Source organism: Callospermophilus lateralis, chromosome 10, assembly GCF_048772815.1.
Source record: "Callospermophilus lateralis isolate mCalLat2 chromosome 10, mCalLat2.hap1, whole genome shotgun sequence".
NCBI classification, from domain to species: domain Eukaryota; kingdom Metazoa; phylum Chordata; class Mammalia; order Rodentia; family Sciuridae; genus Callospermophilus; species Callospermophilus lateralis.
Window position 1 is genome coordinate 14,840,055 of NC_135314.1, and position 72,089 is coordinate 14,912,143.

Sequence of the window (72,089 nt, forward strand, 5' to 3'; positions counted from 1 at the left end):
TTCTGGTAAAAACATTCAATATAGTTTTCTTTAGATTTTTTTGAAATATACAGTACATTATCTGTAATCATCCTGCTATGCAAAAGAACACTAGAACTTAATGTAACTGTAATTTAGTGTGCTTTGATGAGCCTTTCCACATTGTTCTTTTCCCCTATTTTTTCTAGCCTCAGTAGAATGGTGGAATTTAGTCATCCACCATTCTACTGTCAAATATTTTTCCCCCCAGTACTGGGAAGCTATACCACTGGGCTACATTTTCAGCCCTTTTTATTATTTTTTAATATTTATTTTTTAGTTGTAGTTGGACACAATACCTTTATTTTGTTTATTTATTTTTATATCAAATTTTATGTGGTGCTGAGGATCGAACCCAGGGCCTCTCGACTCTCAAGTGCTAGGCGAGCGCTCTAGCACTGAGCCACAACCCCAGCCCCTAGTTTTTATTTTTGAGACAGGATATTGTTATGTTGCTGACACTGGACTAAACTTGCAATCTCCTACAGATGTGTGCCACCATGTCCAGCTCTACTCTCAGTTTCTATGAGATCAAGTTTATGAGATTCCATATATGAGTGTGATGATCAGGTATTTTTTTCAGCAGCTAGCTTATTTTATTTAACATAATAATCTCTAGTTCCATTTACATTGACAAGATTTAATGACAAGATTTCCTCTTATATGGTTGAAATAGTATTCCACTTTCTTTTTTTTAATTAATTTTTATTGTTGGTTGTTCAAAACATTACATAGTTCTTGATATATCATATTTCACACTTTGATGTATTCCACTTTCTATGCCACATTTTCTTTATTGATCCATCAGTTGGTGGGCATGTGGGTTGATTTGATTTCTTGGCTAGTGACTAATGCTATACTAAACATCTGAATACAGATGTCTCTTCAACCTACTGATTTTAGGGCTGTGGCTGCGGCTCAGTGGTAGAGCGCTTGCCTAGAATGTGTGAGGCACTGGGTTCAAACCTCAGCACCACATAAAATATAAATAAATAGAGTTAAAAATAAATAAACAAAATTTACTGATTTTGTTTTCTTTGAATATATACCCAGTAGTAGGATTGCTGGGGAATATATGGTAGTTCTATTTTTATATTTTTAAGGAAACTCCATACTATTTTCCATAATGGCTATACTAATTCATATTCCAATCAACAGTGTGCAAGGGCTCTTTATTTTTCCACATTCTTGCAGAACTGCTTATTTGTTTTTATTTTTTTATAATACCCATTCTAATTGGAGTGAAGTATCTTATTGTGATTTTGATTTGTAGTTCTCTGATGAGTGATATTTGAGCATTTAAAAAATATACATGTTGGCTATTGTTATGTCTTCTTTTGAAAAATATCAATTTAGGTTTATTGTGTACTTAAGAAAACTCAAAACACAGTAGCTTAAAACAAGAACAAAGAATTATTATTTTTTTATTGGTTGTTCAAAACCTTACAAAGCTCTTGACATATCATATTTCATACATTAGCATACATTAGCTTCAAGTGAGTTATGAACTCCCATTTTTACTCCAGATAGAGAACAAAGAATTATTGCTTAACAGTTTCTATGTATCTGAAATTTAAGTATGGCTTACCTGGGTGGTTCTGTGTCATGCTGTCATGAAATTGTCCATGTCTGTAGTCATTATAGGCTTGATTGCAGTTGGAGGATCAATTCCAAATGGCTCCCTAACATGGCTGTGGATAGGAGACCATGACACCTTACTACATGGATCTCTCCATGGGACTGCTTGAGTGCCTTCCTAAAAAATGGCATCTGTTTTCCCCCAAAATTAGTGATTCTATGGGGGCTTGGGATGTGGCTCAAGCGGTAGCGCGCTCGCCTGGCATGCGTGCGACCTGGGTTCGATCCTCAGCACCACATACAAACAAAGATGTTGTGTCCGCCGAGATCTAAAAAATAAATATTAAAATTCTCTCTCTCTCTCTTTAAAAAAAAAATAAGTGATTCTAGTCAAAAAGATAAAAGCTGTTATGCCTTTTATGATCTGTTCTCAAATCTACCTCATCACCTTGGGATCTCTATTTGTAGCTCTCCTAGTTGTAGTCTGTATAGCCCCACTCTGTATGGGTGCCATGTTACATTTGCCAGTCATTACATCGTAAGCCACCCATTACAGCACACTTCTCTAATGATTATTTGCACTTTAAATAGAATTGGTCCACTAGGTGCTCAAGGATGAATTTTAGTCCATAAAGGTTAAGCCTTCTTCCTGAGAGTAGAAACTGGCACCACCTGTCACTTCTCTTTCTCTGAACCATTGGTTCAGGTACTCTTTTTTTTTTTAAGTCCAATGTTTGTTTACCTGGGGCCAGTTCAGGGCTAGCCCTATACTTCTTAGTGTAAGTCTTTTCCCTTTTCCTCTGAGACGAGGGAGTTATTCGTTTCTGCAGCATCACGGTACCTGTGAAAGGTGTAGGCAACCTTTTCTAATGTATCCATTCTTGTGGTTTTTCACCCTGGCTGAATTTTAGGGTCATAGGGAGTTTTGAAAAGACACCAATTTCCAATATTCATTCCCCCACATTTTGATTCAGTGGTATAAGATACAACTCTTGGCATCAGTATGTTTTGTAATATGTCCAGGGAGATAGAGTGTGCAGCCACAATCAAGAATCATTGCCCTATTTCTGATTAACTAGAACAAGGATTAGCAGCACACTTTTTTGTAAAGGGCTAGATAACTATTTTAGATTTTATGGACAACTACTTCACTCTGCCATTATATCACAAAAGCAAATGAATGAGTGTTACTGTGTTCCAATAATATACTATTTACAAAAACATACTGTGGTTTGTGGGCTATAGTTGGCCAACCCTTGAATTAAACCAACACAACATAAATAATACCTTGAATATCTACAATAGAAGCAGGGTCATGCTTCAGGAGTCTCACTAGTAAGTTCTAAATTCTAACAATGACAAATAGTTTGATTTCTCTGATCTTCAGCATTTGAAACTAGCTAGCTGCTCGGCATAAGCTTAGATATGATATGTAATTTGTCTTCAAGTTACTTGAAGTAACTTGAACTGCACCATTAAGAACTACCTTTCTACCAGAATCCCCACTATTAACTTCATTGTGGCAAGCTCAGGTTGGAGACAGTAACCTCTGAGCCAGAGCCCTTGCCTATGGATTGCCACATGCTACAATATTTAGCCAAAAGCCATGTTCACATGCAATTTTGCTCCCAATCTTTGGTCTCCTTCCCCCATTTGGCAGAAGGTGCATGTTGGAAGACAATTCTCCATGGATTTCCTGGTTCTTGTCTTGCCTGTGAAGCATGAACTGTCTTTTGTTCTGGATTGTATTTTCAAGAATGTTTGCATAGTGAACATCCTTGGGAGATATGGATAGTGTTCCAAAGAAAATAGACGCCTCTGGAGCAAAAAGTCATAATTCTTACTCTTTAGTCTAATAAACGTGCTTAGCAAAAGAAGACATGTTAATGTCCATAATGAAAGATTATTGTTCCCCCAAGTTTCAAGTTGGTCTCCTAGTACAAACCACTGTGTCGTATAGAATCTACCTGGGCCCATCCATGCTGTCCTGGATTTGATTTTTGGTCAAGATAGCTGAGTGAAAACAACTCGGGCTTAGTTTCACCACTGTTCCCACAGATTTTAAATCCCAACCAGATTGACCCAGTTTGTTGACAGGAGCCCAGAATTGGCAGGGAAAAAAACCCCATGATTTCAGGGTTTTAGTGTGGAAGGGGTGATTTATAGACAAGTTCAGGAAAACTTGGCCTAAAGATGAAGAGAATGGTATTACTGTGAAATCCCAGAAAGATCAAAGTTAGTGCCTCAGAGTATTGTTGAGTCAGAAAAAAGAGACATCTGTACTCCAGGTTCTTAAGCAATAGTGCTTCTAGGAAGTTCTTGAGCTCTAAAATAGCAGAAGTGCAAGACAGATAAGGGCTTATCTTGAAAATAAAGCTAATGAAGTTAATCCCAAAAAGATCCGTAGGAGACTTTTAAATTTTTGAAGAGAATTATATCCACAGAAATATAGCATAAACCATATAAAATGAGAAGAGGCATTGGATCTCTCAATTGCAATTAGGAACTAGCCTGAGAAAACTACTCGGATGCAAATACGTGCTACCTTTAATGAAAAAGGAAAAATAAATCAGAGGGCAGAACCAAGAACCACGGAGAGTCATTTCTGGGCAGGAGTAGGACTGAATGCTAATTAATGATATTTCAACATGTACCCAGATGAATTTCAGAACTGCCTGGAACTAAGGACACCCTTGTGCCTGCATTCCTCCTCTTTTGAACAGGGGTTATCTATAGTGGCCATCTGTCTCACCATTTTATGTTGGTTATTAAGGCGAATACCTTGTCTCTACTTTTAAAGTTCTACAAAGGGAGTTGTTATACTTGAGTTGAATTTAAGGAACTATACCTGAGGGATCTTAGCTACACCTACACCTGCTTTTTTAGTCATATTCTGTGCTGCTGTCATGTTGGATGTGCTAGGCACTGCACCTTGGGTCTCCCATTAGAGCACACCTATGATCACTTGCATATCAGCTGCCTGCTGCCTTATAATGGAACAAGCCTATATCTAGGGCTATAGGTTAAAAACAAGATTATCAGATTAAAGACTAAGCTGATGTCATCATAAGACTTTTGGGGTTGGAGGCCTAATTATGGCCAGTAGAATACAAAGAAGTGATGTTACATCACATGTAAGATAAAGTTATAAAAGAATGAGGTGTCCATCTTGGGCTCTCTGTTGCTTAGATCACTTGCTGTGATACAAAACACTGTGAACAGTCGTATGAGGAGGCCCACGTGCCAACAACTATGGGAATGAGCCAGAAAGTGGATCAGTAATCGTCATTTGAGACTTGAGATGATTATGACCTTGGCTGCCACCTTTATTGAAGCCTCAGAAACCTAAACCAGAGCGTCATAACTGTTACCAGATTTCCGACTCTCAGAAGTGTTGAGTTTATGCTGTCAATTTTGAGAGTAACTTGTTATGCAGAAATAGGTTACTAATGAAAACAGACAACAGTGCAATCACCAGTCATGTCAATTTAAAAAAAAAATAATGTTTGAAAATCAGAATCTCAGGTGGTCCCTCTAGTCCAATCTGTAACTCTTGGACTCCAGATGGAAAAGTTTGTTTTTATGAGCTCTGGTGATTAGATTAGATTAGATTAGGTTCACTTTAATCCAGGATAATAATCTTTAAGGTTCATAGTCTTGATTACATCTGTAAAGTCCCCTTTGCCAAATTGTGCAACACACCCACAGGTTCCAGGGATTAGGACATGAACACTTTTCAGGGCACGACATTTTTCATTCTGCCTACCATATGCATGTATGTCTAAAAGATATACTAATTACATTTTATACAACTAAATACCTTTTATGAATGTTCCCACTTGAGTATTCTGTTCAATATCTTTGTGCAATTAATTCATGTTGATGAATAATTCAATTTTCACTGATATATACTCTACTATTTATCTATACATTGGCTGGTGAATTTTAGGTTGTCTCCAGTGCTGCTCATTATAAACAGTGTTGCTATAAACATTTCTGTACACAACTAGTACCAATAGCTATAAGTGGAGCTTCTAGATTATGTAGTATAATTATCTTTCACTTTACTCTTGATAGTGACAAATTGTTTCCCACAAAGACTGTGCTAGTTTATACTCTCACCAGCAGTCCTGTAAGAGTTCCTATTGCTCCACATCTTTACTGATACTTGGGATTAAAAGACTTCTTTGTTTTGCTAGTCTAAAAGGGTCTAAAGTGATATTGCTTTACAATTTCTTTCTTTCTTTTGGTACTGGAGATGTAACTTAGGAGTACTCTACCTCTGAGCTACATCCCCAGCCATTTTTATTTTTTTGAGACAGGTTCTCTCTTGCTAAATTGCAAGGCTGGACTGGAATTTGTGATCCTCCTGAGTTGCTAGATTAGAGGCATCTACCACTGTGCCTGCCTTGACTTGCATTTTCCTAATGAATTATATGGTTGTGATTTTCATATTTTTTTAGCCTTTTATATATTTTTCTCTATTGTCATTTAAGCATTTTTATAATGTATTTCTATTTTTTCATTTGTTGATTTGTAAGAATTCTTTATTATGGCTATTAAAATCTATATATGTGCAAACATCTTTTATGAATTATCTCTACTTTTTTAATGGTGCTTTTTTCTAGTTGATTTTTAAAATTTATTTATTCTAATTTGTTATATATGACAGCAGAATACATTTCAATTCATAGTACACATGTAAAGCACAACTTTTCATTTTTCTGGTTGTACACAAATTGGAGTCACACCATTCTTGTCTTCATACATATACTTAGGGTAATGGAGTCCATCTCATTCCACTGTCTTTCCTCCCTCTACCCGCTCCCATTCCCTCCCTCCCCTTTGCCCTAACTAAAGTTCCTCCATTCCTCCCATGCTCCCCGACATCCCCATTATGGATCAGCATCCTCACATCAGAGAAGACAAAACTGTTTCATTTTAACATAGCTGGATTTATTGATCTTTTCCATTAGGGCCTGTGCTTTTTGTTATTGTTTTATAGAAATACTTTCTTCCGGAGGGCTGGGGTTGTGGTAGAGTTCTTGTCTAGCATGTATGAGGCACTGGGTTTGATTCTGAATACTGCATATAAATAAGCAAATAAAATAAAGGTCAATGAACAACTAATAAAAATATTAAAAATAGAAATACTTTCTTCCATGTAGTCATAAACATTTTCCTATGTTTCTTACAAAACTTAAAATTCAGCCTTTCTTATTTACTCCTTAATCCATTTTAGTAGGCATTTGTATATGAAGTGAGGTAGAAATCCAATTTCATTTTCAATATGTGTATTTTTTTTTAAAGTTGGATCTAGAATGCCCTCAAAGGTTTATGTATTAAAGGCATGGCCCCCTATGCAGCAATGTTCAGAGGTGGGGATGTGGGGGAAGTGATTGGATCATAAGGGCTTTGACCTCATCAGTGGATCAATCCAGTGAGGGATATATAATTTAATGGCATTGAGGGATCATAGAAACTGTAGGAGGTGGGATCTAGTTAGAGGAAGTGGGTCACTGGGGGTGTGCCCTGGAGGGGTATATCTTGTCTGAGTCCCTTTGCTCACATTCTCTCTGTTTCCAGGTTACAATGAGGTATACTAGCAAGATGATCTGCTCCCCATGCTTAGAATGAATGGAGCCAGCCAACCATGGGCTGCAACCTTTGAAACTATGAGCTAAAATAAATCTTTCCTCCTGTAAGATTTTTTTCTTCAGGTATTTTGTCCAGTTATGAAAAAGCTGACTCATTCTCTTTCTCTCACACACTCATATATACATGTGTGTGTGAGAGAGATATATATACACATATGTATCTAAAATTACTTGTATCTGTACTAGTTAGAGAATATTCTATTTGATCTGCTGTCTCAGATGTGTTTCCATATATGTACATATTTATTTATTATTATTATTTTTTTCTCTATCTTTAGGCCAATATAAAACTATCAGTTGCTGTTGTTTAATAATATATATTGGACATTTAACTAGTTCAAGCTCTTTCACTTACTATTTTGGAGTATCTTATATGTTCTTGGCCATTTGTTCTTGTTTCATGAAAAGCCCTTTTGGGATTTAGGCTGGAATTGTACTATATTGGTGTGTTCATGATACTGAGTCTTCCTACTCATTAACATGGAATAAGTCTCTGTCTATTCAGATCTTAAAATACCCTTTAGTCAAATTTTAAATATTTATGCATATTAGTTTTGTTTATGCTAGATTTATTCCACAATGTCTTGTTTGTGCTATTATAAGTGGTATTATTACATACTTTTTTCTTCCATGTTGATGTAATTGTCCTATAATTTTCTTTTGTTACATGATCCTTATCTGGTTTTATTATTAAGGTTATTCTTGCTTGATACAATTATTTTGAGAAAGAATTAACCTTTTCTTGGGTTTACAGTTCAACTATATTGTTGTCATAAAAATACACATGATTTTTGAATATTGTTGTTACAACCACTTTCCTAAACTGTCATTCTTGCTCATATTTTTATCTATGTATTCTTGTAGTTTTCTTGGCAAAACTATCATATTATCTGTTAACATAATATTAACACTGTTGGTATTTGTGCGTGTGCGTGTGTGTGTGTGTGTGTGTGTGTGTTGGTGGTCCTGGAAATAGAACTCATGTATACCAGGGAAGCACTCTACCACTAAGCTGTATCCCCTGACCCAAACTGTCAATTCTGCTCATACTCTCCCTCTCCTTTTTTTCTCTAGGACTTCCTTTAAAAACACTGTACAGTTAATTTTATTTTGTGGTGCTAGGCAAATGCTCTATCACTAAGCCATAGCCCTACTCTATTTTACATTTTGATGCAAGAGGGAATATGAAGAATCACAATATCCTACAATTACAGGATTGTGAGTTTTTGGAAGGGACAAGGACACAATAGCTACACTCACTGTTTCTTATGAGTGTAATCTGTGATGTAGGCACTTGAAAGCAACTATACTTTTCTTAAAATCAACTAGTTCAGAACTTGGACTCTGCTAGGGTGGGTTGATCACTGATTAATATTACAGGCTTTAAATACTGCATGTAATTGTTCACATATAAGGGCCTCTCTACTATTCCAGCTTACCCCTGCCAGGTGAACTTCTGTGCATGAGACTAACAGGCTCAAAATCATGGTCCTATTCAGGCATGTTAAAAAATATTTTTTTTCAGGTGTATTTTAAATAGTAAAACACTGCAGGATCTTCTGCCCAACATGAAAAGTGGAATGTACCAATACCTTTAAGGTCTAAATGGGCATCTTCTTTTCCCCAGCCTCTCTCTCTGCCTCCCTCATCCTACCCTTTTCTGTTTATTATGTTGCCTTTTATTATTATTGCAATTTTTTATCAAATTAACATTTTAAGTTTAGATTTACTGATGAGAATGCATAGTTTTCACAAATCTGGAATACCATGGTGGTACATGAGGCATTTTGTAAGTCCAAGGATGAATAGCATGCAGGGAAGGCAAATCCATATCCAGAGTATCATTTTTTTCCAGTAAAGAAAAAATGCTGTCCTTTTCATGATGGAAGTGAATCAGTGTAATCAATCTACCACCAGAAAGCTATCTGATCACCACAGGGAATGGTGCCTTAAGGAGGCTCAGTGTTGAATTTTTGTTCAGAAGTAGTTTTGGACAGACAGGTCAGCCTTGGTGAATGGAAGTCCATGTTGCTGAACTCATGCTTAACTTCAATCCCTGCATCACAGCCACTTGTTCACGATCACAGCGGGTGAAATCAGGGCCTTGCAAAGAGGACAAAAGCTAGCCACAGAATGGGTATTCTATTCACTTTATCATTAATCTTCCTCTGCTTTTGTGAGCATTTACATGGGACACAAATATTTTCATGTCTTTTGCCTATTAAGAGATGTATTCACATAACTCTTCCCCAGATATCTTTGTCATCAATTTCTAATCATGGCCCTTTCCAATTCTGGACCCTCCAGTCAAACTAAGGGTCACAGCTATGAAATATAATTGTATATGTGGCCATTTCCTCTTCCAATCAAAGCCAACAGCCCAGTGCATTATTCCAAGCTTCAATGGAATGGTAGCCCTTCACCAGATGTTTTTCAGGGATGTTGTGGAGAGAGGTTATAGTTCTCCAGCTGACCAATTTGGGGTAGTGCCTGCAGAACCATCTGTAAGCCAGGCCCTAGTAGTTTCCTCTGTCAGCAGATCACAGGGAGTTGCCCATAGGAGCAGGTAGGGAGAGAGAAGGCAGGAGTGAGGAAAATGGGCCATTTGAATACATCTTCATGTAACTTTCTTCAACTTTCAGGATCTACTCAGTCTAATCATGGGTATGTCACTTCCATTTGATGATGGAGTGTTGCTGTACATGCCACGGTTTGGTGGGCAGCTCAGTTCCCAGTAGCAGGCCAAGAGCTCTCTCTTAAAACAAGTTATTTATGGCATGACCAGTCTTGTTACAAAATTACCGGTTTCAGTCTTACAGGCCTGAAACTGGAACTCACCTGTAGGGGCCTGCCAAAGGCTTTGTACAGCATTCCTATCTGACAATAACACTCCACCACTAGATCTGCTAGATCACAAGGCCTAATTGGCAGAGCAGCTTGTATGCAGCCTGAACAAGTTATAAAGCCTTTTCTTATTCTGGTCCCAACTCAAAACTGATAACTTTTTGGTCACTTGGTAAATGAGCTGGAGTAACACACCCAAATAAGCATTTGTTGCCTCCAAATAACAATAAGATCCACTAAATGTTATATCTCTTTATTGGTTGTAGGCACATTGAATGCAACAATTTATCCCTCACATTAAAAGGGATGTTTTAAAATGCCCCAAACCACTGGATCCTATTAAATGAGGTGGAAGGTCCCTGAAGTGTATTTAGATTTCCTACCTTATTTTACTAGTAAGTCTATTGCATTTACTATTTCTTGATCACTTGGTTCAGTCAGTATCATGTCATCAATGCAATGATTAGTATAGTATCTTGTGGATAGGGAAGGTGATCGATATCCCTGAAAACTAAATTATGACATAAGGCTGGAGAGTAGATAATACCCAAGGTAGGACAGTGAAGGTGTATAGCTGGCCCTGTTGGCTGAAAGCAAACTACCTCTGGTGGGCTTTTATGGATAGGTATGGTGAATAAGGCATTTTCCAGATCAATATTATGTGATGTAATGTGTTAATTTGCTCCAGCAATAAAACCACATCTGCTACACCAGCTGCAACCCTTTGGGAAACGGCTATGGTTTATCATAATTTTAACCAACATTATTATTGTGAAAATGCAAAACCAACCCAAAATAGAAGTCGTTTCTTCATATACAGGTAGGATAAAGCTGTTCTACGGCTTGCTCTTCTCATTCTAATAGGACAGCATGGACATCTTTTGTTTAGTATATACAGACATGAGTCATGTTACATGGTTGCATGTTCAGTGAAATAGATATACTGTAATTTATTTTAACCAATCACCTTCCTGATGGACATTTAGGTTGATTCCAATGTTTTGCTAGTAGAACCAATGCTGAAATGAATATACATTCACATGTAATTAAATATAACCTTTACATATAAAATACAAATTACAAATACACATACTTAAATGCACATGTATAAGTACTTCTGTAAAGTTGATTCCCTGGTAAAAGAGAATGCTCTATCTTTCCACCTCTTTTTTTTTTTTTTTTTTTAATGACAAAATTCTGATAAGATTTCTTAACCAAGGAATGACTTCAGTTTCAAAATACATTCAGTTCACAGTATCTCTCAGCATACTTCTGGTAGCTCTTGATATATCAGGACTTGGTGAACTTGAGGATGGAAAGGTTTTCTTGGCCTGCCTGTCTGGTAAGTACAGTGGTCCCTTGTAGGCCTTTTGTCTTCAATGTTTTCAAAATGTCTTCTAAAATGGTTTAAAAAAAAAGGTAAACTCCAATTAAATAATTTGGTGATGTATATGGTCACTAAACAGTTTAATAATATAAATACAGAATATTTACAAATTATATTCATCTGACAAAACATATATTCCAAATAAATGTCTATTAAAGTGAACTTGGGACTTCAGATCACTTGGGTACTTTTTAATCAGATTGAACAGCTTGATAGCAGTAGTAGTCTACTTTGGAAACATTAATTAACCACATTAATTAATAAACCAAACATTAACTAGTTACTATAGCAAACAACCAATTTTTCAGTTGTGTGGCTGCAATCTGCCATATATCCTTCCCTTTGGATGAAAATGGTCAGCAAATGTATGGGCAAATTGAATAGTGATATTGGCTAGTATGAATAAAAGTAACTTATTTCTTTAAATGTATTAAAAAAAGGGAAGCCTTCCTTTTATAAATAAATAAGACTGAAAAAAGTAAACTAAGAAAATGGAAACACACAAAAACTAAATAAAGCTAGTAATCTTAATGTGATTTGAGGGGCTAAGGATATAAGACATAAGATTAAAATCAAACTGGGATATTCAGAAAAAGAGAAAATAGATGAAGCAATTTAGTTATAATCTGAAAACCAAGCTATAAACATCCATATAGTAAAACAACTTTGAGTATAAAATTTCAGATGAACTGAAGAGAATATGGGCTGGGGGTGTGGTACATGCCTATAATCCCACCAGCTCAGGAGGCTGAGACAGGAGGATCATGAGTTCAAAGCCAGCCTCAGCAATGGTGAGGTGCTAAGCAACTCAGTGAGACCCTGTCTCTACATAAAATACAAAATAGGGCTGGGGATGTGGCTCAGTGGTTGGGTGTCTCTGAGTTCAAGCCCCGGAACCAAAAAAAAAAAAAAAAGGAAAAAAGAGTATATGGCAGAACTGTCAATGACTTGAAGACTAAAGGGTAGAGAAAGAAAAAATTCACAATGTTGAGGGTAAAAAGGAAAAATCAGAGGTTTTTGTATTCAAATATTAGCTAATGAATAGAAGAATTTAACTCTCCCAAATAAAATTATACTTTTTTAAAACTTGAAAAGTTTACTTCTTAAAAATCTCTCCTCTTTCAACATTAATTTGTTATTAATTAATGATTAAATTCATTAATATCCTATGTTACTTTATAAATTACAGTCTTCTATGTTATAAATTTTTGTTTCCAGCAAAGCAAATAGTTAGTAAGCTGGTATGTATTACCTGGATTGTTTTCTTTTATGGTAACTAAATAGAATAATCCTCTTGGGGAAAGGAGGTCTGATGCTAATGGAAAGAATCTGTCCATAACTTCTCGGCCATTTCTGCCACCAGCCCAAGCTGCTGCTATTCCGTGACTTCCCACCTGTGGCAAAGTAGAATTTTTTTTATCGACTCAAGACTTTAATTACATAACAAAGTGAATCTGTTTGACAGGTAACATCACCAAACAAGTCTATATTTTATATTTTACTGCTGGCAAACAGGAAGTGAAGTTGAATCTAGATTTCACAGTTTCCTATTTTGTGTGAAGTTAGGCAAGGTGGTAATTTTCTTTGTGAATTACTTTCTTCCCCATCTGTAAAATTAGAAAAATACTAGTTTCATCAGTACAAATAGAAGAAATGATTAAAATATTTTTAAGGCTGGGGATGTAGTTCAGTGGTACAATGCTTGCCTATCATGCACAAGCCCCTGGTTTCAATTCCTAGCACCAAAAAAATACTTTTATCCACTATAAGAATAAATAATTTCGAGAGACTGCTTTGCACATACTAAGTACTTAGTAATAATATGATATAATGAGAGAAATGGTAATTCTTATACTTAACATAGAAGAATTCTTAGAAACCTGAAGGGAGAGCTTGTATTTTAAGAGAAACCTGAAGGGAGAGCTTGCATTTTAAGAGAGATACTGTGTACAGACACAATTTCAAAATGTCCCAATGCATATGGATCTTTCCTATGCTACTAATGTATGAAATGTACAAACCTTTTTAGGAACCCATTTATTTTATAAAGGCACACTTAAGTATTTTTTCCTCTAAAAATCTAATGATATTCTAGAAAGAAACTCTGTGTTAATCATTTTTTTGTTGCTGTGACAAATACCTGAGAAAAACAAAATAGGAAAAATTTATTTTGGCTTATAGTTTTAAAGGATTCAGTCCATGGTCAGCTGGCTCCCTGGCTCTGGGTCTGAGGTGAGGCAGAATATGGCAAAGGATGTGGTAGATAAAAGCTGCTCAGTGCCTAGCTGCCAGGAAGCAGAGAGAGAGACAGAAAGGAAAGGTCTAGGCACAAGAAATACCCTTCCAGGGAACGTCCCACTCCCCAAACTTCTTCCTCTCACTTCTTGCAGATTCCATCACTTCCAATAGCCTATTCATATTTTAATCTATAAAATGGATTAATTCACTCAGAAGGTTAGACTTCGTGATCCAATCATCTTCCAAAAGCCCCATCTCTGAACACTGCTATACTGGGAACCAAGCCTTCAACACAAATGATTGGAGGGCACTTCTTTATCCAAACTATAACAAACTCCATGAAAGTTTTAGTATTAGAAATCTTTAGATCCTTACCACTGTATATTGTTTTCAAAATCAAAGAATATTTTTAAAAGTTAGTCAAAAATTACTTCAACCTTGACACAACTGTTTTCTATTTCCTTCTATAGCCTTTGTCCATATTTTAATTTAAAATATTTACATATAGTCATACTTCTGTTTATATTCATTTAATATGGCACATACTACTCCTTTAAAAATAATTATTTTATATCTATAACCAAATGCATATATAATTTTACAAAGAAGAAAAATGTGTTCATATACCTCCTTTTAAAATAGCTGTACTTTCCCTTGCTGCTTTGCTTGTCTTTTCCTCCCTTATCTTTTATGTGTAACAGGGATTTTTTAAAATTATATTTTACAAAAAAAGAATCATATTCTATATCCTCACCTGTATCTTGCTTTTCTTACTCAATAATATCTTATGGAAACCTCCTCTTTTCATCTGGTGTAGTTCTAATTTACTATTTTAATGGCTGTGTAATATGTTATTTAGTTTTTTTGTAATTATTCACTGTGTCTATTTGCATAATTTTCTTTGAATCTAAATCTGACTCTTTTCATGTGACCTATGACACATTCCTTTCACTATAATTTTCCACAAAGCTTATCATTTTAGGAAATTTACCAGTTCCTCTGTTTTCTGTCAACTCTTTCCTCTTGGGGACTTCTCTGTGCTGGTATTCCTTTGATTTCTCCTGGGCTCAACTACCTCCTCTTCTGGGACCCATGTCTTTCTCTTCCTCTATTTATTCCCTTATTTTGGAGGAATATAGCCTCTTGATGTTTCAAGAGGTAAGATGGTCTGTGGCTAACCCCTGCAGGGCCAATCTCTTTGTCACTGTGTCACAATATGGGTTAGGATTATTAGAGTTTGGATATGAAGTGTTCTCTAATGGCTCATGAGTTGAAGGTGTGATCTTCAATTCAACAATGTTCAGAGGTGGGGCTTTTGGGAAGTGATTGGATCATGAGGGTTCAGACCCCATCAATGGATTGACCCATTGACAGATTAATAATTTGATGGCATTATTTGGACATGGTAGAAACTACAGGAAGAGGACCTAGTTGAAGGGAGTGGATTCTTGGGGGCATGTCCTTAGTACTATGTTCTGTCCCTAGACCTCTCCCACCTTTTATTTATCTTTCTCTCTGCTTCCCAGCGGTCATGTGAGCAGCTCTTGCTACACCTGGACTGCCATGTTCTGCTTCACCATAGGCTCACAAGCAACAGAGCTAAGTGACCATGGACTGAAACCTCTGATACTAAGAAAATCCTTCTTTAAGTTGATTTTCTCAGGCATTTGATCACAGGAAGAAAAAGCTGACTCACCTTGGTTTATCAGCTTTGCCGGGGGGGGGGGGAAATAGGTAAAATAAAGAAAAACTAGTCTTAGTCTATTATAAAACTGTCTGCCTTGAACTTCCTGGAAAAAGGGTAATATGGTTTACCTCTTCATTATTGAGGTATTAAAAATCATATATTTCAATTCTTTTCCCTACTAAAAATGAGAATTTGCTCCACACTTCTGCTTTTTGGTAATACCTATAAAAGGAGGAAGGCAAAGACTTTCAGAAGGAATTCCTATGTGAATTTATTATTCATTAAAAATAATAAAAATTATTTTATTTCATAAGCTTGTTATTCATGATAAAGGATAGACAGATACAGACATGAAAATATAAACTTAAGTACTGGGCTGGGGATATAGGTCAGTTGGCAGAGTGCTTGCCTTGCATACACAAGGCCCTGGGTTTAATCCCCAGCACCACAAAAAAAAAAAAAAAAAAAAAAAAAAAGAAGTTTAGTATCTATTTAAAAATATGATTTAGGGGAGAATTTAAGGATATACATTATAATGTGTATTTTCATTAGTTTTCACTCCTTTACTATTTAATAACAGTATCCAATTACTGACAATTAGGATAAAATCAAAGCATTGTATTATAGCAGCTGACCGATGTCAGATGATGTTCATTTTACTTTGGAAACAGAATAGCCAAAAATATTCATAACTAAATTTTGCTGCACGTCTTACCTCTTCAGGTGGAGTCACAACGTAGGGGGGATTGAACACCAGAAGATCAACTTTTTCCTTCAGTCTTGGTAATAAGCCTTTAACCTAAATATATTCAACAACAGAGTTTTAATTAAGCTGAATTCTGATTTAAATAATTAGAAAAATGCTACTCTCCCAGGTTTGTGGAAAAAAGCAATGTTAGAAGGCTTTACTTTTAGATAGAAACAAATATTTTTACATTTTCAGATGAAGATTATATACACTTAACTAAAACCAATGATCAGAATGAAGAAATGTTTAGTAAAGCCTCTGTTATTCAACAGCACATGTTTATACTCTGGATTCCTTTTGAGAAAATGAAATAAGAAGAAGGCAAGCTCTAATTCTGTAGCAGATATTCTGCATAGATTTGGACAAGAGTTTACAATATGTCCACTGACTTAAACCTGTATTTCCTATAACCAAGAGAAATATTTGATGGAATGACAGAAAACACGTCTGAGGTTCAGAAATGTAAGAAGATGAACTTTTGGTGTTTTGAAAATCCTTATAGTGGATATAATTTTCCATGGACCAAGAAAAAAGTGTCTTTTTTATAGAAAGTATGTTTAGTACTTTCTTTAAAATTTTCTTTTTTTCTGAAATAGCCAAGTGCCACTTAGAGTATTCCTCTATTCAATTAAACAACTAAATACTTAAAAATCATAACTGATTATGTCATCTTGTGCCTTCATACACATAGTAGAGTAAAAACCCTATATATGGAAGAGCTCTTTACTCATTGATTCTGAGGCTATTTCTTCACAATATGCAAAACTTTATTTATTAACTTCTCATAATTGTCCCCATATCTGCATAAATATCTACTATATTTGTTGAATACCATTCTTTAAATAAATACCATTTTGTTCAATAAATTAAATATAAAAGGAGACTTAACCATTTACTATTATAAATGGATAATCAATATGACTCTTTGGAAATAGAAATGTCTCAAGAATAAATGCAATACAAACAAAATGTTATTATAGTTACTGTTGCCAGTTTCAGAGTAACCCAGGCTTGTTCTTTTCCTTAAAAGGCATTTGTCAGTGCTAAATACGTGTTAAAGAAAAACACTAAACTGAGATCTTCTCCTTAATGTGATCAGAATGATTGAAAGAGAATTAAAGAAACCTTGTAATTCAAAGTCACTTAATGCCCAAGCTTATCACCTAAATACTGGGTATATTGCTGGGCTACTTACATATATTACTATGAAACAGTATCTTTGAATTTTCATTTTATCCAGGTTTATGCAGGCAATCCTATTTTATTTATCAGATTAAGTCTGTTAACTATGCTGTTCAATGAGAATATTAAGTTGTACTTTTGAAGAAATGTTTACAGAGGTAAATTTTCTTTCTCTACTTATTTAAAAAGAGAAAAGATAACCAGTTTTTGGATGTAATTCGGATGTAGTCTTATCTTCAGTCAAAAGATGAGCAATCTGTTGTCTTCCCCAGTAATAGCACTGGTGTGAGGAAATACATTTAAATAACCAAAAGCTTTTCTGAGTCCCATAAAAAATTAAGTTTCTCATAATATAAAGAACTCCACAATACAATTTTCCACAAATGCTGGGTAATGAAACTAGAAAAGTATGTGCTTTGCAACTGTGTATGACGGCCCCTGCGGTACTGCCGTTATAATCACTGCAATAACTGAATTTTAAATAAAGAGAAAAATTGATATTAAAAATAGGAAATCTTATAGTTAAAATGAATTTAAATAAGTCATTATAGACTTGATAAAAAGTCTAAACTGTAGTTATCTCTTACCCATTCATATTCAGTTTTTTAATTTGCTAAATAACACAGCCCGGAAATGTCTCTGAGAATTGGGAAATAAGCAAAATAGGCCTCCTAGCAAAACTCATAGAATTTATTCATATGAGAGGCACTCATTCAGAATTCCTTAACTCAACTTAATTCAACTAAATTGGTTGTTTGATTTTCTAGCATAAAACACATTAAAATGGAGAAACAAAAGTTTTGTCAATAAGTAGCAATGAAATATGACAAAATAAAGCAACTAATATGGCAAACTATAGCTATTTAGTGTAAAGGTGGATATACCCGAATAGACCTTAATCATCACCATACATAGCACAGACAATATTAATGAGTCAAAGGTGAAATATGTTTGGTATGTTTTAAGCACATAAAGAAAAGTGTAATACACACTTTTAAAGACTTTTATAAAACTAAAAATGAAATATAGTGAAAGTGGTACTTTTTAAACAGGTAAATCAGCAATCCAAAACCATGAGTTTACCTGGCAATCTATGCCCCATGTTCTGAAAAACGCTTTATAAATTCTATAAAGGGTTTATAAATTGATTACAACATCTATCAGGCCAGTCTCTTGTTTATTGCTTTGTATAGAGTGAATATTCATTATCATGACTGGTCAACAAATACATGAAAAAATGTTCAACATCTCTAACAATTAGAGAAATACAAATTAAAACTACACTGAGATTTCATTCTAGTCAAAATGGCAATTATCAAGTATACAAGTAACAATAAATGTTGGTGAGGATGTGGGGAAAAAGTACACTCATACATTGCTGGTGGGACTACAAATTGGTGCAACCACTATGGAAAGCAGAATGGAGATTCCTTAGAAAACCTGGAATGGAACCACCATTTGACTCAGTTATCCTACTCCTTGGCATATAACCAAAGGACTTAAGATCAGCATACTATAGTGATGTGGACACATCTATGCTTATAGCAGCTCAATTCACAATAGCTAAGCTATGGAACCATCCTAGGTGCCATAAAGCCATAAAGAATGAAATTCTTTTTATCAAGTCCATAATGACTTATTTAAATTCATTTTAACATGGAACTGGTACTATCATGTTAAGTGAAATAAGCCAGTCCCCCAAAAAGCCAAAGGTCAAATGTTCTGATATACAGATGAAGACTCATAACAGGCAGGGGGAGGAAGGAGTTGAGGTTCACCGGATTGAAGGGGGTGGGTAGGGTAGAAAGTTGGGGGACAGGAACAGGGATGGGAATGGGAAAGACAGTAGAATGAATCTGACATAACTTTTCTATGTTCATATATGAATACATGACCAGTGTAACTCCACATCATATTCAGCCACAAAAATGGGATGTTACATTCTACGTATGTATGATATGTTAAAATGCTCTGTACTAATAAAATAAAAATATTTTCAAATTGAAAAAAAACTTTGTACTGTCATGTATAACTAAAAAGAACAAATAAAAAAATTTAGTATTAGAGTCAATGTTACTGGAGAACTGATTCTGGCATGGACACCCAGTAAGTTTAAGTCTTAAAAGAGCTAAGGGACTTCTAGATTTGGATAATCTGGATTATCCAAATAATTTAATTTTGAATTTATGGTTAATACCATGTAGCTTCCAAAAATATAACCTGTTTAAAATATTCCCATGTCTATTTAAAAATATAGATATTCTGAATTTCTTCTGTCTCTGAAGTTTCACTGATCTTTCAAAAGCATATATAAGCTAGGTATGGTATTATACCCCAGCTACTGAGGAGGCTAAGGCAGGAGGATAACAAGTTCTAGGCCAAAGACAACTTAGTAAAATTCTGACTCAAAAAATTAAAAGAACAAAAAGAGCTAGGAACATCACTCAGTGGTAGAGTGGCTTTGGGTTCAAACCCTGTACCACAAACAAAAAACACCAACAAAAAACCCCATCAAAACATATATTGTATCAATTATGGATACACTAAGGAAACATTTAAAAAAAATTAAATCATCACATTGATCTAATGTAAATCACCTAATATACCTTTCCTGATACTGTAGTTTTTATTAGCAATAATATCACTAGCAATCTGAAAAAAAAATTGTGTCTTTGGTTTAATTCCTTCTGGACTGCAAAACCAAATTGTAAATCTGAAGAACAAGAAAGCTACCTATTATCATTAGTGTAAGACTAATAACACAGGTCAAGAAGCACAGAAAGCATTTTGCATTTTTTATGTCTAGCTGGGATATGCTATTGATTTTGCTGATTAAAAGGCATCTCATGTCTATAACTAAAAAAACTTATGAATTAAAATTTATCCAAGTTTTAATATCAACTTAAGAGTGCATGATGTTAACATCTTCTTTTTTGGACATAATATCTTCATTTATTCATTTTTATGTGGTGCTAAGGATCAAACACAGTGCCTCACACCTGCAAGCCAAGCGTTCTACCACTGGGCTAAGCTCCAGCCCCTGATGTTAACTTCTTAAAAGAAAACAATGGTTCTATAGCTGTCATTTGTTGCTTTTGCCTGCCTAGGACCCATTCTACCTTTTTTTTTAATTACATCTCCTTGGCTGTTGTTGGAGAAACTCTACCTTCTAATCTCTGTCATTTTAAATCCAAGTGGCTCAGGTAGGGTCTAATCCAAGCCAGTTCTTGAAGTGGGACTATGACCCAGGTCTAAACCATTAGTCTACTATTCCAATTCCCCTGGGATACAGAGAAAGATAGATAAGCACATAACCCAACACTCATTCTGGGTCTTTTGTTAAAACAACAGAGTATAAAGGATTTCTCTAGTTGGGGAGTTGCTGAGAAATATAATGCAGACATACAAATGTCTTATTACTATGAAGGGAAAAACTACCTCAGAGCCACCAGAGAAAAGTTCAGAGCCAGGAAAAATATGCGTGTAACATCATTTGAGTTCCTGAAGTCAAGTGTGCATGATGCTATCCACTTTTAAAATTCAAACTAATGTGAATTTAGTTCACTGATACAGATGATGCCTGACTTATGCAAGCCAATATCAATTTCTTTTGAAATATGGAGAAGATGGATTCTATCAGTCAAGAATTTATATAAATTATACTGCTTAGTGTTAGTGGGTCATGAGTTAATTCATTACTAAAGTTTCTTTGACATAAAACATTGTGACTTTAATTTATTTGATTTTTTAAATTTTTATTTTTTGGTACTGGGTGGTGGTGGAGGGATTGAACTCAGAGATACTTTACCCAGAATTATACCCCTAGCCCTTTTTATTTTTAATTTTGAGGTAGGGTCTCACTAAGATGCTTAGGCCTTGCTAAATTGCTGAGGCTGGCTTTGAACTGGGACAGATGATGCCTGACTTATGCAAGCCAATATCAATTTCTTTTGAAATATGGAAAAGATGGATTCTATCAGCCAAGAATTTATATAAATTATACTGCTTAGTGTTAGTGGGTCATGAGTTAATTCACTACTAAAGTTTCTTTGACGTAAAACATTGTGACTTTATTTGATTTTTAAAATTTTTATGTTTTGGTACTAGGTGGTGGGTGGGGGGGATTGAACTCAGAGATACTTTACCCAGAATTATACCCCTAGCCCTTTTTATTTTTAATTTTGAGGTAGGGTCTCACTAAGATGCTTAGGCCTTGCTAAATTACTGAGGCTGGCTTTGAACTGGGATTACAATTGTGTACCACCACACTTAGCTTGACTTCAATTCATTTGAAAAGGAAATTGATATTGAACAAGGATTAACAGCTTACCAAATCTGTAATTACTGGTTGAATGTGGACATTATTACGGCGTCCTGTTTCCAGGGTGCAAACTGCTGCATCAGGGTTGATATCAGTGCACCTAATAATAATAATAATAAAAGAATACTATTTCCTATGTCCATGAGGCAAATCTGATACTGAATAATTCAAGGAATGAATTCTACATACAGCAGGTGTAGAAAAAAATTAGAATATTTTAATAATGGCAAAGAAGAACAAACATTGGTTAGATTGATGAAACTTATTTAACTATAATACTATGCAGCCACCAAAAGTATGATTTAAGAAAATTCTGATACAGAAGTGCTCACGATACAATATTAAGTAAAAAAATGAAGGAACACACTTGGATGATATGGGGTAAAAATTTTCTATGAAAAACATTTAAGTCTAATCTCAGCAACTTGCGGGGTGGAGGCAGAAGGATCATAAGTTTGAGGTCAGAAGCAGCAAATTAGCAAGACCCTGTCTCAAAATAAAAAATAAAAAGGACTGGGGATGTAAGGAACTGTTTGAATATAAAGTTGGAATTCCTAGGGAAACATAATTTGCAATCTTTGTCCTTATTATTCTTAAACACAATCAGATACAGACATAAAAGTTTTTCATTCAAGCAGTCACACTCAGTGAATCTCACTGCAAGATCTGGGTGAACATTATTATATACGTACATGTACAAAGCCTGAGGTCCTATCATAGAGGCTAGAAATGCAGATACCACACCAGACCCTGACCCAACTTCAAGGCAAATTTCCACTCTAAAAAATATACAACAAAGTAAATATTAGTACAGTAGTATTAAAATACACTTCACAGAAAATAATCCTCATTCTAGTTATATTTCTCCAACATCATTGCTCCCCTGCAAATATATGGAAATATAAATTATAATTTCTTTTTTTTTTAATACTTATTTATTTTTTTTTAGTTTTTGGAGGACACAACATCTTTGTTTGTATGTGGTGCTGAGGATCGAACCCAGGCCGCACGCATGCCAGGCAAGCGCGCTACCGCTTGAGCCACATCCCCAGCCCATAAATTATAATTTCTGACAATCACTTTGTGCTTTGACAATGTGCAACTCAAAACTGCTAATGTTTTGCGGGTGTAACATATGGTAAATTCATAAAAGATACATATTACAAAATATGGCTCTTAATTTCAACAAAGCATTACAAAAATTCATGGAATATTAACTTAGGGTTGGAAATACTAATATGAAAGATGCCATCCCTTTCTGGGATAGTATTTCCTGGGTTAGTATTTCCTAAAGTAATAGTGTTGGTATTACTACAAACTTTATTCATGAAAGAAGTTACTCTATAATTTTTAAGTACTTAACCTTCATAAATTCAACAGCACATCCTAGGGGAAAAAAGGTCCTCCATTCTACTTGTAGAGACGTAGAGCAGCAAAGGAATTCTGCATTTGTATAGTTAAATGCTCAAATGGTAATATATCTGAATATTTGGTCTTAGAACATTGCTAAATATAATAACATCTTCATGTTATTGCATTTCCTCTTTAAACTTATTTCCTTGTTCACAATATTATACATGCATCCAAAGCACCAATTATTCCCAGTTACAAAGGTTGGCTTGATAGCATTTAAGGGAATTTCTAGCACTTAACTCCCCAAACAACTATCCAACAAGAAAGTATGATTCTCTGACTTTGGAACCAGTCCACACATGCCTTTAATGGGCTAGTATAATGGGCTATACTAAGGTCTGTGAATCTTTTCAGGCTTTTCTTTGAAAACAACTATCATGGTCTCATAATTAGAATTCCAAGAGTAGAAATATCCAAGATTATAATAAAATCAGATCCTTTTATAGTAGATTTTGCAATGCAATTTGTGCTTGTAAACTTTCTGAGATATTGAGAATAAAAAGACAAGCTATAAAACAGTACTGTACCACTCTATAGTCCAGTAGATCCAAAAGTTTCACCTATGATGAAAAATCAGTTTTAAGAGTTGGCACATTCTAAATGTGCAAAAAATATGACCCTGTTTAAGAGGGATAAACACGATATAAGACTTTGAAGCCTGACAGCTGTTTGTTTCATCCTGAGGAAAACCACTTCAAGTCTTGATCATTAAATAAATCTAATGACCCCAAATCCTTTCATTGAAAAATTACAGGTATTAGTTCTTTTTCTTATTAATTTAAAATTGATGGCAAACACTTGAACAAATCAAGAGTAGATTCTGTAGACTGTTAAATCCATGTAACAACTTTCTACAATGAAACGAGAAATTCAGTGTGTCATTTGCATCAGTCACATTTCCAGTGTTCAACAATCACATGTGGCTAACAGCTGTCATTACAGAATATGTAGAGTGGGTTTACAAATTCCTTCGTACTCCAGTATTTCACCACCTTTCTTCCTTTTGGGGCCCTTCTGTTGCACCAAAACTGTCTTTTATGAGCTAAGTAACTCCCGCACCCTCCCCCCCCCCCCCCCCCCCCCGCCAACAAACATCAACATCAGCGTTTCAGGAATATTTTGTTGTTTCTGAGTGTGCTATCTATCGAACCTCTTAGATTAACAGATTAACAGCTGGAAGGAATAATTAAATCACAACAAGGAGCTCAGGAGCCAAGATCAATACCTGACTTAGAGATAAATTGCTTGCACATTAGCTGCGCGCATCTACAGGAAAACCCTCAGATAAGGCACTCGCTCTGCTGTCAATCATCCACAGAAGGGCGGGCTAAGTTGAGGCCGGCGACAGTCCTTTCGCTGGCCGCTGCGGCCCCTCCGGGACACCCAAGCCCTCTCCCGCTAGGGCCCTCTCCCTCCTCGCACCCAGCCAAATCGGCTGCTGCCGCCTGGAGCACGTCCAGCAGCAGGAACGTGTCTTCCGCGGGCTCGTACACGTCGCCGAAAGCGCCCCGACCCGCGTGCCCGTACAGCGGCGTGGGGAATTCCTGCGCCGCCATCTTTCACTCCTTCGTCCTCTGCGCATGCGTCAGGATCGCGCACGCGCACGCGCCTGCGCCTGGGCGCTGGCCCAGAGTGGGACTGAGGATCAGGCGCCGGATTGTCTCTTTGTGTTTTGATTAGTTGTAGCGGTCTGTGAGGATGCTGTTAGAATTTCTCAGTAGACAGTTACTTAATCTCTAGCTATTGCTATTTGCTTTTGCTTTTGAACATTTATTTCATTTTATGGACTTACCTGATACTGGGCATCCTCAGTCGTTTTTGACTAAGGTGAATGTTATATTCCTATGACATTTGGAGAATTTCTTCTATTTTTAGTTTGCAAGTATTTGCGAAAATAATGATAACTAAGTTTTATTATTGTCTCTTTTTCTTTACACAGTTGAACTTTAAAGTTTGAGCTTTACGATTAAGTTTTTTTTTTTTTTGTCATTTTGATTTTTTTAAGTCAAATTAAACCATTGTGTATAAATGCCACATTTTTAAAAAAATCCATTCATCCATTGAAGGGCATCTAGGTTGGCTCCACAGTCTAGCTATTGTGAATTATGCTTCTATAAACATTGATGAGGTTGTGTCCCTGTAGTATGCTGTTTTTAGGTCCTTTGGGTATTACAGAAATTGCTTTTATGATGTTGAATCGTATGTGCACTCTTTTTATAAATCTTAAGATGATGCTGTTTTCTTTTAATACATTGCTGTATCTGGAATGATAATATATTTCAGGATTATATTGTATTTCAGGATTACATTGTGCTCCTAGAAGGAGGTAGGACTCTGTTTCTGGAACATTTGGTAGAACTCACCCATAAATTTACTTTGGTTTGGTGCCTTTTTCACTGGATGGTGAAGGGTTATGGAAAATAATTTTCCTACAAAATAGCCCCCAAGGAAAAGTGGAGAGACTGTGCAGCTCCAGAGGAGGGAGGGAAAACTAGGCAAGCATTAGCTTTCCAGTAAGTAAATCCTTTCCAGATTACAATGGTTCCTGAAGGCAGGAGGCAATACTAAATGTTAGGCTCTGGATTTTGACCTTCCTGCCATTGCAAATTAGCCCTAAAAGTACACACTGTAAGTACTAAACAGTGGGCCTTGGAGGAAGGAGGCTATATTAAAACTCTAGGAGACAATAAATTCCAGAAAAAGAAATACTTATCCCTCACAATCTGGACTCCTAATGAAGCTAGAATTAGACAGGCAGTCATATTGATAGGCAAATCAAATCAGGTGGATCAAGGAGGCCAATTTGAGTGAGTCCAGGAAGTTGAAAACTGCTACCTGAGGGATTGAAATGCCTTCAGAGCCTTTTCTCCAACCTATCAAGGTAACCTGCTAAGGTAACCTGTCCTTGGAATTGCCCCTCCTTACAGGGAGTTGTAAAAGTTGTTAATTAATGTGTTTTGGTTCCTTTTGGCTGTCCCACCATCCCACAGCAGAAAGAGAGATAAGGGGAAGGGAGCAGGAGGACAAAGGAAGCTTAAGACCTATAAAAAAGGCAGAACACCTTCGCTTCTTGGGATACCAGGGTGTCGCGATGGGCAAAAGTGCAACATTTGCAGTTGAGGAGAGAAACAAAAAATGTCCATGAGCTAATGCCCTTTTCAAGTCTTTATTCACTCGAAATCACTCAATACAATTTTACTCTATAGGTTCTTAAGAAATGACAGTCCTTAACGCTGGGCACTACAAACAATAATTCAGACTGATAAAAGCAATAAACACAACTAATTCAAAACCAACAAATTCTAAGTTAACTCTAAGAACTGTGAACACACTTAATCATGACAGACCTATGACAGACATTCTCTCTGCATGCTAAGCTCAAGTGCCAGATTTAAAGTGTTAGGCCTTAAGTCCAGCAGATGCACCCTCACTCAGACTGCAGCAATCAGGTCAGGAACCCATCGAGAATTCTCCTCTTGTGGAGTTGAGGACTGGCTGAGGAGGCAGTCATAAAGAGAAGTTGCCTTTCTCACCAGGGTCAAGAGGTTGCTGTAGAGTTTGAGAGCAGTGAGGATGATGCAGAGGATCAGGCAGATGATGAGAAGAATTGGGATGTTAGTCCAGGTCCTCATCAGGCTCTCTGGCATGTGGGCATCAGTGTTGGCTGGCTTGAATGTATGTTCATGTGTTCCATTATTTATACTAAATTTTGGGGCTTCTGCGTACCCTTTTGGTCCCTATCATCTGTTACCAGGTTTCTTAGTGACAGTTTACATCTTGGAGAAGACACTTGGTCTGGTGGTTTCCACCCTGATATTACCCTTCTGGCTCTTATCAGGGTTAAGGCAAATGACATGTTTATATCAAGTGATTTCACTCTGACTCAATATGCCTGATGACATATTGGAGTGCTCTGTGGGCTTACCTGGTGAGACTGAAGTTTTATTTTTAAATGGAGTTTTAAAATGGAGTTGCTTAGGCTAAGGCCATCCTTACACAGGGTACCAGCTATGGCCCCCTGATCCCTCTCTCTATGGTACCCCTTTTTAAATAAACCGTGCTTTGTATGCTCGCCTTGGTGTACTTCTCTAGTGTTATACTTCAACATATGAGGGAGCAGAACTGCCACTATCCCTCCAAGTAACAATGAGTCTCAGTCTTTTTATAGCTGCCTTTTTTATAGGTGTTGGTTAATTGTACATATCAACTTGACTGGATCACATCATCCAGCATTATGATCAAATGTTATTTCTGTAAGGGGGTTAATTTGGAGGAGATTGACATTTAAGTTAATGGGCTTTCAAAGAACTAAAGGCCAAATGTTTTCTATGATATCTGGTTGTTAATTCACAATAAGGGGTGGGGGAGAATAGAAGTACTTTGGATTAGACAAAGGGGAGTGAAGAGAGAGGAGGGGGAATGGGGGTAGGAATGGTAGTAGAATGAATTGGACATTATTACCCTGTGTGCATATGTGATTACCTAACCTGTATAACTCTATATCATGTACAACCAGAAGAGTAAGAAGTTATACTCCATTTATGTATAATGTGTCAAAATGCATTCTACTGTCATATATAACTAATTAGAACAAATAAAAAAGAGAGATCTAAAGAAATATCAACCAAAAAATTATTAATGGGCTTTAAAGCAGATTGCTCTTTATAATGTGGGTGGGCTTCATCCAATTAGGTGAAAGTTGAATACAAGAAAAAAAGGGAAAAGTAATTCTGTGGCTGTTGGCTTTTGACCTTGAACTACAATACTGGCTCTCCTGTATCTCCAGCCTTCCTTGTCCCACCCTGAAGCTCTTAGAACTTGTCAGATTTTATAGGTAAGTTTAGTAATTCCTAAAAATAAATGTTTCTCTGTATATACACACGCTATTGGTCCTCTTTTGCTGGAAAACCCTGAATAATACAATATCTATATTGTAGATATTTTTCTTTTCATCTTGTTTGATACTTGGAGGTCTAGTTGAATTCAATCATTCTCTTTTTGGGAAAACTGTTTTATTTTTCCTTCCATTTTCTGTTCTTGTCTCCTGGAAATTCAATCAAATGGATGGAGAAAATTCTAGATGTCTTTAGGTCTATTGGTTTTCTTCTAGTTGTCTTAAGTTGAGATATTGGGAAACTGACTTGGAGAGGGAGAACTGCGTACAGGGATCTAGAGGGAAGCAGGGAAGGGAGAGGGAGTTGAATTGGGATGTGGTTGCATTGAAGGTTTCAGCTGACACTTTAGGGAACTCTAAGTTGGGGTTGTCTTTCATATTGACCTGAATCCAAGCCCAGGTCTGGTGTAGCTTTGGGAAGGGATATTAGCAAGAGCAAAGTACCTCTCTTTCCTGGGGGCAATTCTTGAGAAGGTCTTTATCAGCTGACATGTGAAAGAGTGTGTCCCTTGTTTCCTAAAGGAATCGTGGTGGTACACCACAGTACTCACTATACCCATTCTGTCATTTTGAGGAAAATTTAGGTTTCCAGCTATTATGTTCTCTCTTTAGCATAATATATGCTACTTTCTGGTTTACTTATTTGGATTTTTATTTGATAAGCACTTTTTCCCCTATTTTTTTCAGAAAAAAAATAACCATCAAAGATCCATTTGTTCACTGTATGAATTCTAATTTATTAAGTGAAGTTTCCTTTATTAAGTTGTATGTCTCACTTTCATGATTTTATTTTCTTCTGATGTTCACTTCCTGGCTGCATGTTCATCTTTGTAGTTGAATTCTATCGATCCATATAGGGAGGCAGTAATTATACCACAAGCAGCTCCACTGATTTTATTTATAATTATTGGTTTTTGTGATGCTGGGAACTGAACCCAGAGCCTTGCACATGCTAAGCTAGCCCTCTACCACTGAACTGCCTCCCAGCCCAACCTCTAGTGATTTTAGAAGAGGAAGTATTGTGCTTCCTTGCAGGAATACTAGTAGCTTCTCAGAGAACTGTAATTTCCTATTCCTATTGAGTCTGGCCTCTGACTCAGCTCTCTCACACCCAGTGTTCAGGTATCTCTGTTCTCTGGGATGGAGTTTGGAGCAGGACTCCTACTGCTCTGATGTTGAAGGAATTGGTCATTCTCATGGTTGCTCCAGACTCCCTCCAACTCCTCAGACCAGAATATCTTTACTTGGAGTTCTCCTGGAATCATGTCCTATGTTCCTTGGACAGTCATATCCTTTCTCTTTTCTTTTCATGGTGGCCACCCACTCAGTGTCTAGTATGGCTTCTTGTATCAATGAGGCTGGAGCCCTTGAAACTACACTCTTTAAATTTACTTGTATCTCTGGTTTTAGATGTGATTTAGGTCCCATCAATCTTTTACAACCACACAAGTTTTGGAAGGTGGAAGTGCTGTTTCTGTTGTCAAGTATGATTGGTGTTCTGGCAAGGGCTGTGTTGGGATCATCAGTGTTAGGTCTCTTGCTTCGTGGGTGTTAAAAGACACCTAGGTAGATGGTGGCATAGGTACTCTAGATTTGGAGCCAGCAACTGTAGCATGAACTTTGTTTCCGGATCCAGAAGCTTAGTTCTGCAATATGGCTTTAAGACGTGCTTTTGGAAACTCAGCTCAAAGATGATCTTCAGACCTCCCAATGATTATGACACTCTTTGGAGATCTTGTAATAAATTATTTTTAGCTTAAACTAATTTAGTTTGTGTGCAGTAGATCCCTCACTGGGATATATATGTTGGTTTCCTTCATTTTCTGGCACGTTGCAGTCTTGCCTTTTTATTTCAGGGAAGTTTTAAATTGATTATTGTAAGGGTATTTGATTCCTCATTGCTAATGATTTTTGGTGGGATTGTGGTAAGTGCTCAGTTAGCCACTTTTATTTCATCTTCCTTGTGAGAATTTCTCAGAGGCAACAGAGTCTAGTAATATACTGTAATAAAGTTTATTTATAATCTTAAGAAGGCTTTGTTCCAAGCCTATTTCAGCATGGGATAATACCCCTCCCCTTTTCTGGTAAGAAACATTTAGTGGATTCTTGTCCTACCTAAGCCTGGCTTGCATTTTAATCGAAACCACAAGTTGTAACTGATTCTCTGAATGATATCTTGGAGCAGCATCAACCTTAACAAAATTTCACCTCCTCTTTATATAAAGAGATTCTGTAGGGATTCCACTTAATTCTACTATACTTCGGCTAGTGAAATAGTGCTTGAATAAAAATTAGAGCATTTATAATGCATCTTCAAGAATGGTTCTAAACATTTATAATTGTAGAATTCTTTAAAAATAATTTTTATTTCAATAAAAGCTTACTTTCTCAAGGTTGATCATTGCACTTAAAACATGATACAGTCTAGGGCTGGGGATATATCAGTTGGTAGAGTGCTTGCCTCACATGCACAAGGACTGAGGTTTAATCCCCAGCACCAAAAAACAAAACAAAACAAAACAAAAAACATGATCAGACTGGAAGAAAAGATTTTCAATTGACATATCTGATTAAAAAAATAACTACTAGTCAGCTGCTGGCCAAAATATGAGAAGAACTCTTAAAACTCAACAAGAAAAGGAACTACCTGATTAAAAAATATGCAAAAGACCTGAAGGTATATCTTGTCAAAGAAGATATACAAATGATTAGTAAGCATATAAAAGGTGTTCAAATTGATATGTCATTAAAAATTATAAATCATAACAACAATCAGAAACTATTACTTTCTTACTATAATAATCAATGTCCAAAACACTGACAACAGAAAATGCTGGTGAAGATGTGGAGCAATGGGAATTCTCATTCATTGCTGATAGCAGTGAAGAATGACACAGCTATTTTGAAGACAGTTTAGCAGATTCTTACAAAATTAAACAGTTTTACCATGGAATCCAGTAATAACACAAATGAGTTGAAAACTTAGTTCATGCTAAAACCTGCACCATATGATTATGGCATTTTATTCATACTTACCAAAACATGGAAGCAACCTAGATGAATGAATATAAGGACAATGGAGTGTTATTCAGCACTAAAAAAAGTTGGACTATGAAGCCATGAAAAGATATGGAGGAAATACATATTACTAAATGCATATTATGAAGTGAAAGAAGCTCATCTGAAAAGGCTACAAATGGTATAATTCCAATATATGCCAGAAAAACAACAGGGGCAGTAAAGAGCCACAGTTGACAGGGGTTAAGGAGGAGGAGATATGAATAGGTACTGCATGGGGATTCTTAAGGAAGCAGAACTATTTTTTTTATGATACTATAATAGTGGATACATGTCATTATCATTTGTTCAAACCCATAGAATGTCTAACACTGAGTGAACAGTAAAGTAAACTATGGAATTGGGGTGATGTGGCAATGTAGTTTTATTAATTTTAATAAAGCATTTTGGTGTTTGTGTGGGGCAGGTTATATATAGGAATTGTCTTGTACTTTCACTCAGTTTTGCTGTGAATCTAAAACTGCTCTAAAATATTTCTTAAAAACTATCATATACTAAAATGTTTTGATAGTAGTTGGTCATACAAATATGGACTAAAATATTTTATTAAATCTAAAAGTAGAGTCAGAAGATAAGTATACCTTAGTTAAAATATCTTCTATTATTAAAATAGTTATTGAATTAAGATGATCAGTAGACCTTATGAATTCAGAGGTAGATAATGTTTATATTGAATAATACATTTTATACACACACACACACACACACACACACACACACATATATATATACTTGAAAAATTGTTTCTTGTTCTTCTAATATGACTGTAGTTAATATTCTCATGCTATATTGATCTCAGGCGAAAATAGTGAAAACAATTTCTAGCTAATGCAGCAAGAAATGTGGTTGGGTACCTGCCATATATCTTTGCTTGTATCAGCCAGTTGAATTGTTAAGATGGTTCCTCATCTAATAATTGTACAACTGCCTCTTAAATTTGGTGGCTTTGGACACATTCTGTCTATAAAGTCTGAGCTCCGTAACACCTTCATAAATAGCCAATCCATGTCCTTTTTTCCAGCTGGTACTGGTAGTTACAAATCTGCTGCTGCACTGTAAGTATAGCTGCTTAAAAAGCTGAAGTGTGCATTTGATTCCATTACCTTGGCACAATAGAGAGTCATAAAAAGGGAGACTCTCTCAGCCTGTCCATATTGGGAAAATTAATTCTTTAAAGTGCTTTTAAAAAATCTCTACAGGTGGTCAGATCTTGTGAACTTAGGACCAGAAATTACATCATTACCTTCATCTGGTCTGAGAAGTTAGCTTTGGCTGCTGTACACTTCATGAAGTCTTGTTAATTGTGAATGTTTTTCCTAGTTATAAGTCCTTCTGGATCAATTTTTTATAAAACATTTATTTTTATCACTTATATAACTACATAAAATATTTTCATTGGTGTCAAAGTGGTGTGTCATTGCCAAACAGATTCCATTTCAATTTCTAGAAATTATTGGAAAGTTAATACAATTTAATGGCACCCTTGCTATAATATTAAATCATGCGTTACTGAAATTCACGAGTCATAATTACATTACATTGATCCAGAATGAAGCACTAGAATAGTTACTTTGGACAAACTTTCTTGTTGATCAATATGGTAATGATTGCATTTTTCTTTAGACAAATGATAAATGAAATTGAGTGTCTTTCTGAAATTAAGTTTTCATGAACATGCTTATCATGGGTACTCATAATCCATTTCTCTTTTCACCACAGTGACTTTTTAGTTCAAGAATCATTAAGTTTATCTTTCTCCTGGCTTATAAAACTTTACCCTACCTCTATTTCAAGAAAACTAAAAATATTTTTATATGATTTTTTCACATTTTTTATTGGTGCATTATAGTTGTACATAATGATGAGATTATTGTTACATATTCATGCATGCACTAAAAAATACTTTTAAAGTTTGATTAGGCATGAGTCAACTTCCAAGAGTTATCTTCCTGACATCATTAGAGAAATGTAATCTAAAATCATTTTAACAATGTAATTATTTAGCTGTTAAGCTTCAGTTTTGAGTAGAAAATGCCCTTTGGGGGTTGCTCATTGAAGACACATTTAGAGAACCTTAGAGATGAGCTTTCTGGTTATCACATTTACTATTTTTTCCCCGTCTAGGGGGTATCTGGAAGAAGCCATCAGGAAGGGTAGAGAATGACTAAAGAGCTGACTTTGATCTAGTCTTCCAGAGAATATATATCACACTGCGGCTGTTTGTCCAGATCCTGCATATCCCTTACTATAGACTAAATTGTATCTTTGCAAAATTCATATCTTGAAGCCTTAACTATCACTATCATGATATTTGGGGATGAGGCTTTGGGGAGATAATTAAGTTTAGATGAGATCTTTGAAGATATAGCTCTTATGATAGGATTAGTACTCTTGTAAGAAGATACTCTGGAGATCTTGATGTCTCTATGTCTCTGCCATATGAGGGCACAGTGAGAAAGCAGCCATGTGCAAGCCATGAAGAGGCTTTTGCTAGAACCTGACCATTTTTTCAACCTGTCCAGCTTCTGGTACCTTGAGAAATAAAAGTCTGTTGTTTTAGCCACCCAGTCTATGATATTTTGTTATGGCAGCATGAACTGACTAATATATCAATCGAGGACAAGGGACTGGGATCCTGAGCACACATGAAAGATTCAGCAGGGAATTCAGATATGGACCCTTGCAGTTCAGGAATACATGTTTTAAAAATAAAATTATTGCTTTAATAATCTCTTTTAATATAACTAGAATCTTAGCATGTGGTTAAACTGAAGAGATAGCCTTAAAAGAGCATTAGTCCAGTGGAATCAATAACTTATAAGCCAAATTACCAGTTTGCCTGTAATAATTTGCTAAGGAAGGCAAATTTTAAAAGTAGTTACTGATTTAGTATAAAGATTCTGCAATAAAAAAAGATTCTGCAATAAAACAAAACAAACAACAAAAATAGAGCTATTGTATGACTCAGCAGTTCCACTACTGGACGTATATCCAAAAGAGAAGAAATCATCATCTAAAAAGTTACTTGTTCTCTCTTATTGCAGCACTGTTCACAATGTGAACTTAGGACCAGAAATTACAATATGCAATCAATCCAGAGCCATTCAATGACGAACGAATCAAGAAAATGTGGAATATTTATACAATGAAGTAAATTATTCAGCCATAAAAAGAACAAAATCTAGTCATTTGCAGCAACATGGATGGAACTAGAGGTCATTATGTTAAGGGAAATAAGTCAGAAACAGACAAATATCACATGCTTTCACTAATAAGTTGGTATAACTAATAAGTTGGTCTTGTAGGAGGATGAAATGGACTGGGCAGGTAGGAAGGAGAACAGGAAGGAGTTCAATACGGGGCATCCCAACTCAGAGGGGTTATTCTTTAGCACCGTAGCGTAACTTGGTTAAAATAATTAATGATATATTTCAAAATGACTAGAAAAGAAGTGTCTAAAATTCCCAGCACATGAAAATGATTAATGTTGAAGAGATGGAAATGCTTATTACTTTGAATTGATTATTATTTTTAAATATATATATATATATATATTTAATTGTAGTTGAACACACAGTATCTTTATTTTTTTTCATTCAAAATATTTATTAATTCCTAGTTTTGATCATTGTATTATGGCGATATAAAATATAAACATTAGGGAAAATTAAGTGAAGGGAATGAAAACCTTAAGAGAAAAGCATTTATTAAGCTACTAGTGTCTGCCAGGAACTGTTTGAGGCACTGGCAAACAGTAGTGATTAAGCAGAATTTCTTCCTCTCTTCACTTAGTTATAAAGTGATCATCCAAACAGACCCAAATCTCTTAAACTGCCATTGAAGCCTATTTGTGTCATATCTCTTTTAGAAGACCTTAATTTTATTTATTTATTTGTTTTTTTATTTCTTACTAGTGCAATGCATTACAATCATAAGTATCCATTCACAACACCATTTTTTGTAACTCTGTATATAAAGTATGTTCACGCTGAATTATGCCATTATTCATGAGCTATTATTATTATTATTATTATTATTATTTTGCATTATAATTCTTAATACACCTTATACCACAATTTATCATATCTGATTGTATATAAGGTATGTTGACAGCAAATTCACATCTTCATACATGTATTTTGTATAATGACGAGGGTCTCCTTCCACATCCATGCTATTCCCCTTCTCTCTCCTTTTCCCTCCCACTCCTATTCCCTATATAGAGGTAATCTTCCTCCCTTTCTCTCCCTCCCAACCCCATTTTGAGTCACCCCCCTTATATCAGAGAAGACATTAGGCATTTATTTTTTGGGGATTGGCTTACTTCACTTAGCATTATCTTCTCTAACGCCATCCATTTACCTGCAAATGCCATGATTTTGTTCTTTTTAAATGCTGAGTAATATTCCATTGTGTCTAAATGCCACATTTTTAAAATACATTCATCCACTGAAGGACATCTAGGTTGGCTCCACAGTTTAGCTATTGTAAATTGTGTTGCTATAAACATTGATGTGGCTGTGTCACTGTAGTGTGCTGTTTTTAAGTCCTTTAGGTATAGTCCGAGAAGAGGAATAGCTGGGTCAAATGGTGGTTCCATTCTCAGATTTCCAGGGTATCTCCATACTGCTTTCCAAATTGGCTGCACCAATTTGCAGTCCCACCAGCAATGTATGAGTGTACCTTTCCCCCCACATCCTCGCCAACACTTGTTGTTGTTTGTCTTCATAATAGCTGCCATTCTGACTGGAGTGAGATGATATCTTAGAGTGGTTTTGATTTGCATTTCTCTGATTGCTAGAGATGAGGAGCATTTTTTCATATATTTGTTGATTGATTTTATATCCTCTTCTGAGAAGTGTCTGTTCAGGTCCTTGGCCCATTTATTGATTGGGTTATTTGTTTTTTTGGTGCTTAGCTTCTTGAGTTCTTTATATACACTAGAGATTAGTGCTCTATCTGATGTGTGAGGAGTCAGTATCTTTATTTTTAATGTGGTGCTGAGTATCGAACCCAGTGCCTCACGCATGTGAGGCAAGCAATTTACCCCTGAGCTACAGCCCCAGCCCCAGCCCCTTGATTTGATTATTATACATCAAATTTATATGTGTACAGAATTATCATAGTGTACTTTATAAATGTACAAATATTATACCTCAATAAAAAAGAGAACAAAAGTGGTTATTATTTTTTTAAAAATTCGGACTTCTAGTTTAAGTTATGGAATATTTTGATGGGGTACTGTGCCTCACTAAATATTAGTTGATTTGATTGGAAGTATTTTCTACTTCATGACAAATATTTAGGAAAGAGTAGGATTCTTAGCAAATATTTTATTTCCTGCTGTGAGAACATGTACTCCATGCTAGATATGGCACTAGTTACTTGGGAGAAAGGGTGAAGATTTTCCATGGAACATTTGGAAAAGAGCTTAAATATAGGTAATAGATACCTGATGAATTTTATCTCTAGCCTCAATGCATGTACCTATTATATGTTGACTAAATAACCAGAATACACATTTGAATTACTTCTAGAAATTTCCAAATCCTACTTAGTAAAAGCAAATATCACTCATGTGTCTAATGTTTATTGTTACTTTTTAAAAAAATTTGAAATGGGGTCTCTTAAATTGCCCAGGCTGGCCTCAAGCTCCTGGGCTGAATCAGCCTTTCTGTCTTCAGCCTCCCATGTAGCTGGGACTATAGATACATACCATCAGCCTGGCTTACATTTTTATTTTTGGCACCAGGGATTGAATCCAGGAGCACATATCCACTGAGTCACATCCCTAGCCCTTTTTTATTTTTTATTTTGAGACAGGGTTTCACTAAGTTGCTTAGGATCTTGCTTAGTTGCCGAGGATGCCTTTGGACTTGTGATCCTCCCGCCTCAGCCTCCCGAGTCGCTGGGATTACGGGATTGTACCACCACACCCAGCTGCATTCCAATTTTTATAAAATATTGCTTGAAACAAGTAAAGATTCATCTAGGATGTCATTAATTTTTGACACATGTAGATCTATGTCATTGCTAGAGGTGTTGGGACAGAATTTCACCTCCAAATCTGAGTGGGGCATATTTTATTATGGTAGACAGAATAATGGTCCTCCAAAGAGTTCTGCATCCACATTTCCTGAACCCGTGAATATGTTGCTACCATAGAAAAAGGGACTTTGCCTACATGATTAAATTAATAAGGCGTTGCTATGGGGAGGGTTTCCAGGTGCATTCAAAGCAATCACATGGCTTCTAAGACTGAGGCAGAAGGGTCAGAATACCAGTAGGAGATGTAATGACAGAAGGAGAGGGGTTGGGGGAAAGGAAGAGAGAGAGGGAGAGAGATGGATTTAGTTAGTTTTCAAGATGGTATGTTGTGGGCTTTGTTTTGAATGTGAAGGAAGGAGCTATGAGCCAAGGAAAGCAGGCCACATCTAAAAGCTACAAAAGGCAAGGAAATAGATTCTCCCCTAGAGCCTTTGGAAGGAATGTAGTCCTGTCAACCCACTTTAGACTTTTGATCTGAAGTAACTGTAGAAATAATAAATTTGTGCTGTGTTAAGCCATTATGTTTGTGGTAATTTGTTATAGTAGCACTAGGAAAAAATATCTATATTAACATGGATTTTATTTTCTTGATGTGGTTCAGATAATACCACCTTAAAAACAGTGTAAACCTTAGACATTTGTTTTTAAATCTCTAAGGGAACAAGGATGGTAGGTTTTAGAGATTGTCTAATTTAAAGTTCTAATGTGTTTTGACACATCAAAAGCTGGGAGAACTGGTAGGAATCATAGGGTGCTTGTGTAGTACTTGGATAGCTGGCACTCTCCAGATCCACACTGTCCTCCCACCTGCCCTATTGAGCACTGAAAGTGCTTCTAGAATGTAATGAGATGTGCCTCAAGGGTAAGATACACCATGGATTTTGTAAATAATGCAAAATATCTCATTGATGATTTAAAAATATTGATCACATGTTAATGCTGGATATATTGGTTAAATAAAATATATTAAATTTCAATTTCTTTTTGCTTTTTGTATGTAGTTATGAGGAAAAGCAAGTGACACAGGTGGTTCTTGTTATATTTCTATTGGACAATGCTGCTGTAATTGACGGATTCTATGTATGATGTAATGAATTAATATAGATGAATTGTTATGTTAATTAATATACTATTGACTGATGATTAGATAAGTGAAGTGGAGAGGCAATGCATTTATTTTCACAAACATTTAATGCATTTTAAAGCTAATGTCTCCAGTTCTTGTAGTCATATCCTTTTAGAGTCTGATCATAAATCTCAAGTTAAATTGTCAGGAATTAAGTCAGACTTTGAAAAAAGATCTGGAGGGAAATCCTAAGGGATTGTGAAAAAAAAATTGGCAGCTGAGAGGTGGCATTTTTGGAAGGGGTAAGATAGGGTTTTCTGTGGTGGATGAAAGCAATCTTTGCACATGTTTTTTTGCTTTTTTTCCTCCAAGGAAGGAAGGTGGTCTATAACTATGAAGACATTATTATTATGAAAACATTAATTTAGGTAATGTTTCTTTGTAAAATCAAAAACATGTTTCCTGCTGGCATACAAATACTCACAGGGAAGGTGTAGAATTAAAAAAAGAGGGGAAGCTTGCCTGGATAAAATCATTCAAATCGAAGCCATTAGGAAAAGCCTAAGATTTCTGGATTCATTACCACAGATGTGTCTGGTTGGGAGCAGAACACATATGCTATCAAACAAGTGATTAGGTTGCAGCAGCCTGGACCACTGCTGGATTTCTATATGGGTTAGGAATGTGAATAGAATGAGTATGACTTCGGCATTTGGAATACATATGCCTTTGAACTTGCAGGCCGTAAAGGTAGTTCTGAATCATTTAAGTTTTTGGTCTTTTCATAAAGGTTGCATGGACCTTATATCTTTCCTTTCTTCCTGAAGGCTTCATGGCTACCACATCATTCCATTCTGAAGAAAAATAGTTTTTGAAATCCATTGAGTGTGTCATGAAGGCATCCAGCCAGTGTAATTCTTGGCCCAGATTAATGTTTATCTGATCGAGAAATCCTAGGAAACTAAAGAGGACGTGAAGGCAATTATATTTTTGCTGGGATTATATTTTTTTCTGGTTCAGTGTGGAAAAAGTATAGATGTATGTATTAGGTGTGTGTGTGTGTGTGTGTGTGTGTGTGTGTTTGTGTGTGTGTGTGTGTGATGAATGTTTAGTAAAAAACAAAAAAATATTGCCTTCTGAGCTTTCCATGAATGCCAGATATCACCCAGGACAGAGCCTCAAGGTTTGACACCCAGCATGAACAAATCTATATGTTAAGAAAATTTATACAATCTCAAAAACTGAGTAAATGTAATAAATGATTCTTAGGGGAAGATGTCTCCTTAACTTACTTGGATCATCGTCTTCTACCCCCAGTTCTTTATTTTTTAGGGCTGTCATGCTTAGCATCTCCTAATTGGTGTAAGTATTGACCAACGAGGATGTTCAGCAAGAAATGGTAACCCCTAAAGAGGTTGGTTCTTCACTTCCTGACAGTATCCCTGTGTGCATTTAGTATAGTGGTTTGTTTATGTATAGGGAAATTATCAGGAAATAGAGAAACCTTTTCTAAGAACAATTGCATTGGATGGAATTCAGCTATCAGAGTTCAGTATCCTAACTGGACTTGCATCTTCAAATGTCTCTTTCCCATCGGGCAGTGGAGTATGTATTTCTTGTCTGTTGGAGGGTATAACAACATTCAATCCTTTACCCTAACTTAGCTTCCATGCTTTAAATATACAATTCCCCTGATTTTTTGGATAAGATAAAGTTAGATACAAGTGCACACAGGCAGACCCTGCCTGTCCTAAATGCAGGCCTGGTTTTGTGTTTGCAGGCCAGGCACTTCATGTCGAAGGGCTCTTGGTTAAAGTTGTCAAGGCCTGAGGCTGAGTGAGGACACTCCAGCTTTACCTGCCTTGGGGCACTTCTGGGACTTGTTGGCTCCCTCAGAGCCATAAAACTTTTTATTATTCTTCTGCATATATCATGCCATGGAACCATGTGGCCTTCTGGGACTTGAGTTGCTTGTAAAATGGCACAACATTTTTGTTGGCTGAAGTGCAGGGTGAGAATTGCTCATCACCCTTGCAGAGCAACCGGAGTCCCTTTTCGGGGTCATTGGTTAACTTGCACCAGAGCAAGTTAATGAGCCAATGAAGGAAATGCTAACATCAGCTTCAAATATGTGGAGAAGGATTTCTGAAAGCCTCAGATGAGCTATACAGGGTAGGAGCACTGAGAGAATCAGGGAAAGAACCAAGTGCTTTGTTCTTTTCTAAGGCATGTGGAACCCATTACTGTTGATAAAAACAAAATCCCAACAAGACTGAGTGCCTTGAAACCTCTGCCTCAACTTCGCCGGCCAATCTTCATTAGGTGAGCAAAGGAGTCCCTCATGTGTGGTGGAACATTCATCGTTTTCATAAATAATCAGTACCATGTATTTCTACACATAATTTCATCACCTTAAAAAAAACCCCAACTTCTTGGTGGTGTAGAAGTTATGGATGAATTAAAACTAAATACTTAAAAATTCACCACCAGAGAATATGGAATTGGTCTTAGAAGAGCATACTCTTTGGGCTGAGAGTTGAGTTATGGTCTAGATGTCTTCTTAGTAAGTCCTTCTGAGTCCTCGTGATTCTAAGTGATTATACTTGAACCACTGCATGTGGCTGAAAGAATGACTGGCTGTGTTATGTAGTAATATAATTCCAATCAGGCCTTGGAATCAACAGATCAGGTACCAAATCCCTGTTAATTTCAACATTATTTGATAGAGGAGAATTATAGTATGTAGTATAACAAAATAGTTTTTTGTTTGTGTTTTTGAGTACCGGGGATTAAGTTCAAGGGCCCTCAACCACTCAGCCATATCCCCAGCCCTATGTTGTATTTTATTTAGAGACAGGTCTCACTGAATTGCTTAGTGCCTTGCCATTGCTGAGGCTGGCGTTGAACCCAGGATCCTTCTGTCTCAGCTTCCCAAGCCACTGAGCCCAGCTAACAAAATAGTTTAGCGAAGTTTTATTCAACTCTTTTGGTTGTAAAGAATACTCATCTATTCCAGTAATATCTCCGTATATAATTTAAAAACTCATGTGTCAGAAACCCAGGGGCAGGATTCATAGTAGAAGAATCCCAGTGGAAAATGGGATGGAAAGTAGGAAATGATTTAAAATCCAAGTCTGGGATGCTCAAAAGTAGGAGTCTGTTATTTTCACTCTTGGTGATCAACTTTAATTTAAAAACACTATGTACCTGATATCTTTCACATACTTCCCTAGCAACCACATGGCTGACTTTTTCTATATTCTACAATAATTCAGATTTCTACTGTAGGCATCCTGGATTGTTTGGTAAGCATTTATTTGCTAGACCACATCTTTTTTTAATATATATTTACTTTTTAGGTGTAGATGGACACAATACAATGCCTTTATTTTTATGTGATGCTGAGGATCGAACCCGGGTCCCGCTCGTGCTAGGTGAGCGCTCTAAGGCTGAGCCATAATCCGAGCCCTAGACCACATCTTAGTACAATAACCAGTCTGTGGTTTGTCTGGCTAGGGGCCAGGTCTTCATCTCTAACCTAATCAAGACTTGTCATTAAGAGGACTACTCTTAAACAAGGAAGATTGGTGGGCAGCTTTCTTTTTCTGTAGTTATGGGTGTACCTGGCACAGTGTCTGATTTGTCCAAGAGTACTTCAGAATTTGTTATGGTAAGGTTAGATCCTCATGCCATCCTATTTTCTGATTACATTGCTCTACGATCATTGGGACACAAGTGAAAGAAGACAGAGTCCTTCAGTATTGGAGAACAAGTCTTGTTAATGTCCTTTGAATGAAACTCAGATTCCTCCTCTAGATACGACTCAACTTTTTAACTTCGCATCAGGAATGTAAAACATAGGATTTACTCTATAGGTAAGTGAATTGCAGAGCCATTCTTTGACAAAAGGATCATGCATGCAATGATTTTATTGTCAGGGTCATTGTGTTTTCTCAAATCAAGAGCCATTTAATATTCTAGTAAATTAAACGTAGTTGAAGTTTGGTGAGAAGAGGATGTGAGGAATCAAGGAGATACCCTTAAAACACACATTTGCCCAGTATTCTAGGGCTTTGGGTGATAAATACATGATGTCCTCTGAGCCTTAATTTCCTCATTGTCAAATACCACTGTAGGCGAAGGTCTGAATATGTGCCCTCAAAATCATGTGTTGGAAAGTTGATCATGAAGGATCTGCCTTCATGAGTGGATTAATGCTATCATGTAAGGGCTCAAAGGAAAGGACTCATCCCTCTTGACCTTCTAACTTCTGACATGTGAGGGCACAGGGGTCTGCTCTCAGGAAGATAGGTTCTTACCTTCCATAAAAAGGTCCTCACCAGAAACCAAATGTAGGTCCCTTGACCTTGAACTTCTCAGCTTGTAGCACCATGGGAAAATAAATTTGTTTGTTATAAATTACCCAGTTCCAAGCATTTTGTTTTAGTTGTACCAAACAGATTGAGACACTAAATACTGTATGAAGGCAATGAGCATATGGTGGATGATTATTGAATAAATCCTTTAAAAAAAACAGACAAAAGGAGCATCTAAGCACACTCAATTTACAGATGTATAAACTGGGCCCAGAGGAGTTACTTCCCTTGTTTAAGTTCAACCAGCTGCTTAACTGAAGTCAAAACTAGAACTTAAGTTTCCTGAGCTTTCTGGCCAATGCTTTTGCAAGCTCTCTCTAAATTTCTCCATAATTCTCCAGACTTGCTGACGAGGAATGTATATGTGGAACGTTACAGTTTCCAGCTGCTTATAATGAACAAAACACATTTTATAATCAGACTGAAAACTACAGATTGTTTTATATAAAAAAGAAAATATCCTTATTTACTGTGAAAAGTAAATCAATGTTAATAGCCTAAATTAGTGACTGACATATATTCTGTTGGTAATATCTTCTGCTAGTAACCTAAGTCTTCAAGGAGTGAAACTCTTAGCGAGGCGTCCTGGGCCTCCTTGGCCTCCTGCAATCGCTCTGGACACATGGTTTCCTCCTGTGGCTCTAAGGCCAAGGAGCAAATCCAATGCTTCCAACTGGCATTCAGATGTCCAAGACTAAATGGCCACAAAACAAGGTGATCTGGGCTCACCTGGCTGAACATCACAATCCAGAAATGTGCTCCATGCCTCGCATTCCTCTGCCACGTGAGCAAAATATGGCATGGTATGGTGGAAACTTTGTGTAATCCATTTTATTTTAAATTACTTAGGAGTTGACTTTTAAGAAATGTTAAATGACTAGATTCCAGAAGACTTTAGCAGAATACTATGTGTTGATTCACACAATTGTTATTTTCTTTGTCCAGGAGGTCATATTTTTCTTCTTCCATCTATTATAATTCCTCCATGAATACCTATTACCTATTTTATGTAGAGAACCAAGGAAGGTACAAAATAATATTTGATGCTTTTTCTTCTAGTGAGGCTTATTTTTCTGGTTGAGATGAGAATGGAGGTTCCGTGAAGTCTGGAACTTTTTTAAATTTTTAAAGTAAAAAATTATTTAAAAAATGCACGTATTGATGGGTGGTGTTTTGCCTACATTATTCACAGCTGGGGTCCAGTGCCCAGAATAGTATCTGGCCCAGAATAGGCATTAAGGAAATGACTGTGAAATGCCTAAATGGTTATATTCATATCAAACATTAGTCATATCAACATGTATGCAGCTAGTGTTTATGCCCCTAGCATCCTAAGTACAGTCGTGATCTCAAAACTCTGTGAGATAGGAACTACTAATATTTCAATTTTGAGGATAGGGAAACAGGTTTAGAGAGCTCAAATAACTTTCTCAAAGTTGCCCAGTGGATCTGTGGATTTATACTAAAGTCACTTGACTTTGAAATATGTTCTCTTGGTCACTATGTTCTCTCACCTCTGTGTGCTACTCTGTTTTCCTCTTCAATGCATGTTCTTAGAAAAAAAAGCAAGAGGTGATTATACAAGTATCACATTTGTGATCTAAACAACAGGCTGAGAAGTTCTATAGATTCTGAACCAGATGTGTTACTAAGGCTACTCTTGAGGCAAAGGAAAGAATGAACAGGTAAGAAGTGGAGATCACCTTACTCTGATTTCTTTGATTTGAAAATCCTCTCTATAATATTACCATGTTATTCTTATAAAATATTATAGTATTATGTTTTATTTTTCATGCAAGTCTCATCATCTTTAATAGTTCATGTGGGTAAAAATCCAGTTTGTTCATATTTCTTTTTACCTAAGTACCTAGCACAGCCTCCGTCTCTTCATTTGGTGTGTAATTAAATTATTATATGGCAAACATGTCAGGTTGGAGAAGGCTAATTGCACTGAAGGATCACTGCTGAAATTTAAATTCTGATGTTTTCCTTTTCCATGATTTTCCCCCAACTCCTCGCCACTGGGAGAAGTCCTAAGAACATGTGGGCTGGTGCACTGCTCCCCTCCTGCAAACTGTTCATGTAAAATCATTTTTGACATCTGCAGAGATTTCTCTAAGTTCTTGCCCAAGGCTGACTGTTGTTCTAGTCCACCTACATTCTTCCTATACTTCAGGGATTTAAAAAAATGTACTTAATGATATGAACTTGTTTTAATTTTCTCTAACTTATTTATTTTTCTCTGAGGTTAAGAACATTTTATAAATTCACAAATACCCAAAGTATTTTGCACACATTGAAATAGCTTTTAAAAAAATCAGATCTGATTCAGATAATATCCCCAAGGAAAGGAAGTACACAAAATAGTCAAATGATTAACTGAGAAAATAAAACAAGAGAACTAAAATATCTCCCTGAACGAGTTCCTAAATTATGCTCTTTTCCATTATGAAACATTGACTAATCTACACTGTTTGTTTTTGAAGTGAAACTTTTTGATAGGAAAATGTATAACTGAATCTTCTGTGTGCTTCACACTGACATTTTTTTCTTGCCAGCGTTTTGCTATGAGCTCAGGCATTCATCCTTGATATGTTTTCCAGTCTATTCAGATGCTGGTCTCTCGTTTCTGATACTACTATATTTTCAAGTCAAGTTATTTGAAAGGTAGGACAGTACACCGTATCTTTACAAAAAATGATTATAAAGCATATTTTCTGTTATTCTTCCATAACAAGAAATAAACTCCTGGTTTGAATTTTGCTCCATTACATAGTATCTTCATAGTCTGAGGATCTGATAGGCGTGTTTTGGACATGTTTAGTCCCTGAAGAAGAGTGATAGACCATGAAAGACCTAACTGATGTCAGTAACATGATTGAAATTACTAAACTGAGAAAATGACCAAAATTGACATATTGGTAAATAAATATTTCTTGAGCACTGACCATATGCAAAAACAAACTTCCAATTGATAATTGTTATCTATTAAATATTGGAAGAGATGTAGCATCTTGGAGTAGGCAGCTGGCTAGTGACACTCAGTAAATCACAGATGAGAATGATCCCTCCCCAGCTTGTTTCCTCTTTCTAATTTACTCTAACTGGGCAAGAATTTGGCTCTCACACTCAAATCTGTTTTTGTGACCAAGATTCTCCAATTCATTTTGTTCCATGTACTATTTTTTCTGGTTTACTTTGGGATTAAATTAGAATTCTTTTGATGGATTTCATCTTGCTAAGAAAAAAATCTCTATGCCTGTAAGACTTAATTGTATCTTTTTGCATAAATCAAATTTAAAATGTTGATAGTTGATAGACTTAGTTTTGCCCCCATGTCATCAGGTGCAAGGGATTTAGGAGACCATAAAGATACATGAATAATAATGTAGAAGTAGCAATAACAATAGTAGTGAAAGTAGTAAGAGTGGTGAAAGTAGCAGATAATGTTTACTAAGTGTTGTCTACACAGGCATTGTTAAGTATTTTGTTATTTTAACAGTTTCACTTTACAGAAGAAACTAAGGTTCAGAATGATGAAATAACCGGTCCAAACCAGTGATAGAGCTGGGAAGTTCATTGTTTCCTAAAAGTTTAGCAGAACTCACTAGTGAGCCATCTGGGTCTTATTTTGTTTTGCTTTCAAAAGGGGAAGTTTTTGACTATCATTGCAGTTTTCCCATCTTATTTGGGTAAATTGAATTGTCTTTGGCTTTTAGAGCCATACATTTGCTATAAGTTAGATCTCGAATGTCTTCGAAATGCCCACGTGTTGGAGAGTCTTGTTCCCTGGGAGGCACTGTTGAGAGGTATGAAACCTTTAAGAAATGGAGCCTGGGGAGATGCCTTTAAGCCATTGGGGGCACATATTTGAAGGAGATTGTGGGACTTCTACTCCCTTCTCATTCTCTTTTGCTCCCTAATCATGAGGTAATCACTTTTGCCCTGCAAAACACTTCTGCCCTGATGTGTTGCCTTCTCACTGGCCCCAAAGCAACAGGGTCAAACTGATCATGAACTGAAACTTCCAGAACTGTGAGTCAAAATAAACTTTTTCTCTTTATAAGTTGATTTTCTCAGGTATTCATTAGAGTCACTGAAAACTGACTAACATAATATTTTATTTTTATTCTTATAATGGTCGCTATTTGTTTAAGCTCATTGTCATAGTTGTTTTCTTCTACTGAGTTCTTATACTTTTCAATGTCTATATTTCTTCTGAACCAGCATGCCTCATGTCACCTAATTCTCTTCCCCAACACTAGCCTACATCTTATGGTGATATTTTTCTGAAATAATTATGTATCATTAGGGGCAAATATTATCTTTTCTTTTGCTTTTGTCCTACCCTTTTCAAAACTCCTCTAATGATTTTTAAATCTTCTATGTCCTTATTGATTTGTTTTTGAGTGTTTGTTCTATCAGTTACAGAAAAATATGTTTTAAAGTTCTCCCAATATGATTAGGGATTACCTCTATCTCTTGATTTTTCTCTCTTTGCATTATAGACTTGAACCTATGACAGTAGATGATCAAATTTAATATAATTTTGTTTTTGTGGCAAATTGAATCTTTATCATTGTGAAATGTTGCTTTCAATTTTTAATAAAGCTTCTCATCTGAAAGTCCATTCTATGTGATATACTATAGCTACACTAAGGTGTCTTTGTCAGTTAAGGTTGTTATTACAATCTATCATAGATTTGGTAGTGTATAAATGTCAGAAATTTAGTTCTCACTGTCTTGGTGTTGGAGTACCAGCACCGTTGGGTTCTGGAGAGAGCCTTTTTATGGGTTGCATCTTCTCATTCTGTCCCCTCCAAAGAAAGAAGGCAAAAAGCTCTAGGAGGTCTCTTTTATAAGGGCACTAATCCTGTTCTTAAGTGCCCCATCCTCAGGACCTAAATCACTTCCCAAAGCCCCATCTCCCAAACCATCACACTGTATGTGAAATTTTTAGCATGAATTGGAGAGAGGGCATAAAAATTGAGTCTATCACACTAGGTTTTATTTAATTGGTGCTGACCATGTTTTAGCTTTTTTCACCATTTTTACTTTCAATACTTCTGTAGTTTTTTAGTTATGATGCATGTTATGGTCTGAACGTTTGGTTCCTCTCAAAATTCAAATGGTGAAACCCTAAATTCCAGTATTTGGAGATAGGTCCTTGAGGAAGTACTTAAGGTTAAATGAGGTCACAAGGTCCCTGATCTGATAATTGTCTTATAAGAAGAGAGATCAGAGTGTTCTCTCTTCTCACATGCATACAGTGGGAAAAGGCCATATGAGGACATTGCTGTTTTAAATCTGAAATATCCACCAAAGGCTCATGTATTGCAGGATTGTTCCTCAATGCAGCCATGTTCAGAGATGGGGCTCTTGGGAAGTGCTTGTGTCTTGAAGGGCTTATCCTTATAAGTGAACTAGTTCACTGATGGAGTTATAGCTTGAATGGACTATTGGGAAGTACTGGAAACTAGAGGAGGTAGGATCTAGTTGAAGGGAGTGAGTCCTTGGGAGTGTGACTTTTACCACTATATTTTGTTCCTGGCCCATTCCTCTTTTTTAGCTTCCCAGCCACCATGAGTTGAGTAGCTTTATTCCCCACACCTTCCCTGCCATGATGTTCTACCTCACCACAGGCCTAGAATCAAAGGAGCCAGCCAATCATGAACTGAAATCTCAGAAACCATGAGCCAAAAATAAATCTTTCTTTAAGTTGTTTTTTTTTTCAAGGTATTTTGCAATAGTAATGAAATGCTGACTAATAAGCATAGAGAGAAGGGAGGGCATCTAGAAGCCAGGAAGAGGACCCTCATCAGACATGTAATTGATCAGAACCTTGATCTTGGACTTCTAGGCTCCAGAATTGTGAGAAGATAAAATTTTGTTGTTTAAGCCACCCAGTAAATGATGTTTTGTTATGGCAATGTGATAGAGTATATTTCTCATAGTCAACTTACAAAATTGTTTAATTTTAATATAACTTGTTGAGATCCAACATGGCGGCGGGCGCGGAGAGATGAAGTCTCTGACCTCTTCAGCTGCGTGGGCATAGGGAGTCATAAACTGTCTAAATGCTGTTAGCTCAGGATCACTAGGCAATGCTGAGCTGACGTGGATCTGGGGCGAACAGTCTGGGCCTCTCAGAACACACACCAAGCCCGGATCGGCTGAATTCAAGCGCCCGTTCGCCTGCTTCTCGCAGACAAACTGCTGTGACTCAGCACTAAATGATCCCGGTGAAACAACTGGTTGGCCCTTCTGAACCTGCGGAGGTTAATGCCAACCGAGCCTTCATAGGCAGTGGCCACAGGATTGAGACGGGGGGCTTGGGAAAGCCAGTCAGGACCCACCCGTTGCATTGTTCAGTCGGCAAAGGGAACGAACTGTCGCCATTTGCATGGGATACCACCATGGCAGAGAACTGACGTCACCAGAATGCGGCGGAGGAGATAACTTCATTGAAACCAGCGGCGACAGGTGTGTAACCCCCTAGCCCTCCCTCTCCACACAGCGGGGAAACCTTAAGGGCCCCTCCCAGCTCCCCCATAAGGGCCCCTCCCAGCTCTCCCTTGAGCACGATAGCCAGACCAAGGGAATCAGGAGTGGCGCGGGACCCGCGGAGCGGAACTCCTGGCTACCGCTCCCACCAGTGCTGACAACTGAGGTCTCTTGCACCAGCTACCCGGGGCGTGGCTACCGGAGGGCAAGCAAAATTTGCTGAGGGTTCTCAGCCCCAAGCTCCACTAACTTAGGGTCTGAGGGAATGGCAAACAGGGAGAGTGTGCCCAGTCATTCATGAAAATAAGGCTCCCGGGAACAGCAGACCTGGCGTGTAGTCAGTATTGTGGTGAGCGTCACCGGTGAGTGGGGCCTGGCTTGAGGAAAAGTGGGGAAGTGACTAGACACAAGAGAAGGCCCTAGGCACTCAGGATTGGAGACCCGCCCAGTCTGGGAGGAGGAGCTGCTGCACAGTAATTGGTTCCCACGTATTGAGAGGAGAAGCTTGGCCCGGTGGGCACAGCTCCACCTACTGGAAGAGAAGTTAATCAAACTCTAAGACTGCATTTATTAATTTTTTTATTTGTTTTTTTTCATTTTCATTTTTTTGTTGTTTTTTAATTTTTTTAACATTTTTTATTATTATTTTTTAATTTTAATTTTTAAAAATTTTTAATTATTTTTTAAAAATTTTTTTTCTTTTTTTCTTTTCTATTTTTTTTCTTTTGTCTTTTCATTTCTTTTCAATTTCCTTATTCCCCCTTCCTTGAATTCTACCTGCTTACTCTCATTCTCTTTAGTGACTTCTTCCCTTCCCTTCTAATACCTTTCCTCCCAAGCATCAAATAAATTTTTAGGAGTAAACAGTAACTCAGCAGTCAAACAGAACAAGAAGTAACATGAGCAGCATGAAAAAGCAAGGAAGAAAAGGAGTACAAACAATGCAGGACAGCCTAAATATTCAGGAGGACCTAGAGGCCACAGAAAAATGGTCAAATAAAGAACTCAAGGAATACCTTAGACAGATGGAATGGAACCTTAAAGAGGATATGAGACAGCAAATTCAAACAGTGAAAGAACACATTAGAAATGAATTACATAAACAGATAAAAGAAGAAATTAAGCATCTTTATCAGGAAATAGAGATTATAAAAAAATCAAACAATAATTCTAGAAATGTAGGAAACTATAAACCAAATTAAAAACTCAAATGAGAGTATCACTAACAGAGTGGAGCAAGTAGAAGCCAGAATGTCAGATAATGAAGACAAAATATATCATCTTGAAAAGAGTCTAACCAACTCAGGAAGGCTGGTAAAAAATCACGAGAAAAACATCCAAGAGATAAGGGATAACATAAAAAAACCAAACTTAAGAATCATCGGGATAGAGGAAGGTACAGAGGTTCAATCCAAGGGAATGAGCAACCTGCTGGATGAAATAATTATAGAAAACTTTCCAGAAATAAAAAAGGAAACGGATATAAAAATTGTAGATGCTTACAGGACACTGATCATACAAAATTACAGTAGACCAACGCCAAGACACATTGTTATGAAGATATCCAATATACAGAACAAAGAGAAAATATTAAAAGCTATAAGAGAAAGGAGGCAGATTACATTCAAGGGTAAACCACTAAAGTTAACAACGGATTTTTCATCACAGACGCTGAAAGCGAGAAGATCCTGGAACAATGTATTTCAAACACTGAAAGACAACGCATGCCAACCAAGAATTTTGTATCCAGCAAAATTAAGCTTCAGGTATGACAACGAAATAAAAATCTTTCATGATAAACAAAAGTTAAAAGAATTTGCAGCCAGAAAACCAGCATTGCAAAGCATCTTGAGCAAAACACTACATGAGGAAGAAATGAAAAACAATAACCAAAACCAACAGTGGGAAGTGCCTCAGTAAAGACAGAGGGCGGGGGGAAAGCTTATCATGGAGAAACAAACAAAATTTTAAAAAAAAGATAATCAAACATGGCTGGAAGTACAATCCATATATCAATAGTAACTCTAAACGTTAATGGTTTAAACTCTCCAATAAAGCGACATAGGCTGGTAACATGGATTAAAAAAACAAATCCAACAATATGCTGCCTCCAGGAGACACATCTGATTGGAAAAGACATACACAGGCTGAAGGTGAAAGGTTGGGAAAAAATATACCATGCACATGGTCCTCGTAAGCAAGCAGGGGTGGCCATCCTCATATCGAATAAAATAGACTTCAAGACTAAGTTAATCAAAAGGGATAAGGAAGGACATTATATACTGTTAAAAGGAACCATTCACCAACAAGACATAACAATTATCAATATTTATGCACCAAATAATGGTGCTGTGACGTTCATAAAACAAATTCTCCTCAAGTTCAAGAATCAAATAGACCACAACACAATAATTATGGGTGACTTCAACACACCGCTCTCACCATTGGACAGATCCTCCAAACAAAAGTTGAATAAACAAACTATAGAACTCAATATCACAATCAATAACCTAAACTTAACTGACATATATAGAATATATCAACCATCATCAAGTGGATATACTTTTTTCTCAGCAGCACATGGATCCTTCTCAAAAATAGACCATATATTATGCCATAGGGCAACCCTCAGTAAATATAAAGGGGTGGAGATAATACCATGCATTTTATCTGATCATAATGGAATGAAACTGGAAATCAATGATAAAAGAAGGAAGGAAAAATCCTACATCACATGGAAAATGAACAATATGTTACTGAATGATCAATGGGTTACAGAAGACATAAAGGAGGAAATTAAAAAATTCTTAGAGATAAATGAAAATACAGACACAACATATCAGAATCTATGGGACACAATGAAAGCAGTTCTAAGAGGGAAATTCATCGCCTGGAGGTCATTCCTCAAAAAAAAAGAAAAAACCCAACAAATAAATGAGCTCATACTTCATTTCAAAGCCCTAGAAAAGGAAGAGTGAAACAACAGCAAATATAGCAGAAGGCAAGAAATAATTAAAATCAGAGCGGAAATCAACGAAATGGAAACAAAAGAAACTATTGAAAAAATTGACAAAACTAAAAGTTGGTTCTTCGAAAAAATAAATAAGTTTGACAGACCCTTAGCCATGCTAACGAAGAGAAGAAGAGAGAGAACTCAAATTATTAACATACGGGATGAAAAAGGCAACATCACAACAGATAGTACAGAAATACAGAAGATAATTAGGAATTATTTTGAAAACCTATATTCCAATAAAATAGAAGATAGTGAAGACATCGATAAATTTCTTAAGTCATATGATTTGCCCAGACTGAGTCAGGAGGATACACACAATTTGAACAGACCAATATCAATGGTTGAAATAGAAGAAGCAATCAAAAGACTACCAACCAAGAAAAGCCCAGGACCGGATGGGTATACAGCGGAGTTTTACAAAACCTTTAAAGAAGAATTAATACCAATACTTTTCAAGTTATTTCAGGAAATAGAAAAAGAGGGAGCTCTTCCAAATTCATTCTATGAGGCCAACATCACCCTGATTCCTAAACCAGACAAAGACAATTCAAAGAAAGAACACTACAGACCAATATCTCTAATGAACCTAGATGCAAAAATCCTCAATAAAATTCTGGCGAATCGGATACAAAAACACCAAAAAAATTGTACACCATGATCAAGTAGGATTCATCCCTGGGATGCAAGGCTGGTTCAATATATGGAAATCAATAAATGTTATTCACCACATCAATAGACTTAAAGATAAGAACAATATGATCATCTTGATAGATGCAGAAAAAGCATTCGACAAAGTACAGCATCCCTTTATGTTCAAAACACTAGAAAAACTAGGCATAACAGGAACTTACCTCAACATTGTAAAAGCTATCTATGCTAAGCCTCAAGCTAGCATCATTCTGAATGGAGAAAAATTGAAGGCATTCCCTGTAAAATCTGGAACAAGACAGGGATGCCCTCTCTCACCACTTCTGTTCAATATAGTTCTCGAAACACTGGCCAGAGCAATTAGACAGACGAAAGAAATTAAAAGCATAAAAATAGGAAAAGAAGAACTTAAATTATCGCTATTTGCGGACGACATGATTCTATACCTAGAAGACCCAAAAGGGTCTACAAAGAAACTATTAGAGCTAATAAATGAATTCAGCAAAGTGGCAGGATATAAAATCAACATGCATAAATCAAAGGCATTTTTGTATATCAGTGACAAAACTTCTGAAACAGAAATGAGGGAAAACACCCCATTCACAATATCCTCAAAAAAAATAAAATACTTGGGAATCAACCTAACAAAAGTGGTGAAAGATTTATACAATGAAAACTACAGAACCCTAAAGAGAGAAATAGAAGAAGATCTTAGAAGATGGAAAAATATACCCTGTTCATGGATAGGCATAACTAACATCATCAAAATGGCGATATTACCAAAAATTCTCTGTAGGTTTAATGCGATGCCAATCAAAATCCCAATGGCATTTCTTGTAGAAATAGATAAAGCAATCATGAAATTCATATGGAAAAATAAAAGACCCAGAATAGCAAAAGCAACTCTAAGCAGGAAGTGTGAATCAGGTGGTATAGCGATTCCAGATTTCAAATTATATTACAGAGCAATAGTAACAAAAACAGCATGGTACTGGTACCAAACCAGGCGGGTGGACCAATGGTACAGAATAGAGGACACAGAGACTAATTCACAAAGTTACAACTATCTTATATTTGATAAAGGGGCTAAAAGCATGCAATGGAGGAAGGATAGCATCTTCAACAAATGGTGCTGGGAAAACTGGAAATCCATATGCAACAAAATGAAACTGAATCCCCTCCTCTCGCCATGCACAAAAGTTAACTCAAAATGAATCAAGGAGCTTGATATCAAATCAGAGACTCTGCGTCTGATAGAAGAAAAAGTTGGCTCCGATCTACATATTGTGGGGTCGGGCTCCAAATTCCTTAATAGGACACCCATAGCACAAGAGTTAATAACAAGAATCAACAAATGGGACTTACTTAAACTAAAAAGTTTTTTCTCAGCAAGAGAAACAATAAGAGAGGTAAATAGGGAGCCTACATCATGGGAACAAATTTTTACTCCTCACACTTCATATAGAGCCCTAATATCCAGAGCATACAAAGAACTCAAAAAATTAGACAATAATATAACAAATAACCCAATCAACAAATGGGCCAAGGACCTGAACCGACACTTCTCAGAGGAGGACATACAATCAATCAACAAGTACATGAAAAAATGCTCACCATCTCTAGTAGTCAGAGAAATGCAAATCAAAACCACCCTAAGATACCATCTCACTCCAGTAAGATTGGCAGCCGTTATGAAGTCAAACAACAACAAGTGCTGGCGTGGATGTGGGGAAAAGGGTACTCTTGTACATTGCTGGTGGGACTGCAAATTGGTGCGGCCAATTTGGAAAGCCATATGGAGATTCCTGGGAAAGCTGGGAATGGAACCACCATTTGACCCAGCTATTGCCCTTCTCGGACTATTCCCTGAAGACCTTAAAAGAGCGTACTACAGGGATACTGCCACATCGATGTTCATAGCAGCAAAATTCATAATAGCTAGACTGTGGAACCAACCCAGATGCCCTTCAATAGATGAATGGATAAAAAAATGTGGCATTTATACACAATGGAGTACTACACAGCACTAAAAAATGACAAAATTATGGAATTTGCAGGGAAATGGATGGCATTAGGCCAGATTATGCTAAGTGAAGCTAGCCAATCCCTAAAAAACAAATGCCAAATGTCTTCTTTGATATAATGAGAGCAACTAAGAACAGAGCAGGGAGGAAGAGCAGGAGGAAAAGATTAACATTAAACAGAGACACGAGGTGGGAGGGAAAGGGAGAGAAAAGGGAAATTGCATGGAAATGGAAGGAGACCCTCATTGTTATACAAAATTACATATAAGAGGTTGTGAGGGGAATGGAAAAAAATAAGGAGAAAAATGAATTACAGTAGATGGGGTAGAGAGAGAAGATGGGAGGGAAGGGGAGGGGGGATAGTAGAGGATAGAAAAGGTAGCAGAATACAACAGTTACTAATATGGCATTATGTAAAAATGTGGATGTGTAACCGATGTGATTCTGCAATCTGTATTTGGGGTAAAAAATGGGAGTTCATAACCCACTTGAATCTAATGTATGAAATATGATATGTCAAGAGCTTTGTAATGTTTTGAACAACCAATAAAAAAAAATATAACTTGTTTTGGTTATCCATTGCTGTATAACATACTGTCCTAAAACGTGGTGGTTTAAAACAATTACAACTATTTTGTTCATGTCTCCGAGGGTGAGTGATGTCTGTTCCACTTGGCATCAGCTGGGGAAGCTTGAAGACTGGTGTTTGGAACCGTCCAGGAGGTCATTTACTCACATGTCCAGCCGTGGATGGTGGTTGTCAGCTGGGATCTCTGCTGGGGCTATGGCTGGAAAATCATTCGTGACTTTCCAAATGGTTGTTGGCTGCTTCTCAGTATGGGGGCTGGGTTCCAAGGGAGAGTGTCTCAAGAGGGTGGGAGGAAGCTCTGTTGCTTTTTATGATGTGGCCTCAGAGGTCACATGAGATCGCTCCCCACCATAGCCACACACACATCTGGGTTTAAGGAGAGAAAACAAAGCCACCTCTTAATGGAGGCATATTAATCTCCAGAACTTATTCATATTATCTAACGGAAACTTTGTACCCTTTGACCTGGTTTCATTTTTAAGAACATGAGTTGGATCAGAATTTATCTCTTTCTAGCTCTGTGAACTTAATTTCTTTTAACTATCATTTTCTCATTGGTAAAATGAATTTTACAATAGCAGCCATCTCAGAGTAGTTCTAGGGATTAAATAAAATATTCATAGTTAAAATTTTGGCACATAGTAAGCACTCAGTGAATGTTACCCACTTTTGGTGTTATTATTGTTTTAATTATTATTATTGGCATACTAGGTTGATAACAGAAAACTATATACCTTATAATCAGTCCTAACTAGACATTATCATTGACTCTAGTAGCTGTGTCAGCAATTTAATGAAGAACCAATTGTCATGAACCTTAAATTATTCACATCTGGATCTAGTTTCTTTTTATAACAAAATTGAGGTTTTTTTCCAAGTCTGTTTGCTATAATCACAAGATTTGATTTAAGAGTTATAAGGGCCATTGACTCTGACTATGATCAAATAATGTATCCTATGTACCTGCCACTGTTTGTTGGTTCAAGAAAATTATATTTATTAGAATATGTATGTTGATGGAATTAAACTTCCCATCAAGCCTTGTGATGTAATCCTTTGCTCTAATTCTGACTTGAACTTGTGACTTCACTAAAATATCAGTGGGCTTTGTCTCCCCTGGTATTTTGTAACTAGCTTAACTATTCTCAGTGATTTAATTGACAAATATAAATGCAAGACTTTTCCATCACTAGAAATGTACCTTTTAGTATACTCATACATTGCTGGTGGGACTGCAAATTGGTGCAACCACTATGGATGGAAAGCAGTATTGAGATTCTTCAGAAAACTTGGAATGGAACCTCCATTTGACTCAGTTATCCCACTCCTCTGCATATACTGAAAGGACTTAAAAATCAGCATACTATATTGATGTAGCCACATCAATGTTTTTAGCAGCTCAATTGCTCTTAGCTGAGCTATGGAACCAACCTAGATGCCCTTCAACAGATGAAAGGATAAAGAAAATGTGTTATGTTGGGAGTCGCCTGGCTCCAAAGACTAACTTCCCCATCCCGGAGATGAGCCGTCCAATGTTGAGCCCTGCTGGATCATATGATCCTTATCCACCAATCAGACTAGCCCTGCTGGCTCACATGATCCTTACCCACCAATTAGGCTAGCCCTGCTGGCTCATATGATCCTTACCCACCAATCAGACTAGCCCTGCTGACTCACTTGATCCTTAACCACCAATCAGAAAGCATCCCATGCCAACTGATAAACTGTTCAACCATTAAACTGTCATAACTGTCAAACCACCCCCGGTGTGGGAGGCCCATTGCCGGGTTTCTGTTCTCGCGACTAAAAGGCTCAGGGATCACTCTAGTTGGACTGGGATAACTGGGCTGCACGAAATAACCACACAAGAGACACAAATACCTTTTTCTTTGGGGTCGCTGTGACGGCTTCTCTGACCTTAAGGGTCGAGAGAGAGAGAGAGAGAGAGAGAGAGAGTACACACACGCTGACCCCTTTTATTGAGGAGAAGCTATTCAAATGAGGCAAGGAGTCAGGTTTCAGGGGGCTGAGTCTATCTTCATGATGTCCACTGTCAGCAGGTTGACTGACACCTGGGTAGGCCACACCCAAGGGCACAGTAAGAGGAGGGGACACACACAAGGCACTTCCATGGAAGATTCTATCCTAAACAGGGCAAGGGGTTATATTACAAAGGAACAGGTGAGCACAGCTTCACCCATGGGGCTGTAGCAAAACACATCCATTTCTGTGATTGAGCGCCTCAGCACCCAGCTGGGGAGTGTAACTCAGTCACCAGTAAGGTTGGCCTCCCACACCCCGGCTCTATAAATATGCAGAGCTGTTCCTCAATAAAAGGGCATTTTCTCCAACGACGAGCCTTGTTCATTCTTTCATGTTATATATACACAATGGACTATTACTCAGCCATAAAGGAGAATTAAATTATGTCATTTGCTGATAAATGGATGGAACTGGAGACTATCATGCTAAGTAAAATGAGCCAATCCCCCAAAACCAAAAGCCAAATGTTCTCTCTGATATGTGGATGCTAACACACAATTAGCAGGGGTGGGAGAGAAGAGTAGAAGTTCATTGGATTAGACAAAGGGGAAAGAAAGGTAGGGAGGGGAATAGGAATAGGAAAGACAGTAGAATGAAGCTGACGTAACTTTTCTATGTTCATATATTAATACACAACCAGTGAAACTCCACATCCTGTACAAGCTCTACTCCATGTGTGTATAATATGTCAAAATAAACTCCACTGTCATGTATATTAAAAAAAACACACCTTTTGGGAAAAATGTTATGTATGCTTATTATGTGTGAGGCCACAGATTGACTGATTTCTGGCACTGAAAAAAAACCCTTCATGTCATCAGAGCTTTTCTGAAGTGGGAGGTTATCATTCTTATTTTGCCAAAAAGTATTAAGGGACTTCTTTAAGGTCAAAAGTTGCTTGCTGGTATGATCACAACCATAACCTAAATAATCTATTACAAAATCTGTTTTTGCTATATAACATTGATGTGCAAAATTGAAATAGTTTTGTCACACACACACACACACACAATAAATAAAAACAGAAAAAAACCTAACCCCAACCCCCTAATAAGTTCTATATCAAAGAAAAACTCTTTAATAGTCTATGAAAACTGCTCAAAAACGAATGAAGATATTTGCTTTGTTTGATATGTGAAGAAGCTATTTCTGTTGGATTGTGAAAGTCCACTTAAGACTACATAGGAACAGTAATTGGTGTCTACTACCTATTTAAAAAGTCACCCATTTGCATATTTTGCTCACCATTTTCAGATGTGAGCTTTGGCATTTCAACAAAATTGATGACCATGTTATTTTGTCTCATCAATTACTCACAGTTGATTATTATTCCCCAGTAATCCCCCTGGGTCATAATCTTTTAGCTAAAACAATCCTTTAACAAAAGCCATAATTGTGAATAGTTTTAATAACTCCATGAAGTCATATCAAGAAGACAGAGATGCCAGTGTTCAACAAATAAAGAGGATAGATGAACAATTGATATTGAAGGAGCAGATGGATATCAGAAAGAAGAAGCACCCTCCTGCTTCCATCTTCCAGAAATAACTCCGTAGGTGGTTGTGGCAATGCCAATTATTGAAATAATTAGGTGAATGAGAAGAAACCCAGAGACTGACCTATTGAATTACCCGACACTGGGTTAATGTCCAGGTATTATAAGCTTCTAGGCAGGAAGGACAACAGAACAGCAAAGGAAAGTATCAGTGAAGCATTGGAAATTGGCATTCTCTGTTATTTTAAAATTAATTTACTGAAAGTTCTGAGAGAGAGAGAGAGAGAGAGAGAGAGAGAGAGAAAGACATCAATGAAAAAGCTACAAACTAATGTGTTTTCAAATACAATATCACAAACCTGTCAGTGAAGAGATATGCAAAGATGAAATATAATTCATAGAGTGTATCAACTTTTCACCTTATCAAAAAATTATTTGATAAAATAACTGAACATTAAATAGACCACACCTAAATTTTTTTTGTGTGTGTGACAGTACTGAGATAGAACCAAAGGGTGCTTTACCACTGATCTACAGTCCCAGTCCTTTTTATTTTTTATTTTGACATAAGGTCTTGCTAATTGCTTAGGGCCTTGTTAAGTTGTTGATGCTGACTTTGAACTCGTGGTCTTCCTGTGTCAGCCTCCTGAGCAACTGGGATTGCAAGCATGTGCCACCGTGCTGGCCAGAAATCTCATGATAGAGAAAATAAAAGGGCAAGGTAACAAGGCAACAGTGGTGAGCAGCAATATATTTCTCCTTCCATTCTCTCTTTCCATTAATACAACTAGATGAATAAGAATATAATACCTCCAGATGTGATCCATAAGCACTATCTATGCAAGTCCTCTTGAAATGGAAAAGACATGCTGTAAGGAAATTTCTAATTTGTACTATACTAACTCAGAGATATAAAGGGTTTGGTGATTATGGAAAGAATGTGAAGTGGAAGCACCTACGGTTCTTATTGGGCCAGAAGTTGAAAGAGGGGGTACAGAAAGAGAAAAGGTGAGCTTCATCTCATTTGGTTGGGGAAGAAGTATAGCAGGGAATTGTGATGGGGGAAATGAATGGTTAGGAATATAGTCGCTGGAAACTATCGACTGGGATGCAAAAAAATAAAAATAAATAAAATGAAACCTCATTTAGGTTGCATTAATGGCTAAAATTAAAGATTGAACAGAGGTCAGAGGCAAATTCAAATAAAGGAATAGAGGAAATGTGTGGTGGAGTTTGCAGATGTGTTTTAGAGTTCAGTCACCTAAAGATAAGATTTATAAGAAATACAATCTGAAATTAATGAATAACAAACAAAAGTTAGAAAAAAGATAAATATCAAAAATTTATTGTTAAAATATCCATAAAATAGATGAGCATCCTACAGTTTTGATTAAAGAATGAGAAAAAATCCATAATGATTAACAATGAGAAAAAAAATCATCACAGCTTAGAGAGAAATTTAAAATAACTGTAAGATAAAAATACATGCAACTCTAGGGTAATAAACTTGAAAACCTGATTTCATAACAAAATAAGTTACCAAAATTGATTTAAGAGTAGATGAATTCATTGAATTAAAGGAAAGGTGATTATACTTACCATATTGAGAAATTCACCACAATCAGGCATTCTCACAGCAGAATCGTAGCTGATCTTTATAGAGCAGGTAATTGCAATATTATTTGAACTGTTGAGGAAGGAAGCCTTCTAAATGCATTTAATTTACCCAAAATAACTTCAAGACAAAACCTAAAGAGGTAAAAAAATAAAACCATAAATCACTCTACCAAAGGAATGCACAGGATAACTCTTAATTAATTTTACCCAATAAATCTAAAATGTTTCAAAAGAAGAATACATTTAACAGGGAAGATTTTTTTTCCTCAGATTTTCAGGAGTTGTTTAATTCTGGGAAATCTGTCAGTGTTATTTTTATCTTATTTATTTTTTATGTGGTGCTGAGGATCAAAATATGTAAGGCAAGTGCTCAACCACTGAGCTACAACCCCAGCCCTGCCAGGGTTATTTTTATATCAGCATATTGAAGGAAAATTGTAGTGATATTAATAGATTTTTAAAGGCATTTGATAGAAATTAGTCATTCCTGATATAATTATTACTAAGCAACATAGAATAAATAAAATTAAAAAACATAAAACCACCAAGAAAATACATTTTAAAACATTAAAACTATTTGAATTAAACTAGCTACTAGAAAGGGATACCAATTATCACCACTATATATATACATATTTTAAAATATTGGTTTAGTTATAGATGGACACAATATATTTTACTTATTTATTTTTATGTGGTGCTGAGGATTGAACCCAGTGCTTCATGCATGCGAGGCAAGCACTCTACCACTGAGCTATAACCCTGGCCCTATCACCATTATATTTAACATTATCATGGAAGTGCTATCGATTGTAGTAAGATAAGAAAACAAGATCACTGAATCAAACTTTGAAAAAAAAAACGAGATCAAATTATTTCTTTTTGTGATTATTGTATACCTACAAAGTTCAGAAAACTCTAGTAACTATTATAGGATTCAAAAAGGAAAATGTAGTAAGGGAATGGAATACAAGACAAGTTTTGAAAAAACAATAGTTTTTCTCTTATAATTGGCTTTCTGTATTCACTAGATACACATCTTCAGATTCAACCAACCATTGATTGAAAGTATTTGGGAAAAAAAAATCGCATCTGTACTGAACACTTACTAACTTTTCTCCCTGTCATTATTCCCTAATAATATGGAATAACAACTATAAACACATCACCTACGCTATATTTGGTATTGTGTTATACTGTATAAAGTAAATTAGAGATGATTTAAAGTATACAAGCGGAGGTAAGTTATTTACAGTACTGCACAATTTTATCTAAGGTTCTGAGTGTCTTGGATCCTAGGATGGGGAGTGTCGTGGAATCAACCTCCTGAAGATTCCAAGGGGTGATTATACTTTAACATAATACTTAGAAATTAAAGTGGGAAAAATTTCTATTTACAATTATTGGAAATTATTAGTTTATTTAGGAATAAACTAAATAACAAAAGCAAGATGCCTACTTAAAGAAAGATATAAAATCTTACTGAAAGAAATAAGATTTGAGCAAATCCAAAGGTGTGCCATGTTCAATATTTACTAGCACAAACATTAGTGGATATATAAACATAAAGCACTAAAATTAAGATTGGTGCTTTTTGGAGATGACTGGTCAAAGATTAAAAGTTCATACTGAAGAAAAAATACCTCAATAGCTAAGAAAATATGAAAAGGGGAATAATGAGAAATCTTGACTTACAGGATATTAGTATATATAATAAAAGTACTTCATCTTAATCGTGATATTGGTAAATGAATAAAAAACATAGCCTAGGATAGATGATAATTTAATGTATTTCCAAATTAGCAGTTTATTTTAGGGGGAAATGGATCAATTACTTAATAAATAATGTTTGGAAAAGTGATTGGCTGTTTGGAAAAGTGATTGGCTATTTGGAAAAAAAAAGTGAATAATTTTCCAATTATTTAAATACAAATTCCAGATGACTGAAAAGCTTACATGGTCAAAATTAAATTGTCAAAGTTTTGAAGGAAGATATAGATTACTTAAGAGTACGAAATGTATGGAATAATGTCTTTTTCAGAAGATATAAAAAGTGCAAATTTGAATTATTATTATTTTAAAAATTTTTATAGTTGTCAATGGATCTTTTATTTTATTTATTTGTATATATGTGGTGCTGAGGATGGAACCCAGGGTCTCACGCATGCTAGGCAACCGCTATACCACTAAGCCACAACTCCAGCCCACAAATTTGAATTACTAAAGCTAAAAACTTTAATATCACAAAGGATACCATAAATAAACCATAAATAAACCAAGCTAAAACTTTAATATCACAAAGGATGCCATAAATAAACCAATATTAAATCTAGAACAAAATATTCATAATTAGATTTATCCATATAGCTAAATATTTAACAAAAGTAGAAATAACTAGACTGGAAAGTAGGCAAACAGCAGTGAATCCAAATGGTGAACAAATATATATATATATAAATTCTTGAATTCATTATTAGTAAGGATAACACAAATAAAAATAAATGTAATTGCATATCAATCAGACAAAAATTGAAAAGAGGCATGATAGCTATTGGTGTTAATGTAAGGAAGGAGTATACTCATGGTTGGTAGAAATATGAGGTTATGGTTTTGGCTAAAGCATTTGTCTATGTCATTAAATTTTTAAAAATATCTTGTTTTTTGTTCAGAAATTGCAGTCATGGATCTATTCCATAGAAAGACATCAGTATATAAGGCCATGTGTTTGTAGTGGCAAAAATCTTACTAAAAATAATGAACTGGTGCTAAATCTCTTGACTGAATGATTTCTACAAGATATTTTTGTTTGAGAAGAGCCAAATGTAAAAATTGTAAGATCTCCTTTTGCAGAATAAACCATAATACTCGAATACATAGACTTATTTACATGTACAATTCTATATGAGATTACACAGAGAGAAGAAAAAGGAATAGACTGATATAAGAAGTGGAAAAGGAGGAAGTTGGGTGGCTTTTCCTCTTTAAAAGGATGACTACTAGCTACTGTGGAAGGTATTTAAAATAATGGTATTGACTGTGAATGCCATTTTCCAGTGAGGAATCCAAACAATTAAAGCTTGCCAAATCAATCACTTTGGATGATATAGATGTTTGATACTTGCACATATACATGTGTTATATATAGGTGTGTGTATATATCATTTTTATGTATATATGTTAAAACTTTATGTATTTATATAATTCTTCTGCCATTTTTTATTGCATCACTTTTTTGGAAGTAGTGTATATAATTCATAAATAAACATTGATTTTTAAATTAATTTAAAAAACATTTTCTTAAAGAAACAGTTATAAAATACACTATAATAGTGCATAAAAATATTTATTTTACATTTTATTTATAAACACTTAAAAATTCAGTTTCCCTTAAAATTCTTTAAAAACATTAATTTCACATTATATTGGTTTCTCAGTCCCAAATTATATACTTTTCTATGTGCATCAGGAGGCTCTTGAGAAAAATTGGCACAGAAGAATGGCATGTGCAATAATGTTCATCTCTCATTTCTTAACCATGAGCAGTATTACCACAATATAAATATAAAATATACTCAAAGTTCACATGGACAGAACTGACTTATTTGCATAGAGTATTTCATACTCAATGGAGAAGGCCTTTAAGCTGCAATGAAGCCCTGAGACTTTTTTAAAAGAACAAAGAATTTTCGAGTTCTAATTCTACCTTTTTGCAAAATATTTAGGTCCTCTTTGAAGATTGTTGTTACTGGGTCTAGCTTTTCTGGAAGAGCACCATTAAATGATAATTGTATACATGTTACTTTTTTAGAATTCTCAAATAATGGCTGTGCGGTATTTGTTTCAACAAAAGACATATTGATGTATCAAGATGTATTGGTGTATCAAGATCTTGTTATCCATGAATACTAGAAGATGCTACCAGTAGTGACTAATTAAAATAAGCATTTGTTTTTCTTATTTAAGGGAAATCTGAAGCTAAGTAGTTCCAGGATTAGTTTAGTGGCTCAACAATTTTATCAAGAACTCAAATTATCTTTCCATTCTTTCCTCTCCAGTAATTTGATGATGTCCCATCGTAGGCTTGGGATGGCAACTGCACACCAAACATCCAGTCTTATTCATATGCAAGGAAGGATCAAGGAGGGAGCAAGGGGGTTTTCCTAGTGTCTATCTAACTCCTTCTATAAAATCAGAGGGTAAAATCTTTCCCTGTCACAGGGACATTCTGCCTGTGTCTCATCATTCATAACTAGGACACATGATCACGCAAAATCAGTCAGTGGCAACAGGGAATAGGACTTCCAGTCCTGACTTAGACCAATCAAGATTCATCCTCTGAGACTTGGCACATCGTTGCTGAACAAAACTTCTTTTAGGCAGATAGAAGGGGTAATGGCTTTTGGGTAAGCAATCACATGAGCAAAACATTCCTGATGTCATCTTGTTCAGTACCGTACCAGGCATCAGGAAGGAAACATAGGAAGCAGAGTCAAACACTATCAGTTCAATTGTTAACACATTTCCAGTTATTTTATGGCATCTGTTGATAATCTTAGAAGTCATGTGTTCAGTAGGAAAATAACTAAATCAACAAAGGATGAGGGAGTTAAGTAAATGTTTAAGGAACAATGAGACAAGAAAGAATTATTGTCGTTTTTTATTAATAATGTAAAGAACCTAACCATATTTTATATGATATGTAGTAAGATATGATTGTATATGAATACATAATATGTAGTTATAATATCAATAGCCCTCATTGAACACTCTTAGCTAGACAACGTGTCAAGTGTTGATGAGCTTGACCAAACATTAGTTAGGCCCTTGAAACTTCTAGGTCCACTTGTGTACTTCCTCATAAATCTAGTTTTAGCAAAGAATACTGCTGAGTAAATTTAGCAAAACCCCTCACTCTTAATATCTGATCACCCTTGATGTCTGTTCTTGTTCTTCATCCTTCATCATCCCCTAGGTGATAGCTGATCAACATTGCCTGTAATTCATCAAAAATTCTGTTAGGTTAGTTTAGCCAGAATATCCTTTTGCCCTGATGTTTCCTCTTAGTAATTTTCTTTCCCTGACCTCCACTCTTCATTGGCTATAAATTCCCATTTGCTTATTCTATATCAGAGTAAGCCCAATCTCTCTCCCCTATTGCTGAATTCCATTGCAATGGTTCCTATACCTACCACAAGGGCCCTGAATAGTCTTCCTTGACTGTTTTATTGCCACTGAATAATTTTTTTCTTTAACACTCCCATTTTAACTTCATAATCATCCTTGGAAATAGTGTGTCAAACATCCCTAATACTATCCCAGGCCTAGAGATTCACTAGGAAGGCTCACAGGACACAGGAGAAACAGTACAGTTTACTGTAGTGAAAGGATACAAACAAAATCACCAAAGGGAAAAGGTGTGTGGGACTACAGACAGAGGAAACCAAACCGAAACTTCCTGGAGTCCAGTGAAATAGCCGAGGACATGCTTCATGCCCCCAGCAATGAGTTGCGGATAATAAATACAAGGTGTAGTTTTTCTGGGTTTCCTTAGTCTTCCTTAATCTAGGAGTCCAGGTTTTTATGGAAGGCCTTTCATGAGTGTGGTAACTGACCACAGCCATTGATACTGCAGACCCCCAGAAGGCAAGCAGGTGTTTTCCATAAAGCACAACTGTTGCACAACCATCTAGACAAACTGGTACAATCTGGATCATGGCTCTGAGTGTACAAAACTCTTTTAATTCTTGGAACATTCCAACAGTTCAGTTCCCAGGAACTGGCCAAGAGCCAATCATAAAAACAAGCCCTTCTTTGGAATGTGCAAGACTTGAGCCATTTTGGTCTGCTGAATTAATGCTTTCCTGCACAATAGATGTGATTGCTATACCCATTTTACAGATGAGGAAGAGATTAGCAACAGTCAAAAAGAGCATCTGGAAAGTGTATGGGAATAAAGGGTTCCTATTCTTTGCTGGTGGGAACATAAACTTGTTCAACTTTTTTGGGAAGCAGTTGAAAATATTCATAATAATTTAAAGTATATTGAATATTCAACCCATAATTCACTCCTCTGGGATTTTTTCTCAGATAAAATTTCTACTCTCATATGCATGCACTAAGATGTTAAAATATTGGAAACCATTTGTCTGCCAGAAGAGATGTGATTAAAGACATTATGGTACATCCATAAACTGTATGTTTATAGAAGAATGTGACAGATCTGTACATGTCAATATAAACTATCTCCAAAATATTTCAATACTTAAAATATTTTTATTTTTTAACTTAATTTATCTTTTTATTAAATATATATTTTAAATAGTTCTATCATTTAAAAAAATTTGGGGGCTTTTATTTATTTTTGTTAAATTTTAATTTGTTTGATTTGTTTAATTTGACAGCAGAATGCATTACAATTCATGTTACACATGTAGAGCACAATTTTTCATATCTCTGGTTGTACACAAAGTAGAGTCACACCATTCATGTCTTCATACATGTACTTAGGGTAATGATGTCCATCTCATTCTGCTGTTTTTCCTACTCCCAAGCCCCCTCCCTTCCCCACATATAGAGTTCATCTAATCCTCCCATGCCCCTCCCTCCGTCCCCACCCCAACCACATTATGAATCAGCATCCTTAAATCAGAGAAAATATTTGGCATTTGTTTTTTGGAATTGTCTAACTTCACATATTCTCCAACTCCAACCATTTACCTGCAAATACCATGATTTTTTTCTCTTTTAATGATGAATAATATTCCAATGTGTATATATACCATATTTTCCTTATCCATTCATCTACTGAAGGGCATCTAGGTTGGTTCCATAGTTTAGCTATTGTGAATTGGGCTGCTGTAAACATTGATGTGGCTGTGTCGCTGTAGTATTCTGTTTTTTAAGTCTTTTGGATATAAACTGAGGAGTGGGATATCTGGGTCAAATGATGGTTCCATTCCTAGTTTTCCAGGGATTCTCCATACTGCTTTTCATATTGGCTTCACCAATTTGCAGCCCCGCCAGCAATGTATGAGTGTGCCTTTCCCCCCCACATCCTCGCCAACACTTATTGTTGTTTGTATTCTTAATGGCTGCCATTCTTGCTGGAGTGAGATGAAATCTGAGAGTAGTTTTGATTTGCATTTCTCTAATTGCTAGAGATGTTGGACATTTTTTCATATATTTGTTGATTGATTGTATATCATCTTCTGAGAAGTGTCTGTTCAACTCCCTTGCCAATTTATTGATTGGGTTATTTGTTTTTTTGGTATTAAGATTTTTGAGTTCTTTATATCATAGAGATTAGTGCTCTATCTGATGTGTATGTGGTAAAAATTTGTTCCCAAATTATAGACTCTCTATTCACCTCACTGATTGTTTCTTTTGCTGAGAAGAAGTTTTTTACTTTGAATCCATCCATTTATTGATTCTTTATATTAATTCTTGCACCATAGGAGTTTTATTATGGAAGTTGGGACCTAAGCTAACATGATGAGATTTGGGCCTACTTTTTCTTCCATTAGGCACAGGTCTCTGGTTTAATTCCTAGGTCCTTGATCCACTTTGAGTTGAGTTTTGTGCATGGTGAGAGATACAAGTTTAATTTCATTTTGTTGCATATGGACTTCCAGTTTTCCCAGTACCATTTGTTGAAGAGGCTATCTTTTCTCCAATATATGTTTCTGGCACCTTTGTGTAATATAAGATAACTGTAATTATGTGGGTTAAAAACTTAAAATATTTTAAACTAAAGATTTAAGTTAAAAACCTCACCAAGTTAGAAATTTAAAAATGGTGGAACTAAAAAAGAGGTCTAACTGAGTTAACACTTGTTTAATTGGGAAATGATTATTTTCATTTAAAGTGCTGGACTATACCTAATAAGTTATTCTGTCTTGGATATGTTCTAAGAGTAATTTAGAAGGATATCATTATTATGTAACTGCCATTTCTGGGATATGCCACATCTATCTATTTATGTGTTTATAAATCATTAGTAGTTCACCCAGGGCACTCTGCTCCCAGGACTGAACATATGTGATGTCACGTCCTATGTCTCTGGAGCTTATGGCCACTTGACCTGGTATGAAATAAGCTGTCAACCCACAGACAAAGTTGGATCAGACTGAATGTGCTTTTATTTCTTCCTGATCAAACTAGGTGTGGCTTTATTTCTTCCGGATCAGACATTCTTTTCTATAGAATAGACAAATTAAGCCATGAACATAAGACAAAATATTATCTATTTTCCTTTCAGAAAGAGTTGGGTGACTCAGAGCCAAAAGACCAGTTTTAGATCTTGGCTAATCATATTACTTTGAACAAATCACTTAACTTTTCTGAGTTTGTTTCCTGTCTACCTACTAATGGAGCTGGAATAATCAGATGAGATAACATGTTAAAGTAGCTTGCCCAATACTGAGTGCATGACAGGTACTAAATTATTTAGCTCAATACTTAGAATATAGTTGTCACTCAAAAAACGTGAGTTGAATCTGAATTTGACTTCCTTGAGAGTAAGCACTCAATTCATAGTTGCTCTTTAAATGTAATGACCAATAAATGTGTGGTTATGATTAACAAAGTTGTCCATAGGTAGTGCAACATATGTTGAACCTTCTCATGGTGGATTAATGAGATAGGCCAAGGATCCAGAATGATATTCAAATTGTGAGAATGGGAGAGTTAATGGTTCCTAAGTAGAACACAATGTTTTTAGGGTTTTAACTCTGAATATGGTATCAAATTCAGGACAATATTTTCAATTTCTGTCATAATACAAGTTCTTTGGTGCAATGGAGTGTACCTTCAATTTGGTGATTCACTCATTAGCTTACTACCCCTATAAAATTTGTGCTTAAGACAGCTCAAGTATTCCAATGCTTTTTAGTTCTGGCTCTTATTACTATTTTTTTTTCCCATCAGTGGTAACTGAGACTTTTGAAGAGTCAGAGAGGGGAAAAGAACAGGAAGGTTGCAGGTAATAGGGGCACACACGGACATCTCCCTATTGACATTTCCTCTCTCAACCCTGCTTTGTGATTATATCGCCTTTGGCTGAAACCACATCCTGAAACATTACTGTGCCTCTTTGTACAGACTCAAGAATGTTTGTCTTACAATGTGAGATCTTGTGCCCTTTCCAGGGAAGGATACTCCAGTCCAGCCCTGATAATAAAGCAGTGACTCCAGGGGAAAATGCCCAGTGTCTGGGCCCTGTTATGTTTGTACATGATGAGAAACTGAAAATAAAAAGTCTTGTGCATAGTAATGGTGGTTTTAAAGTCTCAGAGTGCTTCATAAATAAATAATCCCTCTTAAAACATAGTTAGCAAATTCCCTATGCAGCTTGCTGTAAGTTAAGCCCTGCTGTCCTTGCAAATAATATTTTAAAAAGTAAAGAATAATTACTGCACACACTACATTTTTAAAAAAGATTCTTGAGTAGGCAGGTTTTCTTTTTTTTAAAAGTTTTGTTCTATTTTTATTTCCTGTCTTATGTATAGATAATGAAAGTGACATGGAATACTGACAGCTGTGTGACAACAATGCTTGGCCTGTGGATATCAATGACCAATCATTGTTTGAAAGTGGTTACTGATCTTTTTTATAATTTTAAATCACCAAGCATCTACTTTTTGTATTGCTTTGACATTATGTTGCATCCCTCGTGTACCTGAAAATGAATTTTTTACTCATTTACTAAATATTAGTGGTCATGGGCTCATAAATCCACAAAGCTGAGTTCAAAAGAAGTCAGAATGGAGCACATCACATATTTTTAAGTTTGTTTCCATTGATGGATGGAGTATTAGTTTTTTCTTTCTTTTTACTTCTCCTTCTACCCCTTAACTTTTGTTTACCTACTCATCTTTTTTCATTTCTTACTTTTTTTTCCTTCCCTTAAAAATTAATATTTTGAATATATTTTCTCCAGTGTGTGGATATGCTATACCCAGGATTCTTGGTTTCAAATAACAGAATTTGACTCCTTCAACTTTGGTTAAAAACAATATGCTAAATTCACAGCCTAGGGAATTAGACTCTGGCTAGAGCTCTGGGAGGCAAAGCATGGCTAAGATCTCCGTGTAGGAGAGGCCTTTCAGAGCAGATTTCTGTCCCTTAGGCTTCCATATTGGGCGGTGGGATCTCTCTCTGTTTATCACCTTTCCAGGGATTTCCTCCCAGTGAGGAGAGCATTTCTTGTCAGTTGGTCAGAATGAATTGTCCATCACAGTGGGTTTCAATGAAGCTTTTGCTCTGATAGGAACTAAAGTTCTAGGAACAGAAAGAGGATGCAGGTCCTTTCAAACTGATTGGTCCAAGGAAAATGCCTCTTTGAGAGGTCATGGTTAACTCTGTCTAGTCAGATGACTAAAATCCATGGAGCTTTGTTTTTAAAAAAGAATTGCTGAAGGGCTGGGGATATAGCTCAGTTGGTAAAGTGCTTGCCTCACATGCTTAAGGCCCTGGGTTCAATCCTCAACACCACCCAAAACAAACAAACAAACAACAACAACAACAAAAAGAATTGCTGCAGCAGAGAATGGAATGGAAGAGGCAAATTACAACCACCAAGAGAAGTAATGGGAGATGCACAAGAGCCTACTGTATAATTAGCAATTCACTTTTCTAAAGAAGGATTTCTCAAGAGGCAGGCAGTCACAGACCATCTTCATCAAAAGTATTGTTAAAAGTGAAGATTTTTGAGGATCACTCCAGGCCTGCAGAATCAGAAACCCTGGGAGTGACTTTGAAGTCAGCAATTTTTATAAATCCCTAGATAAACTTTAAGCCCATTAAAAAGGTTATTAAATATTGTTAAAGCTTTTATTGTAATCACCCTTTTTAGCCTCTCCTTTTAAGACTTGTAATTATCACTGTATATATTTTTTATTAAATGTTACATTTGAGCTTTGTGAAGAAATGTGCTTTCCTTGGGCTGAGTTAAGAAAATCAAAACAGGTTGTTACATGTGAGCTTGGCTCTTTATAGAAAGGTGGATCTTTATAAGATATTAGGTGGCTATTTGGATAGACAGTCAGTGTGCCTAATGGAGAAGGTGTGGGGTTTCTAGAAGGAAAGGGAGCATTGTCTGATAGTGGTTTGTCAATGCTGAACTTTTTTTCTATTGATTTAGAATTATGGAGGACTGACAATTTTGGACTCCCTAAACTTAGAGGTTTAGAGTCTCCCTGTCTGGTCAGCTTAAACTCTTGCTGATGGGGGAAAATGACCAAGCCCATCATGAGTATCAAATCCTGTTGTTCTGCCCTCACTTGCTATGTCATGGAGTTTAAACCCTAGGTATCTGAAGTCAAGCATACCAATACCACAGGTGTCTATCACCTGTGGTCTACACTTCTCTTCCTAACCCACTTAGGCCTGAAAGTCCTCATCACAGCGAATATTTTAAGTGTGACTCAGAAGATGTTTTTCACTTAAGTAGCATAATGCAAGGAGTTCCTGGGAGGTCAGGTTAGTTCAGGATTTACCGTATGATCCTTTGTGCTGATCCAAATATTTCCCTTGTTAATGATTCTTGTTACTGAGGAAACATTTTCTATTATAAATTTTTTTTTATATATGGGATGTAGATGACCTTGGGGAAGAACATG

The 72,089-nt window shown here is 36.2% G+C and overlaps 1 protein-coding gene across 2 annotated transcripts; it reads right to left on the reverse strand.

Annotated features, from left to right (window-relative positions):
- Positions 1–6,486: 6,486 nt before the first annotated feature.
- Positions 6,487–24,636, reverse strand: Hemk2 (HemK methyltransferase 2, ETF1 glutamine and histone H4 lysine). 2 transcript variants are annotated; one of them, XR_013092478.2, is made up of 7 exons: positions 24,496–24,636; positions 22,353–22,439; positions 21,670–21,760; positions 16,125–16,208; positions 12,737–12,878; positions 10,888–11,494; positions 6,487–6,681 (listed from the first exon to the last, which is right to left on the reverse strand). XR_013092478.2 is itself a non-coding variant. In XM_076868034.2 (6 exons), exons 1-6 carry the CDS (start codon positions 24,627–24,629, stop codon positions 11,388–11,390), a joined length of 645 nt encoding a protein of 214 aa, XP_076724149.2. In that variant the 5' UTR covers positions 24,630–24,636; the 3' UTR covers positions 10,335–11,387. The 2 variants fall into 2 exon arrangements, 1 of the variants encoding a protein (XP_076724149.2); XM_076868034.2 differs by lacking the exon at positions 6,487–6,681 and having other exon boundaries at positions 10,335–11,494.
- Between the last annotated feature and the right edge of the window lie 47,453 nt (positions 24,637–72,089).

Coding starts and splice junctions, on each gene's coding strand:
- Hemk2 (XM_076868034.2), bottom strand. CDS start 24,629: ATGGCGGCGCAGGAATTCCCCACGCCGCTGTACGGGCACGCGGGTCGG. Junction 16,209..21,669: donor AACCAGTAATTACAGATTTG/GTAAGCTGTTAA, acceptor GAATATATTTAG/GTTAAAGGCTTATTACCAAG. Junction 11,495..12,736: donor CATAAAAGAAAACAATCCAG/GTAATACATACC, acceptor AAACCATTTTAG/AAGACATTTTGAAAACATTG.